At 33.3% G+C, this 72089-nt stretch overlaps 4 protein-coding genes across 16 annotated transcripts in view; 1 reads left to right on the top strand and 3 right to left on the bottom strand.

The window, feature by feature from the left end:
- LOC110411298 (Pentatricopeptide repeat (PPR-like) superfamily protein) overlaps positions 1-9687 on the bottom strand; it is an 11599-nt gene extending 1912 nt beyond the window's left edge. For 2 of the 13 annotated variants that reach the window (XM_021421388.2, XM_021421386.2), the window contains exons 1-4: positions 8650-9687; positions 5721-6657; positions 3939-4133; positions 3605-3828 (exon numbers count right to left, since the gene is read on the bottom strand). In XM_021421388.2, coding sequence (XP_021277063.1) covers positions 4071-4133; positions 5721-6657; positions 8650-9596 — 1947 coding nt within the window. In that variant the 5' untranslated portion in view covers positions 9597-9687 and the 3' untranslated portion in view covers positions 3605-3828; positions 3939-4070. Of the gene's footprint in view, positions 1-1520; positions 3860-3938; positions 4134-5130; positions 6658-8649 lie in introns of those variants that run through there. The other 11 variants (XM_021421387.2, XM_021421398.2, XM_021421390.2 and 8 more) reach the window with 11 other exon arrangements.
- A 21246-nt stretch (positions 9688-30933) lies between these two features.
- LOC110410629 (uncharacterized) lies at positions 30934-37326 on the top strand. The gene is made up of 4 exons (XM_089782792.1): positions 30934-33380; positions 34498-34709; positions 35437-35660; positions 36518-37326. Exons 1-4 carry the CDS (start codon positions 32264-32266, stop codon positions 37212-37214), a joined length of 2250 nt encoding a protein of 749 aa, XP_089638918.1. The 5' UTR covers positions 30934-32263; the 3' UTR covers positions 37215-37326.
- Positions 37327-38065: 739 nt separating this feature from the next.
- Positions 38066-42811, bottom strand: LOC110410630 (metaxin-like protein). Its single transcript, XM_021420427.2, has 6 exons — positions 42459-42811; positions 40703-41037; positions 40392-40468; positions 40196-40256; positions 38922-39084; positions 38066-38406 (listed from the first exon to the last, which is right to left on the bottom strand). Exons 1-6 carry the CDS (start codon positions 42622-42624, stop codon positions 38222-38224), a joined length of 987 nt encoding a protein of 328 aa, XP_021276102.1. The 5' UTR covers positions 42625-42811; the 3' UTR covers positions 38066-38221.
- Positions 42812-49494: 6683 nt separating this feature from the next.
- On the bottom strand, positions 49495-52646 carry LOC110410835 (Pentatricopeptide repeat (PPR) superfamily protein). The gene has a single exon (XM_021420726.1). The coding sequence runs from the start codon at positions 52366-52368 to the stop codon at positions 49966-49968; it is 2403 nt and encodes an 800-aa protein (XP_021276401.1). The 5' UTR covers positions 52369-52646; the 3' UTR covers positions 49495-49965.
- Between the last annotated feature and the right edge of the window lie 19443 nt (positions 52647-72089).

The raw sequence follows: 72089 nt of genomic DNA on the forward strand, positions 1-72089 counted from the left end.
CATGTATGTTCTGCAAAAGTAATGTGGTCTTAGTAACAAAAAGAAAAATAAATAAAACATGTTGGATTAATTGCTCATTAGTCCTCCGAGTTTTACTTACTTTTTTTTTAATTTAGCCTCCAAATTTTATTTTCTTTGCAATTTATTCCTCAAATCTTTTATTATTTACAATTTAATCCTCCAACAAGTTTTTTGTCTAATTAAAATTTTTTTTATCTTCAATTTGATCTTCAAACTTTTATTATTATTATTATTATTCAATTCTTTTCGATTCAATCCTTCACTTACTCACTTTACCCAAGCATTAATAAAATGTAATCCTCCATTGTTTCATTACCTTCCTTTTATTTTGCTATTTCATCCTCCTTCCATTCCATCTTTATTCTTTTATCTATCTTAAGCCTTTCTTCTTCATTTTCTATTTAGCACATAATTTAAATATTTGATATTCTTAATTTGGAACCTATTTTCACCCATAAGTCTAGTGAGCAACTTCAATCATTCTAGCATGCCGAGGAACAGGATGTTACATAGTACATGAATAATTGTCTTCAATTTTACAATTTCTAGTTTCTTTGGGTATGCATCAAGTTCAAGGGGAGAGGGAGATTAAAATGATATAAAAACTGCAAGCAAAAAACCTGAAATATTGTTTATAGTTTTTCATGTTATTACTATGAAGCCAAACTATGCAATGGATCTGTTCTTCCTTACAATTATTTGGCGTCCAGTTAAATGTTTGAAAGAAGACAAGCATGTATTTATGACCTAATCAATGAATAGCCAATTTATGATGCATCTCCACTTTCAAAGAGTTAAAATAACTTTTTTCTTATCAATAAAAATTAAAATTGAAAATGAAAATCAATACATTAATAAAATGCAATGAAAATGATCCATAATATGTGAAGAATTAACTAAAAATAAACATTACACAAAATTCAATTGACAATTGAGATAATTATGTGATTAAATTATAATCAAGAATAATTTTATTTATTTGTGAAAATAAGTGAGTAAATTATAATTAAGGGTATTTTTGACACGTGGGATAAATGTGATTTAATTTTAATTATGAGTAATTTTTTCTTTTGGATAAATATGTATTTAAATTATAACAAAGGTAATTTTTGTTTCTATGAAAATAAATGTTATACTAATAAAGGATACTTTTGTTATTTTATTATTTATTCTTTTTATATTTTAAAATTATTTTTACTAACCAAACTCTACAGTAAGTAATAATAGCAATTCATACACTATTCCATTCCTTATACCAAACTACGGAATAGATATTCTACCATATTCATATAAAATGACTATTCTATTCTCACAGAATAACTACTCTATTCCATTTTTTGTTTATTCCGCGAACGTATTGTAACTTGATAAAGATTTTCCATGTAATTTTTCCTTTGCATTTTTCAAAATCTGCTTCACAATGAAAGATTATATGCAATACATGAGAACATTACGCTCTCAAATGACATCATCTCTAGTTATTTCCCAGACAGTAAACGAATTGAAGTTAGAATCTATTATTTGTGCTGTTTGAATTTCATAATCATCATGATTTTGTGCATCTTTTCCTTGATGCTATCATTCATCACACAGATACAGAATCCCCTGCCCAATTACTAGCAATAAAAATAAGCAGTATAGCTGATAACACAAATGACCTCTCTTCCCCACCAGTGTGAAACAGAACTTGTTTAGTTACCCTGGAACCAACAAAGAACTACAGTTTAGTAAATGCATGCAGATAAGGGGTGGAAGCTATTCTCCAACCGGATTCCTTAACATTGTACTAATAGAATACACACTTTTTGACTTTTGTACACTTTTGGACTCCTGGGACCAGATTAACCTTCATACTCAGCATGATGAAAATGAAATTTCCAGGAAATTTAACGAAGAAACAACAAAAAATTTAGGAGATACTTAGCACTAGTACCCACTGGATACCATTCGAGATGGACCTTCATTCTTATAATTGGAGCTAAACAAATCTCAAGACAAGAATCAGGATGAATAAAACTGGCAAACCAAAATTCTGTAGACAAGAAGGGATTTGGTGGAAAGGTTATTTTATAGCATCTCCAACATGATCCTTGCTGACCAAGCAGACTACCGTATAACCAAGAAGCCATCTGAAGCAGAATATAAATCCAAGTACTCTAGCGAGAAGACATTCATATGGTATCATAAATATAGAAACCACCTGTTGTAAATCAACATGGTTTTACTGTATTACAGTATTGGCCTTTCAATATTCTGAGCAGAAATACATAAGCAAAGCTCAGTAGGAACTTAGGAACAAAGCAAACTGCCCCAGAATTTGTGATGTTCTGATAGTGTAACAAACTATTAGAGAACACAACAATGAATTGTTTGAGACAAAGCTTGAGCCTCAGCAGCAAGTGCCCACTGGGAGTCTGATGCAAGATGGAAAGATGCTGAGGCTGTATATAATGTAAGATTTTCTTTTGCTACTTTGTGATATTTTTTGGCTTTGCTTGTAATTGTTGCATATATTTAGGATTTAGATTTTTTGAGTTATTTTATAGTATTATTTGTATTCTAATTATTTCAAGTTTCAGGACAATAGAGTTATATTGGTCTAAGTTTATAGTAGAGTTTGCAATTTAGCTATAAGTTATGTTACAAGGACTCAGTGTTTCGAACACAGGTATGTCATGTTTTTGGCAATTTTTTGCCCTACCTTAAAGGTTCCAAGCATCATACCCATATAAATTTAAAGTGTCCGAGAAGTATCAGACATTTTTACCTAAGGAACTTAGGGTAAAGTGATGAATCCATGTGACATAGGCTATATGTACCTGCTTTATTTCAGTTTCTAGTATTTTTCAGATGATGAATTATTGGAATGCTTAATTTTGAGCCTTATGCTTTAAATATTTTTAGATTTTTATCTTGAGAATTGTTATTGACATTTCCGGTTTGGTGAATTTGATTGAGAATTTCAGATTATTTCTTGAGTGTTTTGTTTCAAAATAACTTGTTCAAGACCAGTTTCTCTCCCTTCCTTTAGAATAATACTTTGTGAGAATGCATGCAGTGCAGCCAAAAAAGTGCATGAATTAGAGGATGTCCATATTCAGACACCGCTATAAAACAGAACAAAATTCAACTTCCTAGAAGTTTTACATTTTAAAAACCATTTAATTAATAAATAGACAATATAGGTTAAGTGCTTGTACAATATTAATATAGACAATATATTACTTATCCAGAATTCTAAGTACACATAGAAAGACAAATGTAAATCCATCAGTATTTTTTCTCAACAGGAGGTCTCAAACTTGGCAGCCTCCAGCCAACAGTTCCAGTAAGGAAACACGTTGATTGGATCAGATATGAACAAAAATCGCTCCCAGTAACAGAGGTAAGAAGTAAATATAATGTATCCAACCCCAAAATGCACTTTCCTAAATGGTCAACATCATAAACTCTCAGAGATATTTCAAATTCACCTCAACATCCTAGTAAGTAAAATTGAATAAAACAACTGCAGCGTGATAAGCATATTGCAATCATATCCTAGGAGAAAGACAAGTGACAGAAAGAATGATTGAAAAATTACCCATTTAAAGTTGGTACGGTGATCTTTGTGCCAGGTATGCAGCTACTGACATCAATAAGTGTGAAGAACAAAGAATTTATCAGCTCACTAGAGGAATTGATATTTGCCATGTGTTTGTCTTCTCAACTGGCAGGAGATAATTTCCCATTCCTTGAAGAAGAAAAATCATGAGAAAAACTTCTGAAATAATATAAGCTGCACTCCTGGTGAATTTTTGTCTTCAACTGTTCTCATCAGAAACAAAAGTTCAAATATCTTCTCAGAAGGTAAAAGATGCATTTTTAGAAACAATATAAAAAATCAAATAAACTACAGGGGTGCAGTAGGGAGAAACCTATGGAGTATCTTGTTCTAGATCCACAAATAGCAGTTCCACTTCTGAGCTTAAGCTTGAATCCACATAGTCAGCCATTTCTTTTACATGTATCAAATATGGCATGTCTTCTATTCTCATTAGTCTTAGCTCTTAAAAAATGGGCAATTCCTGATGAAACACATTAGGAGATAGTGTTAACCAATGAGAACCAACCTGTTAACAAGCAGAGTAAAAGAGAAAATTAAAACAAAAAAAAAAAAATTACTAGCAGCAGACATAACAGTCATGCAGTGCATCTAACACAGACCTTGCAAACAGGTACTGCTTACGAACATACAAGTTAATGGTCCACTAGAACTAGAACTGTCTGTTGGACAAGTAGATATGCTTGTAATGAACAAGAGAGGATAAATGACAAAACCTTATCCATAATTCATTTACACTTATCTAGCTTACACCAAACCAAGCACATAGTTTTTTGGAGCCACAAACAAGTCAGGTTTTAACTTGGTTTGTTTGCATATATCAGAAGCATGCTCAGCTCAAGCGAGTGACAAGAGGGATTGTTACAGTCCATGTCCAAATTATTTTAAGTAATTGATAAAGACATGATTGGAATCTTGGTTTATCAAAACAAGCAGTAACTCAATCAGTGTGAAACAAATAAAGAAAAAAATGTCTAACCAGTTTGAAAGCTATCAAAACTTGAAAGGCTAAAATATAAGTAAACTACAGCACGTAATTTTGAAGAAGTATCTAATTTAAAAAGCTCTTTTTTTCTTCTCTACATTTTTCAAGAGAAGAATAATGTACAGCAGTAAGTTGAATAACAATCATGAATTGATAGAAAATCAACGAAGTTCTGCATCTAATTAATATGCAGCTAAAATAGAACTTAAATAAGTCCTAAAGATACTTCATTGGCCCATAGATAAAAAATATCTTTAAGAAAGAGGTGATGACTATTCAAAGAAGATTCTTTCAGTCATGAAGAGAAGGAAAATGGCTACACATGCTCCAGTTTGCACAATGCACAAATAAACAGAATTTCAATTCCATAATTTGTAGTACTTAGTACCAGTTACTAAAACAATTTAAATATAGCATGCACCAATTACTAAAACAATACAAATATAGATAAATATGTATCTCTCTGTGTATGTTTGTATGCATGTAATACCTAAGTTGGACAGAGATTTGAACTTAATACCTACTTGTTAGAGATAAAGTGTGGCTACCATTGGGCTGTCCTTGACCACAAACAACTATCTATGTTGACGATTAATAGAACCATAACTCCAGATGACATGATCTTCCCCTACCTTTATTGTTTTAACTGAATAATTTAGATTGGACATAAATAAGATAAATAATAATATATCAACCATAAGAGAGCACAATAAACTATAACTCTGTAAGTGAGAAGATGACAGGCTAGAAGTGGCTAAAAGCCAGAACCAGGAGGACGACATTTTAAGGAGAGAGTAAAGGTTACTAGAGTTAAATTAAAGAAACCTGTACTTTTAGATATTTGACTATCTTAATACTGAAACAATTAACCTATTGACATGCTTCTTCAAAACAGCATTTCTTCGCAGCAGATGCTTTTGTGATGATAAGCCGTCCATGAAAACTTTGCAAACATAACCAACTTGTGAGGTTAAAATAAAAGATTGGAAATAAGTAGCCCAAACTAACAAACCTGACAACAAAGAAATTCTGAGTATGTTTCTTCATTATTGAAAAGACTAAGAGGAAAGCATGTTCTGAACTTTTTTTTTATCTCTATAGACAATCAACCTTTGGAATGTAACCTTCCCTCTTCATCTCTGCATTCAGCAAGTCAAAGACTTGATGAATCTTGATTGAATGATACTGCAAGTCATCCCCAGCAAGAAATTCATGAAGTTGAGCTTCAATTTCAATCCAGCTACAACCAGGAGTCTTATTGACACCCCTCTGCCTCATCAACACCCTCATTTTTGCTGAGTCATCCCACCTTCTTGAATTTGCATATATCTTTGATGAGATAACATAGTTTCCAGAATTTGAAGGCTCCATTTGCAGCAGAAGTTGCATCACCCTCTCACCAACATCAAGATTTTTGCGCTTCTGACAGGCACCGAGTAGTGCCCCCAGTACAATTTCATCTGGTTTTTCAGGCATCTTCTGAATGAAATCCCAAGCGTCATACAGTTGACCAGCACGTGCCAAGAGATCAACCATGCAAGAGTAATGCTCAATTTTTGGTGTTAACCCATATGAAGAGTTCATCAATTCAAAATATTGCCAGCCTTCATCAACCAGTCCTGCATGCACACATGCTGAAAGTACTCCTACAAATGTAACATCATTTGGGCAGGCATCCCTACCCTCTTTTGACATGCGCTCAAATAGTGATAAAGCATCCTGAGGTCGCCCATGGAAAGCAAGAGCAGAAATCATTGCATTCCATGAAACCTCATTTTTTACAGGCATGTTTTCAAATACTCTTTGTGCATCGTCCAAGCTTCCACACTTAGCATACATATCAACCAAAGCAGTAGAAACAAAGATATTGTGTTGTAAGCCTCTTTGTGATGCATATGTGTCAATCCTTTTCCCCAAGTCTAGGGCCCCAATTGAGGCACATGCGGACAGAACTCCAACCAATGTAATTTTGTCCGGGATAACTCTAGCATCCTTCATGCCATGAAACAGCTTTATTGCTTCATCTGACATTCCATTTTGTGCATACCTATTACGTATTGACAACACAACCACTTATCATAGAACTCAACAAAAGACATTCATTTGACATAAGAATGATAAAACTTAAATTATTTAAAGAATTTATCGCTAGTGAAAAAAAATGCATTTCTAGTGCACATTAGATACACCATAAAGGAAAGCTTTGGACTTGAATAAGATGACACAAGACTCAAACATCATACTAGAACTTGGTTGGATCAATTTCCATCATTTTCGCATAAGAACTGTCAGAAAAGGATCCAAGTTCAGCAAATAAGCTAACTAATCAATCACTTTTGAGATAGTCCTCAGAATAATATCCAAATTTTGATACAGATGTAAACTGATTTTGATTATTTTTCAATTCCATATGTTCTCCTTTATCATCCTAAGTTATCTTAAAAAAAGAAAAAAAAAAGTTAAATATCAGGAGGGAAAAGAGACAGCATTGTTATAGGCTTCATTTCTACTTATGGATAAAAACAATCAGTGCACCAGATTAAATTCTATAGAATGAATAATTACCAAGAAAAGCGAGTGCAACAAATTTAATTTTCTTGCACGAAAAATTACAAAGCACAAGGTTAAACAGAAAAATCTTGTAGGCGGTAGCATATTCCAATCAATACAATGGATCTCCTCACAATTGAATTTATAAAGTATTATGGGCAAAATCTCTTTGCTTGACTTGTATTTTTCACTTTTGACTATTGTTGGTAATCTATGACTCAACCTAATAACATGACACATAGTGAGGCACATTTGAGGTTTAGATAATCATGTAAACCAATCAAAACATTTTGCCTAATTTGAGTTGAGCCACTTAATCCAAAATGGATTACGTGCCTGTTTGGCTTGGCTTTTTTTCAATTTATCTACCTCTTAAAAGCAAAAGCCAGGCTAAACAGAATTTTGAGAAGCTCTTAAATAAAAAAACAATTTTACTTCAAAGAACAAAATTTTAAAAACAAGAGTTTAAAGAAAAGCTCCAGAAATGAGTTTTCTCTTATCTTCTTTTAAAAATACACCTCTCTCAATCAATCTCCCTCTCCTCTCCCTCTTTTTGCAAATCACCCTTCTCCAACACAAAATCACGATCTCCCTTTCTTCTATCTCTCTCTATAAAGACTACTAAAAAAACAGAAGACCTAGCAATAGAATAACAAAATTTAAGATGTTTTTTTGTTCTCACAAAGATTAAGAGAAAAGAAGACCCAAAATTCAAAGCTTTATGCAGGTACTATTTAAAGGTTTTTTTTCTTCTTCATCAAAAAATCTAATACTATTACTACTATACAAGTTTGAGAGTTGTTCTATTTCTTTATATATTTCTCTGATTTTAAGTATATAAACTCAAAACAGATTTGCTCCGTTTTGGTTTATTAGGTGATAGAAGGTGACTTAAATACCCTTTATGATAATTTTAACTAAAATTAGAATTTATATAATATATTTTGCCAAACAGTTTATCAAATAGCTTTAGATTAATTTTAAAAGCTATTATTTTTCATAAAAGCTTCATAATAGCTTTTAAGCTAAAAAAAGCTAGACCAAACAAGCTCTACATTGACCCATTTAATTAATTGTATCAAAATGTTAGCCCCTGTTTAAACCAATTTATTCATTATCATTGCTTAAAATTTTGATACCCCATTTTAATTAAATAAGGTCTTTCATGTCATGTCATATATCTTGTTCAATAAATAAAATCATGTAACAGGCTTATCATGCCAACTAGTATTAAAATTTTCACACACCGTTTGAATTAAACAAGCTTTTTCATGTCATGTCTATAACTTGTTTAATAAATAAATCATGTTATTAACATGATTAGTAAATTGGGTCTTGTTATGTCAACCATCTTATTGTTATACCCGTCTTTAAAGTGCCATCCCCAAACTTATGGCCTTACTAGTCCAAGCACACAAGAAAACTTCTTATGGTTTGACACTTACGTAACTAGATAGCAAAACAACTGCACAGAATAAGACTTGCTTACCCAGTGATCATCGCATTCCAGGTGACCACATCCTTCCCCTGCATTCCATCAAAGACCCTCCTCGCCGATACAAAATCCCCACACTTTCCATACATACCAATCAAAGCAGACGCAATAAATGAATTCAGTTTGATCTTATGCTCTATAGCAAACCTCTCCACCCACCTCCCTAAACTTAAATCCCCCAAATCCCCACACGCCCCAAGGACGCTGACTAACGTCATCTCATCAGGCACAAATCCTTCCTCTCTCATCTTCCCAAACAACCCCACCGCCTCACTCGCATACCCCATTTTAGAATATCCCGAAATCATTGAGTTCCACGACACCAAATCCCTCTCAGTTATTTCATCAAACAACCTACGAGCACTACCCAATTCACCGCAACGAGCATACAATGTAATCAAAGAGTGAGTAGTGTGAGAATCAACGTCCAACCCCAGTTTAAACACCGAAGAATGAGCTGCCTGCCCGTGACTTAGCTCTAAAAGATTGGCACAGGCAATAAACAAAAAAGGGTAAGTGAATTTATTCGGTTTTAAGCCTAAAAATTTCATTTGATAATAAAAATGAAGAGTTGCAGAATAGTGTTGCCATGTGGCAGTAAGGCCACGGATCATGACATTGAAAGCATAATCATTGGGTTGCGGGATTTGGGAGAAGAGAAGGGAAGCGTAGGCGAAGTTGTTGAGGTCAATGATTTTGGAGAGAAGGAAGTTCGGTTTTTGGATGGAATTGATGAGCATTTGGGCGTGGATTTGTTGCAAGAGTCCGATGGATGTGCATTTTTTTAAAAGGGATAAGAGCTTTTCTGTAAAAGATTGTTGTCGAAACTTGTTGAGTTGGGTTTTCGAAAGAATGATGATTGGGCGGGAAACCAGGTTTGTGGAGGCTTTTGTTTGGAGCATTGTATGGCGGCTACGGGTAGTCACCGCACCCGCTCGCATTTCAACCTTGAACAGCCAATGACATAACCGTTGTGCTGGGAGATGGCAATGGAACCGGGTCGGGTTGCTTTGAATTTGGGTCGAATTTTTCTGGGTTTGGTTCTTTTGGTTTTAAATTTACGTGGGAGAGTGGATTTTAGATTCCCACATGTTTTGAGTTTGGTCATTTTGTATTCAAATTATTTTAAATTCACATCATTTAAGTTTGGCATTCAAATATTTGAGTTCTTTTGACGTTTGAGTTATTTGAATTCAAATACTTTCAATCTCAAGTGATTGATTTTAAAAATTAAATCGAATTCAAATGCATCATTCAAGGCTTTATCAACTTTAATTAAATTATTTAACATCATATTTTGGTCAACTCATAGCATACCTTCAATTTAAATTCTTCATATCATAAAAATGTAAAGTTTTTACGAAAAGTATTAGGTTATATATAAAGATAAAAAACCAAGATAATTAAGTCATTTATTAATTTATTTTATATCATATATTAAAAAATTTATTCCAAAAAAAGTATTAATTATTTTTTAATTTATGAAATATTTTTTATTTATAACATTTTTATTATTTATTTTACTATTTAAAAGAATAAAAAAATTTGGACTACATATATGTAGAGTTAATTTTTATCTATTGCCCATCAATTGCATCATAGTGATGATGGTATTTCTCATTCAAAATTCAATAACCATAATAATTACATATCACTTGCATAACCAGTTACGTTTTCTTTAGAGAAAATTGTGAGAAATAACCCTCCTCATAAAGTAATTTTAAAAATATCCATTCATATAAAGTTATCTATTTTTATCCAAAAACAAGCATGAATAGATCAAAATACCCTTAAACACATCTTAATAAATTAATCTCCTGATATCTTCTTCCCACCACAGAGAAAATAATGGTCAACTATTTGAGCTCACTCAACTCTCTCAACTCTCTGAACTTAATCAACTCTGTCCACTCTCCATTAGGTACCATCGTCATTGATGGGTTTGGCTATGGACAACATGCTTAATAAACGCAACGGAAAGATTAAACAACCAAAACACACCTCCACTCATGGATCACCTTGATGATATTTAACACATAAAAGTACAAAATAAATTATTATTTAGAAAGTTACCTTGTCAAGTAATTTCGTAATCACAATGGCACTTCCCGAAGCAATCCTACAAACACCGCAAAGAGCAAAAGGCTGAGCCAATCAAGTGCTTGGTCTCTAATAATAGTACACATGATTGCACCTGAACCTTCAACAAAAGAGAGAGTTTTTAACTCTACTTTGTATTAGCAAAGATGACAACAATTGTCCTTTTCTTCTTTTTCACAATCTTAGCCGAACCTCTCTTGAAAATTGCTTATGAAGCAATTTTCTCTTTTACACAAAGGGAGTGGTGACAATGAGAGAAAACTCTTTTCCTTTTTCTGACAAAAATTAGGTGTTCTTCAATTATGAAAAACTCTCATAAGAAAAATAGTTAAAAAGTGACTTATATAGCTAGGTTGAATTAATTTCAATTTTGCAATTAAGCCTCAATATTATAACACATTATAATATTGGGCTCATTACTTAATTAAATTATTTTAATTAAGTCCTTGAAAATTAAAATTAAAATTAATTTCGTTTATATTTTGCAATCAAGGCCTTATAATTATAACTATTTATAATTATGCCTAATACTTAATTAAACTCTTTTAATTAAGTTTATAGAAGTTAATTACCTAGCATGTGATTTAAGTCTAACTTAAATCATCACTCTCTCAATTTAATTCAAATGCAATCATTGTGTGTGGCCCATTAGGTTTCTAACATGTTGGCAATGAAATTGATTAATGACTTAATTAATTAATATAAATTTTAATCAATTAATTTATAATCAATTTCATAGAATAAGATTGGTATATAGTAATGCATCATTGTCACCTAATTGTTAGGAGAGTCAAAGGGTTTTTGGACAACTTTTTAGTGTATAGTCTATTAGTGTAATTCATTCCCTCATCATATATCCTAAAGACAATAAGAGATCGGTACAGTGTCTACTCTTATTGACCTCCATATTTGTTTCTACAGTTATAGCATTAGCTTTATAGAGAGTTATGAAACCTTTTTCATAATCTCCATTTCACCTTGGCTAAGGATTTTAATAAGCTAATGTTAATCAACTACTGATAAGATATGTCATCTAAAACACTTGAGGTGATAATTTTTATCTTGACCACTCATTTGACTTCACATGCTTCATACTATACCTAAAAGCATCTTATTTTGACATCCTTAGTTAGGCACCTGTAGAGATGAAATCAAAGCATAACACTCTACATATAAGACAACCTGGTATCTCAAGTCTAAAGAATATTTACACAACTAACACATGAGAAGTGTTACATATACACTAGAATGCACTACCAAATGCATTTCTCATGGCAGGTCATGTTCAGTGAACTTGCTCTCCTGGGCAAACACCTATATTCTAGTTCTAAGCATCTCTATACTTCAATCTATGAGATCAATTGCTTACTTCCAAAGTAAGGAATACAAAATATACCAGTTTCCAAGCGTCATCGATGTCTAGTTTCAATGATATATTAACCAGGAAATTTTAATATTATGCTTTGACGCATAAGGATCTCATAATTGCAACCTATTACAGTTACTTTGCTAGCATATTAATCTCATGGACTTAATTCAATTAGACTTATAACTCATTATAATTGATGTCTTATTGATGAAGGAAAACCTTTAATCATTCAACATGAATGATACTGTTGCATGATTAGAATCAAGCTTTAACCAATCCCAATTAACTACAGGGTCATTCCAATAATCATCAGCTCTCTCAACTCTCTAAACTGTATTAGCTTTATCAATTCTTTGATGAGCACCATTGTCATCATGTCTCTTAGCTTTCTCATCTCACTGAACTATATTAGCTCTGTCAACTCTTTGTTGAGCACCATCATCATCATGCTATGGTCTATCTCTCGACATTTCGCCATATTGTCGTTAATAAATAGACCCTAGAGCAAAGATGATATCAAATCATGATATTGGGTTTATTGTCGCAACACATTAATTTTTGAAACTTTTTGTGTAAATTAGAACATGGATTAGAAACATTACCTAGAGTTGTTACATGCCATGCATCTCTAATGCATATAGCATGTAAAAAATATATTGAAATAACATGTGTTAACACATGGCGTCTAACATTTTTATTGAACATGGTGTGTAACATTTTTTGAACTTGACATGTAACAACATGATTGACAAATTTTAGAACACCGCATGAAATGTGTAAAATGACTGACAAATTTTTTGCTTTCAAAATTTTAGTGTGGTTCCAATTGTACGACTTGTGATAAGACACAATGGTCAATGGTTGGATGACATTTACAAGGGTGGTGAGTCACAAATGTTAGGGGTTAGGAGTGATTTGTCATTTACAAGCTTACTAAAGCTGGTTAAAGATGTTGTTAAGATAAACTCAAAAATTCATGAGATTGAGTTACATGCATTGATCAGTACACCTAGAGAGCTATTACGCTTAATTATAAAGGACAATGAGGATGTTGCGTTAATTCTGCTAGAACAAAAGAATGTTTTAGCAATGTATGTCACCATTAAGGAATGCTATACAAACATTATGTCACATGAAGAAGCCGTACAACATGGTAACCAGCTCAATCAAAATGAGATTTACAGTGCTTCACATGTATCACAACATTTAGTCCGTAACCCACAATAATGGCAATTGACATATGCACAAAAGTTTGTGCAGCCTGGTAGACACATAACAATCACAGAACAGTTGGCTGCACAATTCTTATTAGCATGTGCATCAAACCAATTACTTGCTTCTATCTAACAAATGTAACAATTGGGTGCAACTATAAAGGTGTAATGATAGTTTCAAATGAGATTACGACATTTAAGGATAACACTGCAATGGTCGATAGTGACACTATGACTCTCAAGTATAATACTGCATTTAATGAGGAAAATGAGAATTTGTTCCCTACTAGTGAAGATAGATTTGATGACAATTCAAATGACGGGCCTAATGAATGTCATGATGACAATTTAGACCATGACTGGCTTTATAATAGTGACAATCCAATTTGCAATAATGTTGAAGGTGAAACGAAACTTGTTAGAGGTGTTGATGTAGGAGATGTTCAATATGATGACCCCATATACAATAACCCCATCATTGATGAGAACAGGATTCATTGCCTAAGACATTACTCGATGATAGTTATCAAGAAAGGGGAAATGCAGGGATATCTCGTACGTGGCTAATTCTAGATGCAGAAAGGTTATCCTTCCAAACAATTATCACTGAAGAGTTGACATGTGATGATGATCACTTATACAAAAAAAGAATGTTTTCCTTGAAAGTCAAGTTAAAACAAGATTTGAACATTTTGGCTCTAAAAGAGCAGTTTGAGATAAGAGTAAAAAGGTTATGTAAAGGTCGTTTTAAGGTTGGTTGTAAGGACAAGGCATGCAAGTTCAGTGTACGTGTAATGAAGTTCCCTGAAAGAGAATATTTGTAAGTTCAGACATTTCACAAAGTACACACGTGTACTGTTAATGGTTTGCAAAGGCGGTTTCAAATTGCAAGTGCAAAGATAATTGTTGAACTTATATCACATAAGCTTCAAGCTAATGGAGTAACATTAAGACCTAAGGATATAATTAGTGAAATGAGGGTTCAGTGGGGATTAGAATACTTGCATGGTAAGGCTTGGCAAGCAAAGAAGTATGTGGACAGGTTTGTTTTCAGTACCCCGAAAGAGTCATTTCAACTTCTACACTTCTATTTTTATATGTTGGAACGAAAAAATCCTGACACAATCGCTGTAGTGGCTATTAATTAAGCACAAAAATTTGAATATTTTTTCTAGTCATACTTGTACCCAGGGGTTTAGGAATGTAATGCATCCTACGTTGCCATGGATGTGATACATCTGAAAGGTAGGTTCAACGGTGTTCTGTTTGTCACTTTATGCAAAGATGCAAACAAATGCATATATCTAGTTGCATTTGGCATAAGCCATGTTGAGGACAAAGACTTGTGGATGTGGTTTCTTAGCAAACTACAAGATACGGTCAGTTATCTTGAAAACATTGTTCAATTTTTATTAGCATCTCAGCATTAAGAAAGTAATCCAAAATGCATACTCAGAAGTGTACCATAGTTTAAGTGGTTACCACTTAAAGAAAAATTTTAAAAATACGTTCAAGCGTGACGACATTTATATGATTTTCACCTTTGCTCGAGACCACTATAAAGTTTTCGATTTCAATAGACATATGAACCAGCTTAAGCAGATTCACACAGGAGCCCACTCTGACTTTATGAGAATAAGCCCTAAGAGATGGGCACATGCACGTTCACTGGCAAAGCGATACTAACTCATGACATCCAACATTGCAGAATATGTTAACTCATGCTTGAAGCATGCAAGACAAATGCCAATCACTATTTTGATCAAGTTTATCAGAGATATGTTCTAGCATTGGTTCCATGGCTGATATGAGGAGGCCATCAAGGTGACCACGCCTCTCAGCCTTTGGGCTACCAAGCAATTGAGTAAATGGTTCAACGATACACATCGCTTTGCAGTTAAACCTAGCAATCAAGTGGAGTTTGAAGTTAAAAATGGGAAAATGGACAGACTTGCAAACCTGTCCAGGAAGATGTATTCATGTTATGAGTTCCAAACAAATCTACTGCCATGTAGGCAGGACATTGTAGCAATAAGTTCAGAATATCTTTATTTCTTATTTAAACCATAATTAACATGGCATTTACATTATGCTTGAACATTGAGTTCATTGTATTTTTTAATAAATGCAAACATGAAGCCGTTGAATTCTACGTTAACTACTGTAAGACAACCGTTTTGGTGGAGGGTTATGTGAGGTCCATTTTCCTGGTAGGACATCTTAGTGGCTGAGACATCCTCCTTCATGTGAAATAAATCGTCGTTTAGCCACCACCTTAGCAAGGTCAAACGGGAAAACCTAAGGGGAAAAGGATTCTATCGACTGGTGAAGGCAATCGACCATGAAAATGTTCACAATGTAAGAGGTATGGGTATAATAAACAGAATTGCCCATCCCCGTTTGTAGTTCCATCCATAAATCCAGCACCATCTCCCAGTCAATCGACGCCTCCACGAGTGCGACGATGGCAAACGTATTCAACTTGTAGACAAATCGATTACACACACAACACCTATCCAATATAAAGGATAATGTCTAAGAATTTAGGGTGTCTTGTAGATGAAAACAGATTATCGACCTACCTAATGTGTGAGCCATGTTTAATATCTTTCTCACAATTTCCTCTTACAACTTTTACATTCATTCATATTTTATGTTTGTTAGTTAATAATGGACTAAGAAAATTTTATCATTGTATCCATGGGCAGACCCATGTTGGAAGGAGTGGTGTAGATATATTATGAGTTTTTATTTTTTTTATTTTTTTTATAGATATATTATTTGATTATTTAAATTTTGTATTTAGTTTTAATTAGTGAATAGAAAATTGTCATATTGTTTGTTACTGAACCTGATAATTGGATATGTAAGATCATATATTAGTTAATTCAAATATTTTAATTTAAATTATCTAGATGAGTAGAATTTTTAACAAGTTTTATAATTAATTTTAGATAAATAAGTCATGAAAAAATACCATACAAAATATGATCTCACAAGACTCAAATTTCGAGGAACAATAACACTTTATTAAGTCATATTAGATTGTTACATACTCCAATTGTTAGATGTCATTTACATCTTGTAGTAACTCGCCATGTCGTTGTAGTATTTTAGGGTGACACACCACACTTGTTAGATGTTGTTGACATCTTGTGGTGACATGGTGACTCATTGCAGTATTATGGGGTGACATGCCACGCTTCAATTGTTAGATGTCGTTGACATCTTGTGGTGACACGTTGAGTGGTTGCAGTATTATAGGGTGACATGTCACGCTTTAATTGTAAGATGTCATTGACATCTTATGATGACACGTTGAGTTGTTGCAGTATTATGGGTTGACATGCCACACTCTAATTGTTAAATATCGTTGACATCTTGTGGTGACACGTTGAGTCGTTACAGTATTATGGGGTGACACTTCATGCTCTGATTGTTTGATGTTGTTGAAATCTTGTGGTGGCATGTTGAGTCGTTGCAATATTATGGTGACATGCCACACTTGTTAAATGTCATTTAAGGATTGTCGTGACACACCAGCAGTAAAAAACTCACAGGTTGAAGATAAAACAACCAATTAATTTTCTGTACATCAACTTCTGATCATTATAGGCACTGTGACCGAATTGAAAAATTAATGTATAAAATGTACGAATATTAAAATTAATTGTATCTATAAAAATCTACATACAACTCCTGATATGTTCATTGTGTAAGGTTTAAGGTTCGCTTTCACAACTGTTAAACTTCTATAGCTTATTGGCAACACATATTAACAATCATATTCTGCTTAACTTTGATCAGTTCTGATTGCAAAATATTATCAATATACATTATGGTAAACATACCACAACTGACGCTATCATTCTAACGATACATTAATGATTTTGACAAATGAATTTTCAATGGCATCGATGTGGAATCTCATGTTTTACTGTGTGTTTTGTTGAAATAGCCGGATTGGTGGAAAATGATGGGCGGCATCATCGTAAGGGATATCATTTGAGTTACACTCACTCTATTATCCTTAGCAGCCAAAGTTCTTACGAAGTCCACCACCTTGATCATCCACTTGACCAAGTCGATTTTCGTAACCACCCAATGCCCACCCACATTGCAAGGCACGTGGATGATATGGACATCTTCCCATTTTTTCTAGCATGTCGGCTTATCACCCTACATCTACCCCCATAACTTATCTGAAATTTTCATAGTCGACCATTTAACTTCAATTGGATATACGATGTAGAGCATACAGATGGTTTCTTTTGAAATATATATACATCAGCTTACACGTCATCCAATCCAAACTTTAGTATTTTCACAATTGAAAAATGTGCAAATAAACTTATAATGAATATCATATCAACTACGCATACACAGGTGTTGTACAACTTAGACTTCGACCCTGTAATTCGCTTACATAGTATGCTGAGGCATTCATCAATTTGTTCACTTGTCATTTCCTCTTTAAAATCCTTTAATGTTGTGAAAAGGTAAGGCCTTTGATCCCCTAAGATCTCAATGTTACGCTTGCATATGTAACAAAATGAATTTCAAAGGGCTTGGTGGATTAATATTTCATTCAAAAATAATACTTGCAATGTTATTTATGAGATTACCTGGCGTGCTTGTTTTTCTTGAAAGCTTTGTACATTTCTACCATTGAATTTTTTAGATCCCGGCGGCTCACCAACAGGTCGACGTACGGGCTTGTCATGTATTTGTTGGCCATTTTCATCCGTGCCTATTCAGTTGGGTTCGAAATGAGTGCTTCACGATAATGGACATCAAATAACTCTAGTGATGACAACCGTAACGTGCTGCCTTTAGGAATGCTATGAGGAACATGGTCCCCTTCTACTTGAACTGATGCAAGGTGCCCATCCCTTCCCATAGTTGTCTACAGTACCACATTGCCTGAAGAACATGGTCTCCTTCAGCCTGAACTGATCAAAGTTCTCAATCCCATCCCACAGCTACCTCGACTACCACATTACCTAAGGACAGGTCTTCTTCAGCCTCAACTGAGTGAAAGTCCTCATCTCCTTCTGCAGATGCATCAACAACCGCTTCGGCCTAAGGAACATGGTCTCCTTTAGCATCAACTTATTGAAAGGTCACATCACCTGCCACAACATCATCGAGAACGTCATCAACATGAGTTACATTCTTTTCGTCACCACTAACAGCGTCCTAGGTTCATCATGCTACCCATCATCAACATCATTGTGCTGCTCACCATCATGGTGAGATGAAATACCACCCTACAGAATGAGACAAGTGAGAAAATTCGTTAACTCATAAAATACCCTAAACTATAAACTAAAAATAAAAAATAAGACCAAACCGCTAAACATAAACCACCAATATATGAGCGAAACTAGAATAATGTGCTTGTAATTTCAGGCCATCTAGAATCTGACCAACAATACAGTCCTTCAACATTTGCATTGCGTCATTTAATGACTAAATTAAAGCCTTCAACTCCAACATATCTCTTCTATGCTTGTGGATGATCCGTCACAATTGACATATATGATTATCGAATAACACAATAATATATGTTATTGCAATTGAACAATTCAATGAGAGTCAATGATGGTGTATTCACTGGCTGGTGATGACTCTAACTTCTCAATCATCTTGTAGAAGTCTTTCAACTTCTAATTACATTGCCATATGCACATACGTGGGTAAATGTTGTCTTTCAGAGTAAAAAGGGCAACTAACTTTTGTAAGACAAGAATTGCCTCCATTGCCCAAAATTGCAAGTCAAATGTAACCATTATCATACTATAAATGAAAAACAAGTGCAACCGTAAATTATTATGTCAAAAGAAAACTGGAAAATGTTACATGATAGTACCCATATCACACATGTAAATCAGTAAATGTTGTAGCGTAAACGATTATTCTTCTGCAAGGTTAGGGCAAGCACTTTGCACCCCTTCAATAGGTAGTCCTCGATCAGCCTCCAAACATAGTGCCCCCAAAGGAAGACATTCCAAGCATCGATGTCCTCCATCAATGAAAAAGCCAAGGCATCACCCATCTACGGTAGTCTTGATCAAATAAAATATTATTCGTGATCAAGACAAGTGCCATCTTAGTTACATTTCCTAGTAGCTAAAAGTTGCCTTCTCAAAACATATCAAGTAACGCTCGTAATTTAACACTCTGTTATCTGTTCCAATATCTCACATTAATTTCGTTGAGAACAACCTCGTATGGTCTTGTGAATACATCAAGTAGTGGGCCAGACTTGAGTCTGATGATAAGGCAGAACTCCTGCTTTGATATACACTGCTTGGTCTTGCAAATGGCAAACCATAACTCATGGTCCATTGACTCTATCTTAGTGATTCAACGAATTATGAAGTTCTACAGAAGACTAGCATAAAAGTAGCCTAGTGGATATATGTTTAGCAATATTTCGAAGCATGTACGCTTGACTGCATTGTAATGCCCTTTCTCTTAGAGAATCTTGTTGATGTAATGTAGTTGCGACCACTTACAATGGATGTTAATGGAGACCTTGAATGCCCACTTCTCCCTCAACACAACAAGCAAAGTGTCAAGGTTATCATACTCTTTGAACTATATCTGCAAAACATAGCACACATGCATGTGTAAGATAAACCAATAAACAGTTAACCCATAATGTTCAACATAGTAGACTAAAGAAAGAAATAAATGTTGTTACACGTTATGCATACCAAGTGAAATGTTGTTACATGTTAACACGCTAAGCATACCAAGCAAAATGTTGTTACACGCTAAGCATACCAAGTCAAATATTGTTACACACCAATGCTGAGCCATGTTATGACACGTCAACGCTGAGCCATGTCATGACACGTAATCATACTGTGTCATGACACATCAACTATAATTACTGATTTTTTACATGAACTACCCTAAAATACCTAATGTGGTGACACGCTAGGGATTATGCGGTTTACCCCTTAAACCCTATACAAAAGCTAAAAACCCAAAAAATCAGTTAACTCACTACACGCCAAATCAAAAACCTTTTTATTCGTGTTACACAATATGTAGACCTTCAAAACTTTTGTATGACCATAAACCAAGCCAGTAAAAATGTTATAGTTCTCTCCACAATTTACCCAAAAACCATACAACTAGGGAGAAAACAATTAAAACAAATGCCAAAACACAAACATATCATAACAATCTCATAAAAAATTACCAAACAGAATAAAGTTTTAATTGACGACTAACTGACCTTTTCATTGAGAACTGACATTGTTACTGTGATGTTGTTAAGTTTGCACAAAACGAAGTCAAACACTGTGGTCCATTTGGGAATGACGAATGAATCAAACTCTCTTACTTTTTTAAACACAAACATTTATGAATGCTGATAGTATAATATAATAAAATGCAAAGGCCTTTTAAACACCTCAACCACTAATATGCATGCCGTGAAATTTCAAACAATTTCCTTGTTATTTGTTCACATTTTTTTTCTATTTCAAGCCATGGCGTGTCACATACTCAAGACATGGTGTGTCACATACTCAAGCCATGGTGTGTCATAAATTCTCACCACGCCATGTCACACATTCTCACCATGCTGTGTCATACATTCTTACTATGCCGTCTCACACAATTTCAACATGTGTGTCACAAATTCTCACCATGGTGTGTCACACATTCCCACCATGGTGTGTCACAAACTCTAAACCATGCCATGTCATAGTCGTGTCATAGATTTTTACCATGCCATCTCACAAATTCTCACCATGCTGTGTCACATAATCCCACCATGGCGTGCCACAAACTCTAAACCCTACCGTGTCACAGTTGTGTCACATACTCTCACCATATTCACGCCATAGCGTGTCACATATTCACATCATAACATGTCACATATTCCCTCCATGTTGTGTCATATATTTTGATCCTGCCGTGTCACATATTCTGACCCTGTCGTGTCATATATTCCCTTCATAGCATGTCACAAACTCTAAATCTTGTCGTGTATCAGCCGTGTCACATATTCTCACAATGTTGCATCACACATTCCCACCATGTCGTGTCACACATTCCCATCATGGCATTTCACAAACTTTGAATCCTGTCATGTCACAACCATGTCACATATGGCTTGCCGTAGCATAACCAGTTTGTGCTTTGGATTCACATCGTTTTCCTTTCGATTCACCACCATATCAAGCATTTTGGTTTCACATCATTCTTAAAGCTTTAGATTCACCACAATTGGTTCCTCATTCAATTTAATATCAACCTTCTTGTATTATCTTAAAAGCATTTTCAATGGAATACAGTAATGCACATTTAACAACAAAACACTAAACCACATTCTTAATCAATATGGCATTCAAATAACTAAACCCACAAAAAATCGACATTCTCTCACTAACTTATCATGTAATAATTGTAAAGTTATTCAAACACTTTCTTATCCCTAACCTCAATCAAAAGACCGATCAATAGACCTGCCGTAATATGCACAGCATTTTTGTTTACAGTGATGTTCGAAATATCAAACAAGCCATCTCTTGCAACATGATTTTGTTTTGCACAAGCACAAATTTTTTTTTTTTAAAAAAAATATTTTGTATAAAATTAGAGGAAATAAATTTTGTGCAGATTTATTTTTCCCAATATGTGCATGAATGAGAGTGCGCATCAATGAAAAGGTATCATTAAGGGCATTTTTATCCCAAAATCTCATCTCTTGGTTAAAAATAATTACAATTATCTGAAGGGCTATTTCCAAAAGCACTTTATATTTTAGGATCAAAAAAAAAAATTTACCTTTTTCCCTATTTTGTACAATACAAAATCTACAAATCACAATGGTACAAAAATACCCAGTCATCTTATAGCATTTACCTCGTATTCCTAACTTTAAATTGGAAAAAAAAAGTATGCAATTGTTAAATTTGTAGAATTAGACTATAAACATATATAAACATAAATTACTTTTACTTTTGAATATTAATTATAATTTATTTTTGATTTATTAATATAAAAAATAAATAATTCACGTCAAAATATTATATATCATTGATATTTGATGATGTGACATGAATGCCTATTACCTTTTTATCTTTCCTTCTTCATTTTTTTTCCCCTTTTCTCTCTCTTCTCTTTTTGGTTTCTACTGATATGTTTTTTTCAAAGAAAATTATGAGGAATAACCCTCCTTGATAAGGATATTTCAAAAATAACTATAAAAATAAATTTAACTGTTTTTAGCTATATTTAGTCATAACTTGACAAAAATACCTTTGAAATTATTTAAATAAATTAAACCATTCATCACAATTTCACCTCATCTGTGCTTTCGATTTCTTTCTCTCACCATCCAATGTTGTCGATTTTGCATACACAAGTATACATATAAAACAAGTAATATAGTGATGAAGTAGAATATTGTTTCCACAAAAATTTGTTCCTAAATTTTTACTAAGTACTAAAATCTTATAACAAATCAATCTGATTTAAGTAATCAAAATTTACAAAAAATTAATGAAAATAAAATTAAAATAAACACTAAATTAACTAACAAACTAAATAAGTAGGGAAAAGCAGTATATTAAAGACATAGGATTATTGCTTCATTCAACATTTCATTTGAGAATAACTTCTCTTGTTATTTATCTTTCTTGGGTGGTTTTACTAACCTAGAATACAAAGCTATGGACAAGTCTCTATCGAGTTGCTTGCACAAATGCCTAATTTAATTGGTTCATCATATGTCTATTGGAATCAATTAAGTTAAGTTCATTAAGCAAATGTCCTAATGTGGCTATGTATGGCAATTGACGTATGTCTACCCGAATCGTGAATAAGACTACTTAAGTGACGTGAACATATACTATTCAAACCTTAGTCTAATATAAAATCTCTCTGTCGAGTCTCAAGTAGATTCACAAATCAATTAATTGTTGGCCAAGCAATCAAAAGTATTAACAATAGATTTGAATAAGCAAAACTACACCTATTCATGAAAAATAAAAAAAAGAGACTAATATTCAAACTAAATGTTGAAATCTACCAAAATCCTAGAAAGATAATTTAGCTCATAATATGTGATAAAAACAATTTGTAAAGAAATTTAGCCATAAATCCAGGTCAAAGAAAATAAAAGAAACATAAAAGTAGAAAAAGAAACTAAGTGTTGAAGTTTTACAATCTCAATTCTCCCTCAAATTCTCTTGTTTTCTTACTTTGTTCTTAACTCCAAATCTCCAGAATAGTTATTTGCTACCTCTTTCTTAAAACTTTTCAAAAAGGTCCCTTAAATAGGCTCCAAGTAACCAAATTTCTAAAATCCCCTCAAATTTTTATTTTTGAAAAATCACCCAGTGCCGTGGCCTTTATTTCTTGGCACAGTGACGTTGCTTTTTTTGCTACAATGCTGTAGCGTTACTTCTCTAGTACTGCAGCACTGAGCTCTCAGGACAATTGTATGGTGAGCTTCCTTTCACCAACGCTGCAACCTTGTTCTCTCAATGCTGTAACGGTCTATCAATTTTGAAATTGATTTTCACCCTGATCTGGTCCAAAATGGGCAAAGTAATAAACATGAAAGTTATATCCTTGTCTCTTAAATTTCCAATGGCTTATGAATCATATCAATTAGACTCTTTGATTGAAAGATATGCTCCAAATACTACATCATATTTAGTCCATGCATACTACCATAGTGCTTCCACTTAGACAACTATTTTGACCACGATCCAATCTAAACTGGGTGAAGTAAACAAAGGTGTAACCCTTCCTCTTATAAGTCTAGTGGTCTAAGAATCACTTCATTTAAAGTTCTGTAAGCAAAGATATGATCAAAATACTGCAACATATACGAATGAAGCCATCACTGTACTTGCACGGATTTTCATCAAATAAGCCTTTTCATCAAATTTCTTACAAAAGTAATACGAGAAATTACCAATACTACTCTTAAAGTAATTTAAAATAAAATAATATAAAATTTAACGAAAATAACTTAAATTAACTACTCAACATGTAATCAAACTTAAACTAGAAAAACACCTAAAATGCTACGATTCAAACCTAAAATCTTAAAGATCTAACTACTTAAGGCCTTAAAATGTGTCAAAATAACTTTATGTAAAAGAATTATCAAACTCTCTTTAATTTTATCGATTTCTCTCTTCGACATTTGTCTGCTATGCTCCCGATTTCTCTCTTTCACCTTTTCAAGACACCAAGTGATGGTTTTGATGTGCTTGAATAGGTGGTTATTTGAAAATTTTTGAATGAACTAAAATGATAGAAATGATCACAGGTTTTTGAAATAGCTTTTAATTAAGTCAATTTGAAACCTAGATGCCAATTAACTCAAGAATTTGAAATTTATAAACCTAGGATTTCAAAAGAAATTTTTTTGACTTTTATTCAAAATAGGTGTTTTAGATAAGAAAATTTTTGTTTTGATTTATGAAAACATGTTAGAAACACTTTAATCAATGCCAAATTATAAAAAAAATGAAAAGAAATGAAAAGAGTTGAGAGGATTTGAAGTTTTGGTTCTTAAGTAACTACAATATTTTACGCATTAAAATATAACAAAATTTTATTAAACATTGGCATGTAACAATAGACTTTGGCAAACCCATATGGATCTCACGTAAAGATATTAAGCCTTAAACTGATGGTTTGGCTCTAATACCACTTGTTGGTCCCATTGGTGTGTTAAAAGGGTTAAATAGCATTAAAAATTTTAAAGTTAGCCCTTTTCAGCTAATAGAGCTCTTAATTAATTAAAGGAAGGAAAATTTAAACTTGTTATAGTTAAAAGACACTAAGTAAGGAAAGGTAGAGAGTAGTGGATAGTGTACAAGTATTCATAGTGATTCGATCTCTTTAACTTACATCCATTATCTTGATTTCCCGATCAAGGATTTTCACCCCAACTTCATTATATCAATAGAATTAACAACTTCTACCAAGCTTTTACAAGGTTAACTTCTAACCCAAGCTCTAATCCCTTACAATAGTCTTTAGAATGCTTCTCACACTCTAATTTCTCAAGAAAAAAAAGAAAAAGAAGTACAACTGATTACTTTAATAGATCTAAAAAGATTACAATCAAGCTTAAACACTTTTTCAAGGATAGGAATGAAGAACAAGTGTTTTTGGTGAAGGTACTTAGTTTTTTTGCTCAAAATGGCTCTTTGGTGCTTCAATCTACCATTCTTTGACAATTAGAGCTTCAATTTATACTTGGGGAGACAAATTTTATTGTTCAAGACATATTCTAGCCGTTACGAACAACTTGAATGTCATTCTAGCAATTATTTTGTCCTCTAGTGTTTAAATTCAAAAAGGCAAACAGAGTTTGGCTAACTGGTTATAGGCAACTCTAAGTGATTACAGCTTCTCTACCTTGCACTGTCTTACTATTGTGTGTTCTGCGTTAACGATTATAGGAGGCTCTAACCGATTAAGAGATGTTTGTCTTCAAGCTTCTCTTGTTCAGCAGACTTCCTCTAATTCGTTACGATGGGCTCTAATCGGTTACACACTTTCTGTTTTCATTTTCTCTACACAGCAGTGTTCCTTTAATTGGTTAACCCTTCCTTTAACTAATTGAAGCTTTACTTCTTTCAACCATAATTGATTAAAATCAGTTTTAATCAACTAGAAAATCTTCAAATTTTAAACTTTTCCATTTTAGCTCTTTTCAATTGTCAACTATCTTTTTAAACTTAATTTTGGTGTTTGAAAGTAATGGGTCTATGTGCTGTAACTGACTAACCAAACTTCTTAACCGAATAGTATGTCTTTGAATTCAACTTCTAACACCTCCATAATCAGTTAAGCTTGGTGCTAATTGATTAAAAGTCCTCTATCTTTCTATAAGTCAGCGTCTAGTTATCCTTAACTGGTTAAGGCTCCTTGTTAATTAGTTAACAATGTTCTATCTTTACTAATCACTTTATCCCTTCTTTCTTTAAGTGATTAACTCATAGTCAAATTTTGCAAGCATCTTGACTTGCCCTTAATTGACAAATTTGTTAGGGTAAATAAATTATATCTTGCACACTTAAATAATGAAGTTAAACATTAGTAAATAAGGAGTGTTTTGTTATCATCAAAAATATATGAGTCAACAACGAGTGTTTTTTCTGTTTTTTTCTTTTGTATTCGACCAAGGTCCTGATAGTTTTTAGAATGAGTTCCTTAATAAGTGGATTTGGCATTTTGGGAATGAATCCGAAAGTGTATGGAGGAAAATAATTATTGAAAAAATAAGAGGTATTGGCAAAAGCTTGTTGCCTATTGGAGGAAATATGAGGATGATTTCGAGAGTTTAGAAGAATATTATGAAGCCACTTTTTTCAATAAATGGTAGGCCACAAGTGGTAAAAAAGGGTGTGGGGTTTGTGGTTGGTAATGGCAAAAAAGTTTATTTTCGGAATGAACAGTGGATTGAGGGGTTGTTTTGAAAGAAAGCTTACCGAGAGTTTTTACTTTGGCAACCACTAAAAATGGAACTATTGAACAATTTGGAGAGTGGCTGGATGAAAAGTGGTAATGGCAAATTGAACTTGAAAGGAATGTTTTTGGTTGGGAGGAAAACCAACAGGCTGATTTTAGTGTGTTACTGGATGAGCAATTTCTGAAGAAAAACTTTGATCACAGATTAATTTGAAAAGGCACCACCAGTGGCTTATATAAAGCTAAATCGTTTTGTAGACATGTGCTGAAATTGAACCACGAAAGTGAATGCTTCTAGAGTAATTTATGGAAGAGACTAGATCCACTTAAAATATAGGTTTTTGGATGGCAATTAATTGAAGGAAAAATTGCAGTTAGGGAGGTATTGATGAGGAAATGGTTGCTTAGACATAATGTTACCTGCTGTTTATTGTGTTAAAAGAGAATTGGAATCTGTGGGGCGCCTATTCTTCACTTGTGATGAGACATGAAAAATTTGGCACCAGTGGGCAAACAATTAGGGGCAGATGTGGGTTAATCACAGAGACCCACTTGGCTATTTTCTTAATTGGAATGTGGCTGGTAAGACAAAAATAATGGGAATATGGAGAATGGCATTTTTGGCGATAATATGTTCAATTTGGCTTGCTAGAAATGACGTTCTTTTTAAAGGCAGAATATGGGATTGTTTAGAAGTTTATGATATAATGAAGTTACGTGTTACTCAGTGGCAAATGCCAAATGGCAAAATTTAAATATATCAGTGTCGAATTTGGAACAAATGCCAAATATGAGAGCTGCCCCCTAAAAATTCCAAACCTGGAAAACCTATTGAGGCATGACAGCCACCATTTAACGGGAGCATTAAGTTTAAAGTGGATTAGAATTAGGGTGGTGTTTAGAAACGAGGGTAGAATTTTGATACAAGTTTCTATTCCTGTTGGTGTGATGAATGCTAATACAGTTGAAACCATGGCTGTCAAAAAGGCTCTTCAAATAGTTACAACTTCATGATGGGCTACCACCTTTAACGTTATAATGGAAAGTGATTCAAAAAAAGGTCGTGAAGTGGGCAAAGGATCCATCAGTGGCCTCTTGGAGATCAAGATCACAATGATGCAAATGGAGTCCTTTAAATCTCAACTGAGGGGATGGAGTTTCAGGAAAATACCAAGATCTACAAACAAAGTTGCAGATTACTTAGCTAAAATCGAGGTGCAAAGATCGAAAGAATTTATATGGGTAACTAATGAGTTGGATGAAGGGGTTGAAGGCACATCAGGATTACAATGAATGCTGGTTTTTCCTGGTCATGGCGACTTATTGCTGTCTATTTTGGCCTTTTTTTTTTTTTTTTTTTTTTTTTTTTTTTGTCTATACAAGATCATTGGAGGTGCTTTGGACAAGTGGTTTTCATGAGCCTGAAAAGGAAGCGGTTTGTGTTGACAACCAATGAACAAAAAAGATTTTTGAAGTGTACGAGCGAGCTTCTATACTTTTGCTATTACTTTTGTAGAGTGTGTATGAACAGCTTAGTTGTATAGGTGCTTTAGTTGGATCACCTCTATCTATTTGTTTTGAGGTTTGGCTAACTTCTTTTTGTTTGATGGGGGATGTATATGTTGCTTTCTAAGGAAGGCAAGGCTGGTTATGATGATGCAGATAAGTTTTGTGTTTTCTTTGCAATTTTATCTGGTAGCTTGGAGGTTGATTTTCCTCTTTGTTGGCTGTAGCACTGATCTTTATGATGAATGAATTATCAGCTTTTCAAAGCAAAAAAAGGTCTCATTAATTTTTTGAACTTGAGTGGGATAACAATCAATTGCCATTAGCTTATTTTAATAGGCAAAAGGACAAATAGGGTGAATATATGAGTGTGGGTCATGGGAGGGGACAGGGGATTTATACTCGCAAATCCCACCGTACTGGGTTTGCAAGAAACCCTTAATTTTGTTAGAATTAAGTATAAATGGTTGCATTTCAACTAATAATAGAGGATTTTTCATGTTACATGTCAAATATAGGGTAAGTAGAATGAACTTGCTCAAAAAAAAAAAATCTAAATTTAACAAAGTTTGAATTAATTAAAAATTTAAATTTCAAAGTGACCCTAATATAAAATGATTTAAATTCGAAATTGGTCAGACTTAAGCCTGTAATAAGAACCAAAATTAATCAAACTTGTAATTAAATAATTTTTCACAAAATATAAAATTTAATTACATACAAAAGCTCATTTAAAAAAAAATTGAACATTTAATCCATGTTAAAGCAATAAAATTTTAAGTAAGATTTATAATACAAAATCAATTTAAATATGAGCGAAATTCGAGATAATTGAAACAAATGAATAAATACTGAAATGACTTGAACAACTCGATCCAAACCCTCCCTTGATCAAATCTGATAGAAATCCAATGCCAATTGTTATGCAGTAGGATGAGTGAACTCCTCTACAATGGCATTTCCGATAATTGGTTATAAACTGGTGGGGGATTTCGGTGAATGCCATTACCGAGGCATCCCGAGTCTTCCTCTGGGACCGATGGTGTCTCTTTTTCTTTAGAGCCGACTTTCCTTTTTTGCTTTTCAAAATTCTCTCCAGTAATTATTTTGGGCCAAATTTATCCTTGAAATGAGATTAAATTAACCAAAAAACATCCACCATCTTTATTTGGTAGTATTATTTTTATCATGCAATGATTAGCCATTGACAAGAAGACATGTGTCCAAAATACTAATGGGTCCACCCATCTAGTGGACATAATCAGACGGCTCTAAAACATTTGATTTTTGGAAGTGATGTTTAAAAGGAAAATCCGGTCCAGAACAGTCCTCATCTCTTCTACCTTTCGGCACTTGGCAGTGCATGGAAGGTTCTTTGTGTACATGGAAAAAAAAAAAAAAGATAAAAGAAAAAGTTAACTTTAGTGAGAAAATAAAGAATATGTAAATTGTTTTAGATTTTTATCAGGCTTGTGAATTAAGTAGCCAATCGTAATCACATTGATCCTAGTGTTAACCCTAAATTAGTAAAATAATGAAAAAGGTTAAAAATAAGTCAAAAGCCAAAGACAAAGATCCGTAATTATTGACACCTAAGTATTAAGTGGTTCACCAAACATATTATGCTGCATTTTACAGCTTTGGCCAAAAGGAATGGAGAGATAAATTTGCTAAATCTCATTCTTAGTCATCAAATCTCAACCATTTAAGTGTTATGAGCATGGGTTAAATCAAAGTTTGGTCACATAACAACTGTGGGTTTGCCTCAATAGTACTAACTAAGGGCAATCCTTACTTATAAATTCCAAATCATTTCATCTCTTACTAATATACATTAATTAACAAATACTACCATTAATGTAATGATTTTTTATGTATAAGGTGTAAATTTCACTTAATATAAAAATGTATATGCCACAGGTTCATGTTTCCAATTTAAAGTAAAGAAATCTTTATTTATAAATTCAAGATCTTTATTTATTTATTTATTAATTTTAAAAAATTTTTTAAATACTTCAAAATTTATTTCAAATGTTATGTCTATATGATGTTACTGTTGTAAACAAATAGAAACAGTATTTTGGACTATTTAGCTTGTGTTTTTTCATTGATATTAAAAGCACAATCACCGCCAATCATGCATTGTAAGCCCAAACATTCCAACCGTTTAAAACGCAGGTGGCATGATTTTATTCAAAACAATAATAAAAAGCAAACAAATAGCAGCAATAATCCAAGGCAATTCCAGCATGAAGGAGATGGGTACAATTGTCATTTGACGGAACTCACGAAATACGACTCGGTGGCATTATTGAAATAAAGTCAAGCATGAAGGGCAAGCTTTCTGACAAGTTCATATTCCTTGTCCCCCCACCTCTTACTTTAGTTAGTTCTCCAACCTGAAACTTTATTTTTGTTTGTTTTTTAATATATTTTTAATTTTTTTGGTATTTCCTCACTTTCTCTTTCACTTGGCTTTTGACCGTTGCTTTTCTCAACGTCTCTCTTTCTCTCTCTCTCTCATCAAAGCCCAAGCAACTCCATCTTATTCCCGCCTACATTTCTTCCCTGGTATGAATTTTTTTTTTCTTTTTTTTTTGTGTAATGAAAGTCTATTATAACAATGGAATGTTAAATCTTTCTTTCTTTTTTTTTTGTTATGGGTTTAAATTTTCATGCTTTGTTTAGCTTGTTTTGCTTCACTTTGAGGCAATTTTTTTGTTTCTCTGTCCTAAATGACTCTTTCTTTGTCTTTTTTTTCAAAAGACTTTAAATTTTCTTTTGTTATCTGGGTTTCTTTCATGATGTTTTTGTATGATTACTATCTTGAATTCTTGTGGTTATTGGCTTTATTTTTGTAACTGAAAAGGTTATTTTAATGTTTCATTTATGTACAAAAGTGGGTTGTTTTCATTAACTTTGGAATGCTTTTCTATTATTATTTTTTTCCAACACATTCTGCATAGTTCTAAAGTGGCTACTGTTTATTCTTCATTCTTTCCTTCTTCAAGAAAAAGATCAGATGTTTGTGGTGATATTTCTTCTAATGAACAGTTCATTTGAATTTTCAATAACAACAAGTGATTGGAATTTTCATCAATGTTTTTGTTCTCATCAAATGAAACCATTGAGAATTTCAACATTTGATTAAGTCTAAATTAATGTTTTTCTTTTCTTTCCATTGAGAATTTTCATCTAATTTTGTTGTGTCCTTTTTCTGGCTGCCTTGTAACTGAACATTGTGATTCTGCAGTCTCTCTCTCTCTGTCTCTCCCTTTTGGATTATATTTCTGTATCTTTCATCTTCATTCAGGTTCCTATGCATTTTTCTTCTTATGCTATTACCATTTTCTTGTCAGTCAGCTTATGTTATCACTGTTAAAAGGCTGGCAAAAATTTCATGCTTTGATCATTTGTGTTAAACAGTAAATTCTTTATTCTAAATTTTAACATTGCAATCTCAAAACATTTATAACAAATTTATTCATCTTTGTCTTAGGCTTGGTAGCTTGTGTTCTGTAAATAATCTCTTACTCGGAAGGTACACCAAATTTTCTGACCATTTTCTTTGGTTTTTGGGAGAATTTATGGAGAAATCTTAAATGAATGTCCATTTCTTTGTTCTGGTGTTCAGGTTTGAAATGTTCTGAGACTTGAAATTTAAGTACCATAACTTTTCAAAATTGTTTCCTTGCATATCAGCTAAAAAATCTGTTTATATGTTAATTTACCTGTCCTTTAACTTCATTTCTCAGGAAATCTTTTCCTGCTTGATAATGTTTCATCAAGATGGTTTAAGTTCTTGAACTCATTTGTTTTTGCTGAGCAGCCTGGGAAAATCCATATGAATCTGGTGAGAAATACTGAGGAGCACCCTTGGGAATTCTGCTTTGGTTCAAGTCTGAAAAATTCACATTCTACTATTATAAGGGAGTAAAGAAGGAAGTAAATCATGGGATGTTCTACGTCAAAACTGGATGATGAAGAAGCGGTTCAGCTTTGTAAAGATCGAAAGAATTTCATTAAACAGGCAGTAGAGCAAAGAACCCGATTTGCCTCGGGGCATGTAGCCTACATCCAATCCTTAAAAAGAGTTTCTGCAGCTCTTCGAGATTATATTGAAGGAGATGAGCCCCGTGAATTCTTATTAGATTCATTTATAACCCCACCTTTCACACCCCTAAAGAAAGCAAGTCATGGTTTCATATCGATTTCTCCCTCATCCTTCTCACCTGCAGCCATTCAATCTAATCCCAAGTCCACTTTGAAACTAAATTACCTGAGATCAGGTGGTAACCCTGCAGTTTCAGTTGAGGAGAGACCTCAATCACCTGAAACTGTCCGAATTGAAACTTACTCCCCAGTACACCATTATGGCATTGATGGTATTTTTGCAATGCAATCCTCACCAATGAATTCTTCATTCTTCTCTTATTCTCCCAACAATAGACCCAACATACCTCCTCCTTCACCTCAAACATCACAGTGGGACTTTTTCTGGAACCCATTTTCATCATTAGACTACTATGGCTATCCCAACAGAAGCAGTCTTGATCAGGCTGTCATGGAGGATGATATCAGAGGACTAAGGCAGGTCAGGGAGGAAGAAGGAATTCCTGATTTAGAAGAAGATGAAACTGAACAAGAAGAACCTGAGAGTATGGCGAATTTGACAGAAGAAAAAGCTAAAGTGAATACAAATTATACTAGAGAAGAAGTTACTGTTGAAGATGTTAATGAGGATGAGGAGGAAATAGATAGTGGAAATGAGACTGAGCATGAAGTACAAGATTTGGAATCACAAGGGAAAGTGAGCAAAGAAGTAGTACGAGCACAAACTGCAGGGCAAGTTGAAGTCAGTAACAAAGAAATGGCACTTGGTGGAAATGAAGCTAAAGAAGAAACACCAGGTTTTACTGTTTATGTAAACCGAAGGCCAACAAGCATGGCAGAAGTTATCAAGGATCTGGAAGCTCAATTCATGGTAGCTTGTGATGCGGCGAACGAAGTCTCAGCATTGTTAGAGGCTAGCAGAGCTTTGTGCTCATCAACCTCAAATGAGCTTACAGGTTGAAAGTAACACCACAGCATTCTTTTTTCTTTTTTGGCTCACTATGTGCATTGATTCAATTCCTTAGCCACTTTGTTTTTTCATAGTTGGTTCTTTGCAATCCCATCCCATGAGCAAGATCTAGTTAAATGTGGTAAGGCTCTTTATGATCTGAATAAGAATCTGCTTTGATGCAATTAAAATAGGGGATGCCCCTAAATTTGGATTCCAATAAGAAAATATGAAGTTCAAAATTTGTTAGATGTCCAAATACAGAATGCTCTGTCTTTGCTACTGTGAACAACTTGGCTTCATAGGCTGGTAGTAACTTTACTTAGAAATGCTAAATTCAAATCTTAACATTCTACTTTGAGTTTTTAAATATCTGAACATTGTGCAAAGGATTTAGCCATAGAATGATGAGAGGGTTTTCTTCCCTGAACGTGCTTCTGTACACCTAATGCCACAGAGACTTTCAAGCAGCTAACATATATTTGAGATATCACCAGCTCATAAATGTTTGTGGTGCATTCTGAATATAAAACAAATGTTTCATGACAGGATTGTGTGGTATCACATTACTTTTGTTGATACTAATTATTTCTGGTGAATTTGATGCTTTGTTGAAAAACTGCAAATTGATTTTATCACAACTTTTAGTTGTGCTGTTGATATACTCTTCATGAAGTTATGAGTTGAACACGGCATAGAAGCAATGAATCATTCATCATGTCAGAGGACATTGCTGGTATTGTAAACAAAAAATGCTGGGATGTTCAACCGTTATCCCTACTCAATTAACCTAATGTTTTGTTTGCAATTAGTTGAAATTCGAAGCAACTCAGAATAAATGAATATATGGAAGCTGCTTTGAATCAAAATGACTAGCTAGTGTTGTAAGAAGATTCTGATATAAAATTTTATCAATGTCTTCATATCTTGCATTGACATCGGCTGAAGTTAGACATAAAAGCATGCAGAGCAATGATGCCATTATCAATTTACTCTAATTGTTATGCAACATGCCAGGCTTTGGCAGTGATAGTGTTACATCATGAAAGACTGTCTGTTGTTTTGGTACTTATTTCCGATCATTTAAGTTGCAGCATATTGATTTGAAATATTTATTCTTACAGCCATGAAAATGTTGAACCCGGTTGCTTTATTACGCTCAGCTTCATCACGCTCATCCTCATCAAGATTCTTAATCAATTCTTCAAGTTCCAAAGAGGCAGGTTATGAAAGCAGCAGTGACTTATCAGAAGAATCCTGCATGTTTCATGGTAGCCACCAATCAACATTGGATAGATTGTGGGCGTGGGAGAAGAAACTTTATGAGGAAGTCAAGGTAAGCTTCCTGTACTTAAACTTACACAGTGTAGTTATTGCTTCGGTTGATTTTGGTAACCACTGTTCCAATAGTTTTTTATTACTGAAAAGTAATGATGACTAAAGGAAAAGGTTGAAGAAAAAATGAAATACAACTTCATCTTCTACATTTAAATCAATCTTGGCAACTTCTCAGGGGAAATTTTTTTTTAAAAGAAAAAAGGAAAACAGAATTTTAAGATAACCAGTATTGTTGCTTCCTTGAGGTCAAATGGTGAATATGGCTGTATTCAAAAATTTAACTCACGCATTGGGGTTGCTTGCTAGTTGTGGGTGATTTATTTCTTTCCTTCTATTTGTTTCTGACAAGAGATTGATGCTTTCTGTTCAACCTCAGAGATCTAAAGAATAGATTATGCTGCAAAGCAAGCTCTAGGAAGAATCAGTCCAGCAGGAACCTTTTGTTCAAATACATTAACGAAATGCCTTTAGGGACTTTGCTTTTATATACAAACTTGGCTTTAATCTTATCTTCCCATTGGAAATAGCTGCTCCTTGTTTATAAAATTTGCAGCGATTGATTCTTAATATTCATAATCATGAGAAATACTACTACTATTTTTTTTTTTCTGAAAGGAAGTTTTTACTCCTTGAATTTTCAAGTGAGGTGCCTATTAGATTCCATTAGAATAATAACCATGTTTTCCAGTTAATAGAGGAAACTGAATGTATACCTTTCTGAATAGTCTGGAGAAAAGGTTCGAATTGCTTATGAGAAGAAAAGCAGGCAGCTCAGAAACCAAGATGTGAAGGGAGAGGACCCACACGCAGTTGATAAAACGAGGGCAGCAATTAGAGATCTGCACACCCAGATAAAGGTGTCAATACATTCAGTTGAAGCTATTTCAAAGAGAATCGAAACCCTGAGGGATGAGGAGTTGCAGCCTCAACTTCTGGAATTGGTACAAGGGTATGTCAGTTTCGCAATGTTGTATTTGCTTACTTTTATGTTTGCCCACACAGACAACCATAGTCTACGTACTGGAGCCATCAAAGAAAATGCTAGCTTTTACCACAGAAAGTGATAAAAAGTTTGAAGTACGAATATGTTATCATCTATAATGATGGTTTCCTCTTCTTTAATGGCAACTTTATTGTCATTGATGAATCCCTTAAAATGCCGAGAAAAAATAGGGAGGCTCTCATTGTGTAATGGCATCAAGATTTGGTCTTTGCCATTCCCCAAACATCATTAAGCTGGATCCATGCAGTAATCAAAAGATCACTTCTAGCGCACATTATGGTCCTATGACATCCTGCTTGACTAGATATCTTTGTGAACCAATATATACTTATATGTAGTCTTAGAAACACGCATGATTAACAACATGGTGATCTTATTATCATGCATGCTCGATGTTTAATATTTGCTCGTTATCTTTATTGTTAAAGAAGTTTGACATGTTCTCATTCTCTGGTATATTCCACCCTTTTAGTATGCCACTCTTATTGACCATACCATTATTTAATTATGATTTCTAAAGCCAAATAGTTCAGAATTCAGGATGCTATCATTGTACAAATATTATTGTCCACAGTGTGTCCTCTTTCTCCTGCTAGGAACCCCTGACATGAGAAAAATGCGGTCTGGCTACAAGTCAACATCCCAAAATTATGTTGCATAGTTGAAAACTCTTTGCCAGAACCATGCCACCGTCAACAGCAAAATATGTTACTTTGTTTATCCATCAATGTAGGCATGGTCCAGTCCAGTTAATAAATGTATCCATATCATTTCAAACTAATTCTTAAGTTCATAAACTACAGGTTAGGCAGGATGTGGAAAGTGATGGCAGAGTGTCACAAGTCACAGAAGCGGACCCTAGACGAAGCTAAGCTTTTACTAGCAGGTGCACCTTCAAAGCTAGAAGCAAAAAGGCAGTCTTCCATCTCAGCTGCTGAACCTCACCGGTTAGCCCAATCAGCTGCAAACCTTGAAGCTGAGCTCAGGAACTGGAGAGCTTGTTTTGAGTTGTGGATCACTTCTCAGCGATCCTATTTGCATGCTCTAAGCGGTTGGCTCCTCCGCTGCTTGAGGTCAGACCCTGATACATCAAAGCTGTCGTTTTCGCCTCGTCGGTCCAGTGGGACACTTGGAATATTTGGACTTTGCATCCAATGGTCAAGGTTTCTTGATGCTATTCGTGAGACACCAGTGCTGGATGGCCTAGATTTTTTTGCAGCTGGAATGGGGTCACTCTATACACAGCAGCTGAAAGAGGATTCTCGCTTTGTCCCAGTTGGGTCGAAGAGGTATGGAGGTGGGGAAAATATGGAGTTGGTAAGAGTTGATGAGGTGGAAGAGGTTATGACAGCAGAGAAACTGGCTGATGTTGCCATAAGGGTATTATGTGCTGGAATGTCTGTTGCGATGAGCTCGTTGAGTGAGTTTGCTGTTGGTTCTGCAGATGGCTATGCAGAACTTGTTAACAAATGGGGAAGTGTCACGTTGCCACAAAATTGAAGTGGTACTGGGATGTAATCTATGATTTTGAGCTAGTTAGTCTGGATGAGTCTGTAATTACAAATGTTATTTAACCAGCACAAGGTAGCTAGGTTAGAGTTAGTCTTCCACATATTTGGTTGCCAACATGACCAAGCCTTACACATACAGTACAAGAGATAGGCAAGGTGCTACTGCCAAGGATTTTAACTTATTTCAATGGGAGCAACTAAACACAAACGCAAGCAGAGTTCCTGTGAATCAATCAAGACATGACCTAATACTTTCTTAAAGCAATTGAAGTTGTAAATATTTTCAAGTGGATTGTGCCTGCTAGGGAAAACCAGAAAAGAAGAATGCAAATGCACTGAATGCCTTGCCATATTTTCCGCTAGGTAGGCCCAAATTGGTTAAAGGCAAACTCATGCTAACTCCATTCTTTTGCATGTTTAGCACGCTCACAATTTATCTGAAATAAATCAAATCCCTTGAAACCAAACAAAAGAAGTACATACCACAGCTAACTGTGACCAACGTCCAGTAAATCATAACTTTTAACACCCTATTGCTTCCCAATGTATGAGCCAAATTTGGTTAATATAATCTAATCAGTGCCTCTTCTGATCTTCTGACGCCTTTCAGAAACGAAAATGAATTTCCACTTCATATCACAGCTGCTGTCACATATGATGCAACAATAATCGTATGCATTATTACAACAATGATGGTTTCAAGGCCATTAACAGGTTTATTCCTGAACCCTCTAATCTAATACATTGTATTGCTCGTTATTCCCTTCACTCATTTATGTCAGAGAAAAAATAATATAGTAACACATTAAAGTATAGAGATACCAACCAAAACATGCCACCTATAGAACAAATCATATCTTCAAATTAATGCTCTTATTCTCCACAATTTTAATGCAATATTACAAATTCAACCTCAATAGATTACTAGCCTTGTCAGTAATCATTGGAAACGGTTACAAAAGAGGACTCAAGTTTGTACATAAATGAGAGATTGTCTCAATCATAAGTGAAGCCTTCATCATCATCGTCAAACTCCATGTCACCGGAATCATATCCACCCATCACAGAGAGAAAAAGTAGAACTGCAAGTAGCTGGGCTCCTAAAAAATATTTTGCCCTCCTCTTGAAAGTTTTCTCCTCGTCTGTTTTCTCCCTCTTGGGTTTGCTCTTGGGCTTTGATCCTGGCGTGGGAAATAAGGAAGAAACCCATGTTTACTTGATCTCAAAATTGTCTGACGAAATGAGTTAGTGGACACCAGAATTCAGCATATAGGAATGAATTCAAATTACAAAGATGCATCAGTTGTTGCATATGCAGAACTTAGCAACCTCAATGCCAACAGCATTAAAACAACATAACCATATCAATATTTAAATTCATTGCTCAAACAAATTCAACATATCAAAACAAATTATGTTTCCCCAAAAATAATATAGTCTGAATCATTCCGGACATCACCACCACACCAGCCAAAACACCAATTGCAGTTAATTCATCACAATTCTTTTGAAAAAAATGGCAATTAGAAGGATAATTCTTTTAACTGTACATTTAGGACACAAAAAAACTTAGCCATAAGAAAGCAAAGTATAGGTATAATAAAAAAGATTCAAGCAAAGATGATTAAGGCCAAGACCAGACAGCCACAAACAAAAGTAAAATTAAACTATTAAGGAAAGGAAAATGCTAACTTACTCCAATTTGAGGAATCTTTTCTTGGAGCTGATGATGAAGGGACTGAGTGAAATTGTGCGCCAGAAGATGATGAACCAGACTCAATAAACTCCATTTTAAGTTTTTCTGCATATCTGACAATGTTATCATGCTCCAAGAGTTTGCTCCGTAGCACTGAAGTTTCCTAGTATCGCAGAATTACAAGGAACACGCTTCAAATAAGTCCAGGAGATACAAGGAGAAATGCATTTAGGCTTTGCTTGATAGGAAAGATGGAAATGGAGAAAGAATATCTTTTAATCTAATAACCCAGTTACATCACTACCTTTCTTCTGTACCAAGCAAAGCCCGGTGTATGGTCTAAGGTTGAGCATCTAGTTTTGCACATTCTGTAACCGTATAATGAGCAGCTCAAATTGCAAACAAATAGATAACTTCTGTATAAAGTATTTTTGATGAACAGAATCAACAAATCCCCTAACACTTCAAAGAGGGAAACTTCTATATCGTAGAAGCTGTGATGCTGGAATCTTCAATTCATTCATACATAGAAATCATCTGTATTCTTAATCAAAATCTTGCTTAATTATTGCTTATATTTCTTTTGGATATATATCCACCAGAAAGTAATTTGAAATCAAGATTATAATCATTAAAGCGCAAAGTCAATCATCAGTCGTCCCATAGGAGTAAAGGTCCTAAGGGGTGATCTAATTTAATATACCCTCCGAACCTTTTGCTTTAATTGGCCAAGGACACTCAGAGTCATCCACTTTGCATTTGGCTATAATGGCATTTTACCAATGCACCAAAAGCAGTCAGATAGACACCATCAGGTACCATGTACCTCTTCTTATAAAAACCTATCTAGTTATTCATAATAACCATGAAAGAGATAAAATGATGCTGATATTTGACATAAATGGTGACTTTGTCAAGCAAGTGAAGGAATTCGTAATTCAAACACACCACTTATCAGCCAAAGCCATAAAAATTATTGCAGAAAAATAATTGGCATGAATGTTTCTTTTAAGTAACTATAGCTATGTAAATTTGCATAATGTTGCTCCCATCAACAGCGCAATTTTAGCAGCTTATTCATCTAGCCAGCAAGCTCAAAATTTTCAGTTTATTCAAGGTTTAACAGAACTAGATAGTCCTCCTCAGCATAATTCACATAAGATGTTTGAATCCAAGTTCAAATTATAATGATTTAAACCAACCATATAATTAACCAAGCCATCTTCCAGAGATAACAGCTAGAATACAAAAGTATAGCTTCTGAGGTTACTTACAGGTAGAACATGAAGGGTGACAAGAGCATGTCCAAGAAAAGTTGCATCCAAACTTGATGGCCTGCAAACATGTAATAATGCAGCTGTGTACATCACCTTCAGGTTTAACTAAAATACTACACCATTTGGGAAACTATTCAAAAGTTCTATAGCAAACAGATTTTAATATCTACACCAGGACATCAATACGAATTACCTATCATCAAAGAGGAAGTTCTGTTCTCCTAACCTAGTGGACAGAGCTCCATAAGCAATTTTTGCTCTCTTGTAAATCTGCCCACACAGATTATATAAATAAGTACAATTTTTTAAATTTAGTACTGAACCCCAGCTACACACACACATCAGTATATGAAATTACCCTGTACAGATTTTTCATAGTAGCACAAGCCTAAGCATTTGCATGAATGCATGTGTACATGCATGAACACCCATGCACAAGACAGAGAGAGAGAGAGAGAGAGAGTAAAAGCATATGACAGAGAAAATCAAAGGTTAAAGTAAAACCTCATCTTCCCTCTGTTCAGCATTGTCTTTTGTTATTCCAAGACGCTGCTTTACAATATATACTTGCTTTAGGAATAGAACTTTTCCTATTGGCCATGAGAGATCAGAATAATAAATTTTGTAGGCCGATCTTCCATCAGACCCAACCCATAGTTCGTACATGATTGCATCAGCTAGCCAAGAGCTAATCATTGCTTTCATTGATATCCAGTCAGGGACTGATTGGAATGCAGAATCCAGATCAACAACGCCATCTTGCTTTAAACGCTCAATAACCCCACCATTCTCATTATTGTAGGCCACATAAGTACCAGATTCAACATAAGGAATTTGGTCTGTCACATAAATAAAAACGCATTATCATGAGTATGTTTATTTCCTTAAATACAAGTTTGCATGTGATAAACACAATTGACATGCAGATGTTTATGCTACAGCACTAGGTCAGTAAAACACAATAGTTATAAGCAAGCCATTAGACAGTGACCACCAGTGAAATCTCAAAATAAGGGACTTCAACCAATTATTTCAACAGTTAAAACAATAACAACTAAACCTATTCGTACTGCGTGACGTTGACCGTATGGATCATATTTCACCACTGCAACTTGTATCAACAGTTAAGTAAATGCAGGATCATTGTTTGGCTCATAGAAAACTCAAAATGGTGGCAAACATCAAGTTCAAGCGTTTTGATGTCTAAAATAAGCATGGTTCTAGACATATTTTAAAAAATTGTTTAACAGAAAATCATCACCGGATCATGCTGCTTCCAATTGAAAATTTACAGCAATAACCCCTAAAAAAGAAGCATCCAGCAACCAATTGAAACAAAATTTTCTTACAAAGAGGATAGATCAATTAAAAAAAAAAAAAGAGAAAAGAAAGAAAGAAAATAAAAACTCTAAAAGTTTACAACAGCAAAGCATTCAAGGAGGACACACAACCTCCTAAACAGATGGCATATATAAAAACAGAAGAAACCACACAAGCTTAACATGAACAAGCTGAGAAAATTTGCTATGTAAAAATGTTCTCAAAGAAACCAAGTCTAGATACGTTTTGATAATAGGCAGAATTTATGCTCCTACAGGCAAGCAAATTACCCATATTAATCATAATGTGTAATCTTACTTTGTATCCTACCCAAACCCCCGATCCAGATTACAAGAGAATACTCCAAGCAACACCCTTCAGCATTAAACGTTTTAAGTAAAGTTAAAAACCCCCCTTTTCGTAACACTAAATAGTGGTCAAGTTATCACTTCAATCTCAAACTTACTTTAAGAAATAAACTTATAGATAAATGTTCTCATGTCAACATTGTACAACCAGGAAGAAGATAACAGAGAGAATCAAACTACCCAAATTTTAAAAAATAAAAATAAAAGTCTTAAAAAGCATGTTGTACACTCCAGCATTTAGCTCAATTGTATGTGAATATACCCTTCCCAAGAGAGTTGGATTCTAGTTTCCCTTCCCCAAATAAAACCAAAAACAAAAAAAGCATCCCTCCGGTACTAAGTAGCTAGATTAAAAATTTGGACAAGGGATTTATTCATTTTAATTCTGCATCCAATCTTAATCCAATTGCTAACAGAAGAAAGACACGGCAATAGGGTCATTTAAAGAAAGAAGAAAAAACCATATGCCCACCAAAGAATTTAAGTACGACATAAATTTTTAACAAAAGAAACCCAACTGAAGCAAATCAGAAAGGAATAACCAAAAAGGGAGAGAGATAAAGAAAGAAAACCTGAATCAGGGTAGACAGAATTGAATTCTAAATGAAAGGGAAGGTGGGCAAGCTTGAGATAGATGTAAACAGGTAAGCAAAGAGGGCAAGCCGTCGGAAGATCAAAGTAGGGCTTTCTGGTGACCAGAGTGAACTCCTCTGCTTCCCTCGCTTGCATTTGCTCCATTCTCTTTCTTTCTTGTCTTTCCTCTTTAACTCCAACTATCTCTGTCTGTAATCTACTCTAACGACTCTGAATAACAGCAATCAAAGCCTTCTTTGATTTTATGAAGGAGTTTGGGGTTTACCAAAGAGTTTCGGAAGAAGGCAGGGGCCAAGGCTTTTGATGGGGTTTTACTCGGTAGGGTTTTATCCCTTCTCATTATTATTATTATTATTAACTTTCAGTTTATACAGTGGATCATATGTATTCTTTTTATATAATAAAATGAAAATTTTATTACATTATTAATTTTAATAATTGTTTTTCAAATTGAGATTAGTTTATTTATATATGTATAGGAATAAAAAAATAAAATATAAAAGAATATCTTATTTGACTAAAAATAAAAACATATAAATTTAATTAAAAGAAATAAAAGAATAAAATCTTATTTAAATATTTTTGAATAATTTAAAATTTTTTTATTATTATGCTTTGAAAAAAAAGAGAGAACTTATGCAAACCAAAATTCTCAAAAGTTGTTGTGGTCTTCTTCAAACAAAATTTACTAACAATAACATATTATAAATGAAATTTAATTTAATCAAAATTATAAAGGTCGGTATATTCTGAAATAAGCTTTATACCACTAAAGTCACTTGTACTATGATCTGTTTTTGGGTAGGGCTTGAATAGAATTTTCAGACTCCGCACTAACCTGGTGATTTTTTTTTTTTATTTTAATTTTACATTATATTAAAAATATTATATATTTTTTAATAATAAATATAATTTAAATGGGACAAGCCTAAGTTTTTCAGATGCCAACGGAGCCTAGCGTGGGAGTGAACAAATTTATTCTACATATAATATAAAAATAAATAAATAGTTAAAACAAGAATCGGAGCCTTTTATAGATACGTCTTATTTTTGTCAACAATTATTGTTTTGAAAATTTTATAAGAATTTATTGAAATGTTGAAAATTTCTTTTTCTTTTGCTAAATATGCCCTGCAAGTCCCAAAGATGCTTTTATATTTTTTTGTTTTTCAAAGATATTTTTATTTTGTGCATATGCTTTGTAAATCTTCGAGGATGTTTTTGCTTTGCAAAAATGTTTTGAAAAATACTTTTGTTTTCTTTACTTTTTCAAAGATGTTTTTTTTTGTTTTACTTCTTACTCCTTTTTGATGGTATGTAGTTTTCATCTTGGTTTAAGTCAACAATTTTGTTGAATGACTCAAAAGTCTCATGCTTTTATTCATCTTCGTCGTCAGAGTTGATGGACAAAAGTATTTCTATAATGATATTTTTATATTCTTGTTTATTCTTTGCTTGGACAAGTAGTACACTTGCATTTGATTTTACTTGTAAAAATCTTACAACTTCTTGATATGAGATAGTTATTTTGCATGATGCTAGGTTCTTGAACCAATTATCAAGATATTATATATTATATTTTTTATCATCAAACTTGTCCTATCACTTGATCTTAAACATTCTGATTACTATAGGGTATCATTTTGGGGATTAATATCATATGTATGGTTTCATGAAGTTATCCAAAAAATGATTAATTTTGAAAAAAAGTGAATAGAGATATGTAATTTGTCCTGATTTGGGTCAATGTAAAATTTTTGATAAAACTTTTAATACAATTTATCATTTTTGGAGAGAAGAATCTCTCTCAATGGCTCTAAATTAATTCCACTAGTGAGTAAACCATAGTGAGAATTTATATTGGTTTTCTTATTTGAAAAATATTAGCAAAAAATGTCTAGTATGTTTATTATTGAAAAAGAAAGTATTGAATCAAGCTTGCTGGTAGTCCTAATATTGAAAAACATATAGTAATTTGTTCCCATTGTAAATTTGATAGGAAATTTTTAGAGTGAGTTTGGGTTTCCTCCCCAGTCTATGGATCTTAATACTTTCAAAATTTGGGTTGTTGAGTGATTAATGAATTTGGGGTCATCTTTTTCTATATAGTGTTTAAACAATACATATCCTGTTCGAATCAAAAGCTTTTCGAATTGCAAGATTATGAGATTTTTATAAAATTCTTCCTCAATTAATAAAACTTTTTGGAACGACTAAATGTGAAAATGTTAAGCAGAACTTTTATGAGAAAAGAATATTGTTTGTGACATTGGAAAAATAGTTTGGAGAGGTTTGAGTTTGTACAAAATAACCTCTTTGCCTTTGAGCATTCTATTGCAGTAATAGCAATTGGTTTAAGAGGAGTATCTTCTTTGATTTGAGAGGCAAGTGCCAAAGTTACTTTTGAGGATTGAGAAAGAGGTTCAATCCAATTTTTGATTTGTGAGTTAACTCATTTGAATATTGAGCATTTTGGTAAATTTAGGGTATTTTTAAGCAACTTTTTCCCTTTTGTTCATTTTCTTGAATACAAATTTTGTACCATGATTTGGTTAGTCTTTTGGGAAAGATTTTGGGAAGAGAATTCTCATTTTTTTTTCTCATTTTTCTTCTTATATCTCAATTTTGGTGACATAGTTTTCCTTTTAAAAATTCTCAAGTAAGAAAACCAAGCAAGGAATTTGATTATCCTTTAATATATTCAATGTCAAAGTCAAATATACTTAAAATTACCTACCATCAAGTAAAAAATTATTTTAAAGCAATATTTTAGACGTCTTTTTAAAAAACTTTTTTTACAAATTTACAATCGATTCATAGAAGAAATTTTTTATTGATTAAATTACTGTGAAATTTTGAAAAACATAAAACAATTGATAAAACTGTTTTTGATAATATTGTAATTTTGTTGAGTAGGCATCCAATGTTTCGAAGTGAATTGGACTACTTGTTTCTTCTAATTTTTTACTTGTTTAAGAATACCTCCATATCCTTGAGGCATTTGTTTTTATTATTTTTGAGGTACATGGGTTTGCTAGATGTAAACAAGGGAGTTCTTTAATATGCAATTTAATTTGTTTGACAAGTATGTGTAGGAGTCCAAGGAGTAGGATTTTTTTTTGAACTTATCGTGCAAGGGTTTACAGATTTTGCTCAAGTCAAGATAAAAATCAATGACACAATTGAGACTTTTTAAAAATTTTTGGAGTTGAGTTTTATCTAAACTTTTATCAGGAAATTTTTTTGCAAAGTTTATGGATTTTTCTATCGATGTAATAGTTCCTTAGGTTACATAATGACTTAATAATCTTACTTTGGTTTGGAATAGACTAATTTTGGATCTAAAACTACTAATCCATTTTTCTTAATTATGTTAATAAAAGTTTTGAGATGTTTAAGTTCTTTTTTTTAAATTTTTAGAAAATACTATAACATCATCTATGTAAACAATGGTAAATTGAAAGTACGGACTAAATATTTTATTCATTATTCTTTAAATTTTTTATGGTGCATTTTTAACACCAAATGGCATGACCTTCCATTCATATTGATCGAAGGAAACAGTAAATGCCATTTTACAGCTCTCATTTTCCTTAATTTAGATTTACCAAAACCCTGATTTCATGTCAAACTTTGAAAAAATATTTGCATTATATAATTTTTGTAACAAGTCTTTTTTGTTTGGAATTGGATATTTAATCCAATTTAATGCTTTATTCAATGGTTTGTAATTTATTATTAATCTTGGTGTTCTTCTTTCTAGGTTTCATTTTTTGTAATATAGAAAGCAAATCAGCTCTAGGTAAATTATGTTTCTTTATGAGTTTTTTCTCTAAAAGATCCTGTATTTCTTTTTTACAAAATTTTTTCATTTCTTTGTTCATTTAGATTGATCTTGCTTTAGTAGGAATTTGTTTTTCTTCAAAATCCTTTTCACAAGGCAAGTATATTTCATGTTTTTTTCTATCCCAAAAGGCATTGGGAATATTAGAACAAATTATTTTTTCAATTTTTTTTGATTTATTTAATTTTTTGTTGAACAAATTTATCACCTAATTGTTCATTTATCCTTTTAAGAGAGATTTATTCTTTTAAGTAAGTAATTTGTTTTTGTTTGTGATTTATGAGAAAATTGAGTTAACATGTATGAACTGATAAAGATATTAGTAAATTGAGATTTCTTATTTTTGGTTTTTCCATGAAGGAGAAAATTAATTTAATTTTTAATATTTTAGTAGTAATTGCTTGATTTGTAACCTTATATGGTTTAAGTGAGGATATGAATGGTGTACCTAGTATGACATCTTGAGTTATATTTTTTACCTTTAGAAAATGAGTTTTAAATTTGATTCCATTGTTGCCAATTTTTTCATTAGGAATTTTATACATAATTTTAAGTTTACCACCATTAGCAATTTTAATGCCTTTTGATATTTTGTCATAATATTTTGTTAGAGTCATTCCTTTTCTGATGCAATTTTGACTTGCACCAATATCAAAAAGTGTTAGTGTTTTTAGTTGAAATTCTTTGTTGATTAAAAGATATACTTAATTAAGTATCTTTGTATTGATACTTCTATAAGAACCATAATTTATTTTTGTGATTTTTCTAATTCTACTTCTATATCCAAGGAAGAATTTTTTATTGGAATTATTTAATTTTGTAAGAATTTTATTTGGTTTTTAATTTCTCTTTTTTCGTTTTCGAATTTGAAATTTCCACTTTTATTTCCTTAATTTCTTATTGTAATTCTACATTTGTTACCTGTCTAGGTTTAAAGTATTCATATCTGTCAAATGTAATATCTTTTATATTATACGTATGTTTTTTATTTGTAATTGTAGGTTTTTCTATTTTTTCTTTCATTGAAGTTTTTAATTTCTCAAGATATTTTCTTTTCACTATCGAGTCTTGAATTTTATCAATGATTACAATAATGAGTTCTTGGTCTTTGGCTAGGACATTAATTTGTTTTTCATTATCTATTAAAGATTAAGATGTAATTTGTATTTCATCTATTTGGAACTCACTTGAAGATTCTGTGTTTCCAAACGTCTCATAATCTGATATTGTTGATTATAATAAAATTTCATTAATTTTTTGTTCAATTTCATCATCTAGGTGAAGTTTGTTAATTTTTTTTTCTAATTTTATAAAATTTTGAAATGTGACTTACTTTTCCGCATTTAATATATTTTATAGTTTTTTCTATTTTACTTTCTTCTTTTGGCTTTTGTTTCTCTTTTCTAAATCTCCTCTATTAGTAATCCAAGGTAATTTTTTTATGTTTCTTTTGTTTTGGTTTTGCCCAACTCCAACAGCATTCACATAATCAGGCTGTGAGATTGGATATATAACAATAAAAGAAAACAAGGGGACAACTCCACAAGGAACTTACCCGGAGCGCTTGTGCATATCCATTTTGAACCTTGGCACTAACATATTTATCCAAGAAGAGGAACCTCCTCATCTGATATTTTCAAGCCCAAGAAGACAAACTTATAAAAGAAATCACAGTGAAAACAGAAAGAGATGACTATGCCCCTGCATCGCAAGGCATTTGATGCTTCTCTTTGCAGTTGGAGCATAAACAGAAAACGTGTGGTACAATACAAACTCCAATTGCTAGCATCTCTTTATGAAAATACAATGATTGAAGCTTCTTTGATTGAATATTTCCTTTCATGAACAGAAAATAAGTCAGGAATCATACAAAAACCAGGGCATTTGCATCACAAAATGCAGAATTGCTTTCAAGAATAGCGAAAATCAAGCAGCAACGGAAAGCAAAATATAAGAAAAATAATCTCAGCAGCTCTACAAAATATGCATCCAAGAAAAAGAAATTTTCAGAGGAACCAAATTTCCATATAGATATCATGAAAAGCAGGACTAAAGCACTTGAGCATTTAGTCCAATGATAGATGCATGTATTCCCTACTCAAAGAGCTGGGATCAAAACCCCCTCCGCCAAATAAAGAAAAAAAAGGACTCAGCATTACCCACAACTAATATCTATTTTTGCAGAAGAAATAATATTGATGATCAAGCAAATAATTGAATTACCAGAGTAAAAGAGACATTGAACCATTGAATGCCAAGATACTTTGGAGTATTGAACCAACAATAATCGCTCCTTACAACTCTCTATTGTATGCCTACATTTTTGCAGTAAATAAACACGCATTATGCAAACCAGAATAAGATTTTATTGGAAGAAACTATTTGATTTTGCCAACTTGATTCCAAAGCAGAACTAGCAAAAGATGTGTTATTGGCGACCTCCATGCATAACACAGGAAAGAAACGTGATGCAAGTCTTTAGCTTGCAGGGAAGACACCAAGCTTTTACAAAACCTAAAACAGCCTGTTAAAAGTATAATAAGTTGTTGTTACTGGAAGAAGCTACTCTATTATTCAGAAAAATGAAACCGAGAACAATCTTAGTTTGGCACGGGGGAACCTCAGTTTAATAATTTCCATAGCTATGGTTTGCAGCAAGCATAAAACAGAGGAAACATAACCAGGTACAGGAAAACAGACTAAGAATGAATGAACAGTGCAGACACTGCCCACTCTTAATGCAGGGAGATGAAACAGAAAGACATTGCATTATCTGAATAATGAACTACATCACAAGGCATTTACAAGTTATGATCAGCATTTTGCATCACAGGTTATTACATAGACCAACAAGTAGACAGACATCATTTACAAACCGCAACCATTCGAAGAAAACTTGGGATATGGTTAAAAATAGCATAAACATATTTAAGTTTCTAAGATCAATTTTGCAACTGCTTTTCATTTTTTTCCAGGTTCATTCTATGAACCATGCAACTATCAACTGAATCTTCTCAGACTTGAAACATGGAAGTTTGGGGAATAATATGTCAACTCCCATCACCAAATCCTCATAAAATGAATTTGCAAATACTGATTTAACAACTTTATATAGCACAAACAAAACCTAAACTGAAAAGAATATTCAGGGAGAAAGATGAGGACAAATAATCAATAATGAAGCGGCTTTTATTTCCATATAGATGAAGTTTCATCCTTTTCTGACAACCAATAATTTACAAACTAATTCAGTGTACAGGTCACAAGATATAAGGATGCATAAAGAAGTTCAATGTCATCCGTTTTCCTAAAACTCACTTTTTTGTCATTCTTGAAGCACTACATTGAAAATTGTACTCCAGGTATTGAAATAGAAAAAGAGTATACAACAGGAACAGGGTGATGAAAAAATGTGATGATCCCCCTTGCTGTACAACAACTACACGATGGATGGAAAGAAATATTGCTGAAGTTCAAATCGCAAAGCACCATTCCCCTGAATTAAATGCCTTTTAGCTATTTTCAATGAAATCAAGCCTTGACATAGAACTCAACTAGATAAATCCTGAACAAATTTATTCTACTTCGGCAGGAGGCTAAAGAATATATATTGCATGACCTTCATGTCACATTAGTTGAAGTCATCCAGGTGCCACATTTTCCATTTTCCATGTATCCCAGTGCCTATATAAAAGAGATTTGGTAGTTTGATGAAGGTATGCATCCAAATCATATCTCTGGGATTTCATTTTGCTCAAAAGACCAAAAGCATGCATCCTTTTATCTTTAGAACGAAGAAGAGACCTGAGTAGGTGGTTGCAAATTCGAGGCATTAACTTGAAACCCTGTTCTAGGGTATAGAGGAACACATCAACTGCGAGGTCCAAATTTCCTTCTTCGCACAGACCACCTATCAACATTACACAACTAGGAGGAGAGACAATAACGTTGCATTCCTCCAGAATATAAAATATCTTTAAAGCTTCTTCTACTCTTCCTGCATGACACAAACCAATGAGCCAAATCGTGTAAGGTGCTACACTAAAATTATTCAATTTGAAGTCCATTTCGAGCAAGCCCCGAACTGCCCTTTCAACTTGTCCCTCATCAAAATATTTTTCTACTTCTTTGATTACTGTATCTTGCCGACCAGGAAGGCTCCTCAGATACATTAACCAAAGATTAAAAGCTAGTGAAACCTTCCTTCTCCGACATGACCAAGTCATAAGTGATCTATAAACTGCCACACTGGGTTTACACCCATTTTTTACCATTTGATCAAAGATTCTAAAGGCATCCTCTTCTCTTCCAGCCATTTGAAAACCATTAATAAGAGTTCCATATGTTACACTGTCGGGGGAAAGCCCCTTGATTTGCAGTTCCTTGAAGACCTTGAAAGCACCATTAATGTTGCCAGCTTTGCAGAATCCATGGATCAATATGTTGTAAGTAAAGATGTCTGGTACATTACCACCATCAGCAAGTTGCATAAGAATCCTGTATGCCTTAAGAATCCTTCCAGACTCATAGATTTGCTCGACCATAGTTTGTAGGCTTGAGCTATCAAGAACTCCAGAGGATCCATGAGAAAGCCGTAGAAACAGCGAAGGATTTCTCCCTATTTCCATTTTGTAAAACAGAAGATGAGCTTTCTCAAGCTGACCAGCCTTAGAAAGTCCATCAATAAGAGCATTGAATGTAACAACCGAGGGAAAACATCCTAGCTTTTCCATCTCATTGAAAATTTGCTGAGCCTCCCTAACCAACCCATTCTGACACATACCACTAATGAGAATGGTGTAAGTGCAGGCATTAGGAAAGCAATCATAGCTTGAAATCTCAAGCTGAAGGGACCACGCCTGATCCAAAAGACCAATATCACAAAACCCTTTAATCACAGCATTATAACAGTATGTATCAGGAACTAAACCTCTTTCAGTCATCTCACTCAACAACTTCATTGCATCCTCAACTCTGCCTGCCACTGATAATCCCCGGAGCATTATCGCATACAAAACAACATCAGGCTTAACATTCTCCTCAGACATCTTTGTATACCATGCATATGCTTCCTTAAATCTCCTAGCTCTAAATAAACCATTAATAAAACTACTATACCCACGTAATCCAAGTACATATCCGTCCTTTTGAAAAGACCGCAAAAGTGCAAAAGCTTCATCAACCCGACCCAATTGACAAAACCCATTAAGCAAAGCATTATAAGCAACAAAATCAGGGGAACACCCACTCCCTTTCATCTTATTTAACAGCCTACAAGCATCATCAGCCCTATCTGCTTGACACAAGCCAGAAATGATTATTGTATATGAAGATCTATTTGGCTCTATACCTCTCCGAGTCATTTCATCAAACATGTTAAGCGCATCCTCAGTTTTCCCATTTTTACAGAGACCATCGATCAAAATACCAAAAGTAGCTCTATTAGGCTTATAATTATTCTTCAACATCTGATTGTAAACCGCCAAAGCTAACAAAAGGACCTTTTTACGAATCATAACGTATAATATCGTATTATAAGTGAATACATCAGGCTTGCAATCAAAATCCTTCATCTTACCGAAACACTCAACGGCTTTTTCATCGAGACCCAATTTCGAATACCCCGAAATCAAGACTTTAAAGGCGTCGGAAACGATAAGAACCCCGCATTTTTTTATTTCCTCAAGAGTTTGCCAGTACATGTCAAAGGCGTTGTCCTTCCGGAGGAGCATGTCGACGACGAGTTTGTCGGATGCAGAGCAGCGTAGACGCTTCCTCTGTATTGCCCAGATGAAGAAACGGAAACCCAATTGAGGGTTGGGCTGGTCTTGGATAATGGAAGTGACAATGCCAGAAGAAAGGAAAGGAAGAAGAGGTTCCAAGGCGGGTTCCATGGGGTTGACAGTGTCAAGAATGGAGTGGATTTCATTGGAAACGGAGAAATCTTGGAGGCAGGAAAAGGAGGAGAAGTTGGGAGAAAGAAATTTGGATGTCTTAGAATGGAAACGAGCGATTGGGCGGACAAAGAGAGATGGCAGTTTCATTACCAAACAATGAATGAGAGTGAGTTCCCTTGTTTTGTTCTTTAGGTTTTAGAAATTAGAAGAGAGCAACTTTAAGAGTTGACTGATCACCGCGGAGTACACGATTTTGCTGGTGGTGTTCTGCGGCAATGGCGCTCTTGGATGCGTACACCCTTCGTCGTTGGGAGAAAACCGGCGTGGAGGCTAAAACTTAAAACTAACTCGTAATGGAATAAATTCAGCAAATCTATTCTTTGTAACAATCAACAATTTTTACCATAATTTTAATTATTTTTAGATAACTTTTAACAGGATTTCATAAGAATATCCTTTAAATCATTTAATCGAAATTAAGCAATCTCACTTTCTTTCTCTTCTCTCACTATTTAGATAAAAATTCTAAAATTAAATCTCGATTTAACTATCTTTCCGTTAAACTCTCCAACGTCATCGGTAGAGCTGTCAATATAGGCTGACCCGATTCAATCCGACCTAAACTTTTATGGACTGAGAAAATATGGGTTGAGTTGGGCCAACCCATTTTTTATATGAGCCAACAAAACCTCAACCCAGCCCACCTCTTTTTAGCCAACACAGTCCATTTTTATTTTTTTCAAAAAAAAAAACTCATTTTTATAATTCTACCTAACAAATTTTCTATTAATAAAATTGTTCTATGATTTAATTCATAAATTGAATAATAAAAACATATTACAAATAAACAAATTACACCAAATATATAAAAAAAATAAATTACATAATAAAGTTTAAATCTTTAACATAAACTACTATCCCATAAACATAAGTATATAATTAAATAATAAAAATTTCAAGACTCATTTATATCTTCCTCAATCCTTATTTTCAAGTAAAACATTTAAATCTTATTTAGACAGTAATGATGTCTCAAGGTTTGAATCATTATCAATTTATTATTTAATATTCATTACCATAAAAGAAAAAAATAATAAGTTTTAATTTAAATTAAAATTTTTGATTTGACAAGTAAAGATTAAAGATATTAAAATATATAAAAATAAGCAATACTATTGTTAACTAAATTATTAATTTTACATAGTTAAATATATAAAATTATTAAATTAATTAAAATTATTTTTTTCTGACCCATAGGGCTGGCCCTCTCCAGCCCACCTCGGCTTACTGATTTGGTAGGCTAGCCCATTTAGGCTCGATTTTAATATGTGCTTAAATTTTCTAACCCAGCCCACCTCATATTTAATAAAAAATGAGCCAACCTATTGGGCTAGGCCCATTTTGATAGGTCTAGTCATCGGGGTATATATTTTGCGGTCCACCTCTCCAACGCCATCAAGGTCTATATCGTCATCCAACTTTTTCATTATCTCAAAGTGCAGAGATGGCATCAAGGTATTTGTTATAGGTTTTTGGGTTTAATTTTTTATATTCATAGAACGCAAAAGTTGATGGAAAAAGTATATGAGTTTTGGAAGCTTAAATCTAGTTAGGAGTAGCAAAATTAATCAGTTTGTAGGCGATGTGTGAATATTTTTTGGCATTGCATCACTGGATATTAGGTGTGTGACTGGATATTAAGAATAGTAACTTGTTTATTTGCCATTACATAACTGAATATTAGACAATCTGGGACTAGATAGGAGGCAATGCAAGAGTAGATTATAGGAATTGTGTTAATTGTGCATTACGTGACTTGTTTGACTAGTGGTGCGTGACTTGTGTAGTTCATCTCTTATTTTGAGGTTATTTTTCACTACTTTTTAGGTATTGCGTGACTAGATTTTATATATTGTGTGACCTGTTGTTATGTATTGCGTGACATTATGCCAATACGTGACTGGTTATGTTGACATAATGTGAGTGGATATTAGGTATTGAGTGACTTATTATTTAGTATTGCGAGACTGGCGGTGTGTGACTTATGCAATTCATCTCTTGTTTTGAGGCTTTCGTTTATTAATTTTTAGATATTACATGACTAGTTTTGATGTATTGCGTGACATGTTGTTATGTGTTGCGTGACATTGGGCTAGTACGTAATTGGTTATGTTGGCATAGTGTGAGTGGATATTAGATATAGAGTGACTTATTATTAGGTATTATGAGATTGGCCGTACGTGACTTGTGTAATTCATCTCTTGTTTTAAGGCTTTTGTTCACTAGTTTTTAGGCATTGCATGAATGTGTATTAGACATTGCGAGGTTGACTTTATGTTATTTCGTGACTTAGGCATTACGTAAGTGGTTTTTATATATTGAAGGGTAATTTTTGATAAATTAATTGATTGTGACACTTATTTTCTGTTAAATTTTAGCCCGCTAAATGTGAAGCTTATGATTACATATGGTGGTCATTGGGTCGATGACACTTACAAGGATGGTGAGACATGAATAAAGGGTGTTGGGAGTGATTTGTCATTTTCGGGCCTAGTGAAGCTGGTTGAAGAAGTTGTTAGGGTCAACGCAGATAATAATGAAATCGAGCTACATGCATTGCTCAATCATGTCATAAGGATTTCACGTGCAGTTATCAAGGATGATGAAGATGGAGCAAGTATTCTGTGAGATGAGAGGGCAATTGTTGTGTCTGTGACAGTTAAGGCACGAAATGTAAATGATGTTCCACATGAACATGGTATCTAACATAGTAATTACCTACAATAGAATGTTAATTATTTTGACATACCACACCATGTATTTCCTAACCAATAACCTTGGCAATCATGTTCGATGTATCCTCATGAGTTTGAGCAGCCTGGCACACACATGAGGTGTCTGTAAACGATGCTTGCACAATTTCGATTCAAATGTGTATCGAATGAAATACTTGGCACTTTACAACAAACACAACTATCGCTCGAAAATGCAGTGGGTCCATTGTGTCACAAATGACACTGTGATGGTTGTGAGTGATGATGACGCATCTGATCAGATTGAAGATGTTGTTGAAGAGGATGACATGGTAGATTGGAATAATGAGTTGCATGATGATTGTGAAGATGATTACGTTAGCGGACATAACTATTTAGAGGACAACAGGGGTGAGCACAACGACATTTTGGATTGCAATCATGCAGATGGTAGTACAAGACATGCCACAACTGTTGTGTTAAAAGAGGTTCATTGAGACGACTTTGCCACAACTGTTGAATTAGAAAATGTTGAGGATGCCGACCTTATTTACGACAACGCCATTGCACTTGAGAACAACATTTGTTCGTCTGATGACAATGATCAAGAAAAGGTAAATACAAGGGTGTATCGTCAATGGATTATTCATAAGGTAGATATGATATCTTTCCAAACAGTTGTGAGTGAGGAATCCAGATTAATGGACGACCACTTATATCACGAAAAAGTGTTTCCATCGAAGGCTAAACTGAAACAAGCTTTGAGCATGTTGGCACTAAAAGAGCATTTTGAGATTAAAGTTAAAAAGTCATGGCATGCTTGTTTTGAGGTTGGTTGTAAAGAGAAGGCATGCAAGTTTGCTTTGTGTGAAACAAAGTTGCCTGAGGGAGAACATTGGCCACTTCGGATGTTGCAGAAGGTACGTACGTGTACTATTGATGGTTTGTAATGTGGGTACCGAATTGTGAGCTCGAGGTTAATTGGTGAGCTTATCTCCACCAGGGTGCAAGGAAATTATGTAATCCCATCGAAACCTAAGGAAATAATGGAAGAGATGAATCGCAAGTGGGGATTGAAATGCCTTCATGGTAAGGCCGCCTAGCATGTGAAGGAGTATGCGAAGAGTTTTGTGTTTGGTCCCTCAAAAGAGTCATTCCAACTCTTGCCCTTATATTTCCATATGTTGGAACATGAAAATCCTAGTACTGTCATGGGTGTTGTTACGGATGGGGAACAACAATTCAAATACCGTTTCTAGGCATTCGAGTCATGTATCTGGGATTTCAATGCTGTAATACATCCTGTAGTTGCTATCAATGCCACACATCTAAAAGACAGATTCAAGGGTATTCTATTTATTACGGTATGCGAACATGTGAATGAGTCGATATATCCAATTGCATTTCACATTGGTCGCGTAGAGGACGAAGAGTCTTGGTCATGGTTTCTTAACCAATTACGTCATGCGATTAGTTGCCTTGAAAATGCAATGTTCATCTCTGATTAGCTTCTTGGCATGAAGAATGCAGTTGAGAAAGTGTACAAGAATGCATATCACGGTCTATGTAGTTACCACTTAGGGAATAATGTTAAAAATATGTTCAAACGCGAAGATGTTGCTGCGATTTTCACCTTGGCCACCAATTGCTACAGGCTTGTTGATTTTAATAAACATATGAATTAGTTGAAATAGCTTTACAAACCTACTTATGACCGCCTTATGAGATTAGGCCCTAAGAGATTGGTACGTGCACAATCACCAATAAAGTGATACAAGCTAATGACATCCAACATTGCAGAGTGTATTAACTCCTGCATGAGACATAAAAGAAAATTGCCAATAACCGTCTCGATCGAGTGCATTAGAGGCATGTTCCAACATTGGTTCCATGACCAACATAATGAGTCATTGAATTTGACCATGCCCCTCAGCCTTTTGGCTATCAATCTGTTGAACACACGGTTTAATAAAGCATGTCACTTTTCCATACAACTAATCGATTGGGTAGAGTTTCAAGTTATAGCCGGGACTAAGGACATAGTTGTCAAACTGTCCACCAAAACGTGTTCCTGTGGTGAGTTTCAGACCGATCCATGCCGTGGCAGTAATAAGGTATGAATTATTATGTTTTCTTATTTTGTGCATGATGAATTGAATTTTTACATTGTTCACTAACTGTGATTTCATTGCCTTGGCAGTAAGTGCAAATATGCAGCTATTGAATTCTACTCAGACTATTACAAGACTCAATCTTGGGTGAAAAGATATGTGGTTCCCATTCACCTAATTAGGCATCTCAGTGAGTGGGACATCCCCCATGACGTTCAACAAATTGTTGTTTTGCCATCAACTTGAAGAGGTCAAGCAAAAAGACTTAGGAGGAAAAAGATTCGATTAGTTGGGGAAGGTAGTCGATGACGTAGATGTTCACAATGTAAGAGCTATGGTCATAATAGACAAAATTGCCAGACTTCGTTTGCATGTCCATCGACAAACAGGGAAATATCATATACTTAGCCAACGGCTCGATGACGACGATGACCTAAAGCATGTTCAATTTGCAAATAACCCGAACACAAAAATATAGCTATCCAATGAGGACTAAAAACTTGGAAAATGTTATAGGTGTCGTACCTAAAGATAGTGGCCTTCCAGACGTTAGTTATTAAGAATTGTTTCCAGCTGAACATTGACATTTGCATTGAATAACACTATTTGAACTTGAGTTTGACAAAGTTTTGAAATGATACTCTGACGTCTAATAATAGCCAACATCAAGATATATGCCTCTTAAAATAACATTATCAGATCATCAAATGCATTGTACTCCTTCAAAATTTATCTTTGTAAACAATTAAATGAAAGCACAAAATATTTAATATGCATGCACGTTATAGGTGTCATTGGTTTTGGCTGAGTCAAGCATAGCAGATGAATATTCATATTTTGTGAGTTGTGTTAACTAGATTATGGATACTATAATTTGTTTGCTAAACAATTTGTGGTATATTGTTTTTTTTTTTTAATTCACTCAACATGTGGTTTAACTTTCATGTGTTTACTCATACTTCTGGTTGAGGGTTTAGGGTATTCAACTAGATATGTTAGGGTTTAGGGTTATGGTTTGATATTGTCCATCATAATTAGCTTACCCTACTTTAAAGAACATGACGAACAATAAGTGAGTTACGCAATCTCATATAAAAAAGTCACGCGATTCCATATCAACTAGTAACACGATTCCATAATAACTACTCACGTGATTCCATAATAATTGCTCACGCGATTCCATAATAACTAGTAATGCCACTCCATATTTACTACTCACGCGACTCAATATCAACTAGTCACGTAATTTTATAATAACTAGTAACGCCACTCTATATTTATTACTCACGACACTCAATATCAACTAGTCACGTGATTTTTTAATAACTAGTCACTCAATTCCATAATAACTATTAACTTCACTCCATATTTACTACTCACGCGACTCAATATCAACTAGTCACACGATTCCATAATAACTAGTAACGACACTTCATATTTACTTCTCACGCGATTCCATATTAACTAGTCACATGATTCCAAATTTAGTAGTAGCGTAATTTCATATCAAATAGTCACGTGATTCAATATCAACTGGCCACGTAAGTCCATATCCACCATTCTAGCAATTCGATATCAATTGATTACATGCCGATGTCACGCAACGTAATTCAACATGTCATATAGGCTATAAAGTCAAGGGGTTGACATATGAAAACTCATGAACTCTAGTATGTAAATTGCGTAAAATACTAACAAAATTTAGGATATGAATAAGAAAAAAACAATATTGTTATTGGACCTGTATGCTTATCAAATCAATGAATACCAAACTATTCTTATTGCCCTTCTTTTTGTTAAATGATACAAAAAAGAATAATTTGTAAATGATACAACAAAGAATAATTTGGAGATGATAATGAACAATGTTATTTACATATTGAAAAAAAATAAACAAATTAAAAAAATTAACAACTCACGCTATTTGCAAAAATCTCAAGGGTAAAATTTTTCAAAGCCTGTCTATGGCGCTTGCCTTAAAGGTAAGATCCTTTGAACCGATCAACCATTGTAACGAGATGATAACCCAATCCTTGTAACTGTGTGAATCTTGCTGTGTCAGGGTTTTTGCATTTAACTTATACCTCATCCTCATCAAAGATCACTTTTGACGACGCGAGCTGACAAAGTACATGATTTGGTGGCATATAATGGGAAACAATGTTGTTAGTGGACTTATATGCTTATCACGCAAGTAAAACTTCATTGCATCTGTCCAACTGTACAATGAGTTGACTAACGTCATACTTCAATTCAACAAGTTGATGTGCACTACCACCCAATGGCTGTTGAAAAAGCATGGTATGAGAATTGAATTAACCTTATGCCACCCAAGGAGGACTCCCACCCCTTGCATACTCAGGCACATGGTCTTGAAAAACTGCCTTAGTCGCCTTGAATGTCTTATCGATCGAGGAAGGCTTTATTTCTTGGCTCAAACCTAGCAAAATAAGCTGTCAATTACGTTATGCACAATAGTTAGATGCCATTAACTAATACAGACCTTATATATTTGAATAATTATAACTCATTAAAATATAATATACTTACATAGAAGTAACTATCAACGATGCATATTCTCTATTTGTAGAGCAGTGGATGGTGCTCGTGCACCCGCTTACACATGATGCTGATGCATGCGACAATTTGTTGGCTGTTCGACAACTTAGTCGGCATCTCCAATCGCTGAAAAAAATCAAAGCCTTCATGTCCTTCAATGCTTAGAATGTTAACCTTACATATTTATAATACTTACATTAAAACGTTTATGGAATAAATACCCTAGAACGATTAACCATAATATCATGTACTGTTATCACTTGGCTTACTCATTTTTCATGAAGGACTCATATCTATCCTTCAAATCATCTTTCGCTCTGCATTGGACTAATAACGGGTTAATGTATAGGCTTTGAAGGTATTTGCTGGCTAAGCTCACATGCGCATCTTCGACTTAAGGTGGAGGTGGAGCCTCAAGAGAAAGTCTGATCTCACCATGCGGGGGAGCTTCTAGTGGAGTTAGGACATGAGTAAGACACGGGAAAGTTGTAGTTGGACTACTTGCAGGATGAGGTGCCTCTTCGACTTAAGATGGAGGTAAGGCCTCAAGAGAAGGTGTGCACTAACAATGCTGAAAGGCCTCTAATGGAGATAGGATAAGAGCAAGATATGAGGAAGCTATAGTTAGACTACTCGTAAGATGATATTTGATTAGGGCAGCGGGAGGTGAGCTTGGAGCTAATGCAATTGACTGATTTATGCCACTTGCATAGTGAAGATCAACCCCAGTACCGTTGCCCTTTTTGTTGTGTGCACCATCATCTTCACCCATCGATCGACTCTAAATGATTTAAAAAGTCAAATACATTAAAACAATGTATACATCGTACATGTTATAACTCATGTAATGAAAAAACATAAAAGCTCATATCTCATAACGATCGATCAGTCGATCGACAATTCGTTCTTCTAGCCTTTGTAGTGATTATTGGATATGCAGATGTAGTGACTTCATTTGCAACTGCATCACCCACTTGATCTCCAATTACATTGCATGCATATGCATCTACATGTCTCAGTCAACTTTCGTTTGCAACGACTGTATCTACAATTGCATGTCCATTTGCATATTTGTCCGCATTGATTGTGGGTCTTTCTTTCACTGTGTCCACATCTGTTACATCTTTGAGGCTAAATTATCAATGCATGTCCCATGATACAAAAATGAAATAATTGGGCTTTTGTTATTGGTTTCGTTAGTTTAATAAGGGTTTGAAAGAAATGGGTTTTGGGTTTTCGGGTTATGCTTTCTTAGGTTTTAATTTTACATGTTAATCTATGTTAGATGTTAATTGGTTGGGGGGTTTTATTTGTAGATTTTAACTTAAAGATCTTATATATTAACCTAATTTACTTATTTTAGTTTTATTTATTAATCTTTTTTATATACATGGCTGACAACATTTAGTTGTTGAAAAAAGAAGTGATGTTTATGATGCCACGTTCATGTTACAGAAAATTACTAATTGAAGATTTGTTCTTCCAATATATTTTTTTGTTAGTCTAAACTATATATAGGTTGAAGTGATATTACAAAGTTTATTCCAATCTAAAGTTATTGGTCACTGTTTTTGCATGTAAACTTGCGATCAATATTTCGCTTCTTTTAGGGTGGAATAGTTACCTTGATCTCTGTTTTTGTATATTAAAAATTCTATATCTGCCGCATATTATGATACTGTTATATACATTTTCTTAATTTTGCAATTTATTGTATATTTCTGATGTTGATTTGGTTTCATATTAAATATCCTCTACTAATAGTTGTTGACTTACTTTAAGTCATTTATCAATATTTGATGCTGCACTATTCAAGATAGGTTTATATCTATCAAAACCTGTGTTTAACCATGGATAATTATATGTAGCTTTTTCAAGGGTAACATCCCGAAATGGATTAAAAATGTTAATCACAACAAATGATGGCTAATTGACCAATCAAACAAAAAAACATTATTTTCAAAGAGATATTTAATAACCTAAATACATGTTCATATCCGTTGCATCTACAAATATATATCTATTTTTATTTTATACTTTTTAAAGACTTTAAATTCCATCCTCGATCATTCACCAACACATTTAAATCTATCGTCAATTTCATTTATTAATCTTTGATCATGCATGATATCATCCATTCTACCCTTATTTTTTTTCTTTCATTGATACAAAATTTATAATACTATTTTCCTATTAAGAAAAAAAAAGATTATAATATTCTTAATTTCTTATATTGATAAAATAATAAATACTTGCCTAAATAGTTTCATAATATTTGCTAATATTATTATATGTTTTGTACATTATATAAACACTAATTTACAACATTAAATTTATATTCTTTTATAGTATCTATTTATGCATACTATACACATTTAAACTAACCTTTTATGACATGTGCTTTGCGTTTTATATCTTTGTCTATTACACACTTACCATCTTTTTTCAGAAACATTACCAACTTTATTAGCAATATTTTTTTCCACCTTTTTCCTTCATACTATATCGATAATTTTCTATCCTCCAATACTGCACAAAAGTTAAAAATGGGTGATCAATAGTTGCATAATTTGCACCTTTTCCAACCATACACTTCAATCAAAGTCAAGATTGTTAGACTTTATGAGTCAATTAACCCATATCGACCAGATACACTACTTAGTTTGGATTTCTTGGTTATAGATGCACAAGTATACAATTATATATAGCAAAAACATCATTTAGACATATCTAACACAATTTCGATATACATTTTATTTTACATAAAGTATGTAAGATATAAATAAGAATTTTTGTAACTGTGGACATTACACATTCCATAAATTTTTTTAGGAAACAGAACATTTAAATAAATAAACGTAAGAACATAACGATACAAAGCTTTTATTTGCATTTTCAATTTTCCTTATGTGTAATGATAAATTGACATTAAATTAAGAGTATGAGTCATAGTATAATCAACCGTCACATCCCATTTTATGATGGGATATGACCAGTGCATAAACTCAGACAGATATAGCCTGTTAGGTCCAAGCAAGCCTCATTCTATTTATTCATTAAACATTCACAATCATGTGTAGAAGCATACATTTAATCATCCATAAGCATACATTGTAATCACCTGCAAGCAACCATAGGCAACAATATACAATTATGGAACTTCTTAACATAAACATTGCAAGAAAAAACATTTCATATATCATTAGAGTGCCATAATCTCATGCATAGTGTCACATAAACATTATCAACACTTTTAGGTGCCCATGTAGGCATTCGAGCCATCCTTTGCATATATAACATAACATTCATAAGAAAATGTCAAACATTGGCTACATTATCATAAACATATTCATTATCCATAAACATAAACATAAATAAACGTAAATAAGATCGACTCGTTAGTAGAACATAACTCGACTCATTAAGCATAAAAGAGTTGCTAGATTCCTATCAATGAAGGATGAATGGATCACATCACCATGATATTGGCTGCTAGCAATAGAGCGCTATCACTGATCTACAATAAAAATAAACAAGGAAACTAACATGTGAATCACAAAGATTCACTTAGTGGATATGGGGATGGGGACAAGCCAAAGAGATAAAGTATTTCATAAACATACACTTGTAGTCTCATGCGATTCATAACCCATTTCATCAAATGCATATAGTTCATGAAACATGGTATCTAAACACCGTTTTAAATAACATTGCATGAAAAGTAAGCTTGTACAAAATTTAGAAATTTTTTTGCCTTTGAAAAGCCTTTAAACATGCATAAACATTCAATATTGTCTTCCATCTATCGATACATAAGGGTATTTATTAATAAATGGAACACAAAATGCTTCTTGTAGCATTTTGTCTCCTATCTATCGATAGATAGTCTTTGAAACACTATTTTTTGGGTAAAATTATGCATAATGCCATACCATAAGTCCCGTTATCTCTAAGTTCTATCTAACCAACCCTATATTCATGTCATAAAACTATATTTCATAAACAATACTCTATCACATAACTTACATAATCTTCATTTAACATGACAATCATTATCATTCAACATGTCATCAAATCATTCATGAATATTAAGTACACTTTTTTATGCTTTATACCATTCCTATGTGAGTGGATCTACCTCATTTCGACAAATAGTGATTTAAACCTCCATTATTTTGTGTTTCTAAGGTGCTCTCATGAATAACACATTGGTCTTATCCATGACCTATTGAGTGGTCCCACCCCACTTGGGCCAATAAAGGACAAAGTTCTCACTACCGTCTAGTTCACATCATTCAACATGTCATTAAATCATTCATGAATATTGCATACACTTTTCTATGCTTTATAGCATTCCTATGTGAGTGCATCTACCTCATTCTGACGAATAGTGGTTTAAACACCCACTATTTTGAGTTCCTAGTGCGTTGTCGTTAATGGTACATTGGTCTCATCCACAACCTATTGAGTGGTCCCACCCCACTTAGGCAAGTAGAGGAGAAAGTTCTCACTATCGTCTGGTTCACTTCACGTGAACAATCATCATAGTTGTGAGAATGGTACATCGGCTTCACCCACAATCATCTTAAGATCTCTTAAGCTTACGATCATTCTCATCCCAAGCTTACATCATAAACATATTCATTTTCATAAATCATTCTCATACATGTAAACATTATTGTATTTAGCCCATAGTGTACATGAATGTCCTTAACACATACAACTCATGGCATACATTTCACATTCTAACTTGAGAGGGGAATCCTACATCCTCCAAACTTGTGGACATCATATGTATATATGTTGTATCATTCATTTTCTCATAAATGGAACTCATACATCCACAAATGTAACATCATCATGCTCATACATATCCTCATGGATGAAAACTCATACATGTCACATATCTTGCATGCTACCTTTTGTCAAACATGTGCATCTTATCATTCATACATTAGCATGAATAACATCTCATACCTACACTAGCTCGAAAGCCGTAATAGTAAAGTAGAACATAATTATAAAAGGACTTACAACCCTTGTTGAAAACGACTATATAGTAGAGTACTTACATACGTGGTAGATTCATAATCAATTTGAAAATCATTGTGTCATCTCACATTACAAATCATTTTTAAATATTTTCCTTAAAACATATCTATTGGAAATTAGTGGAAAACCTTGATCATCAAATCCTTTTGTAAACCATCGATGGAGACAGTATTTCATCATGCAATAATAATCATTTCCATAAAAATCATATTGACTTTACATATTAAAATACTTGAAAAGGTGTAGTCACTCACTTAATTGGAGATTCGATTCATAACTCCAATCATAACTCTTCTTCGGCATATTCCGTGGAGTTTTCTAGCATTCCTAACATACAATAATCATCATAATCATTATCAAGAATAATAATCTTGTAATAATCACTCGAGGTACTTTCAAAACCATTTGGATTTAGCTAAAACTAATTTTCTAGCTTAAATCCATTATTATTCAAAATAATACATGTTTAGAAATCCATAAATCTTTCATCGTTACCTTACGTGAGCTTAGATGTTTAGTAAAATTGTAAAACCTTTAAGCTTAAGCAATTAATAGAAAATTTGGGCAACAAAACCACATTTTCAGAATCTAAAAATCAACTTTTTGAGATTCCAAAGCTTAAAAATGTAACATTTTTTTAAAAAATCCAAAAGTAAGCTTAAAATCATTAAAAATGGTGATTTGAACCAAAAAATGGGTTGAGAGGGCTTATATTTCGAGAAAATACTTGGAAAAAATGAGGGTTAAAAACCCTCAAAAAATGTCTTGTATTTATAATATTAAGCATGAAAATACTATTTTACCACTTTTTTTTTTTAAAAAAATGACATCATCTATCGATAGATCAAAACTATTTATCAATAGATTGGCTTCAGAGTCTTTTTAAAAAGTTTTCTAGTTGCTATCTATCAATAGATCTGACTATCTATAGATAGATTTAGTTATCATCCATAGATGTTCTTTAGGGCTGCTTTAAGAAAACCATTCTAGATTGTATTTATCGATAAATGAAGAATAGTTATTGATAGATAAGCTCCAGTAAACAAAAATAAACCTTAGAAACATGTCTAATTGGACTCCTTCTAACACCAAACTGATTAAATCATCTTAATGCATCAAAACATGAATTTTTCCAAAATTAAAACTTATTTTTGAATGTTCAAAACATAAAATCATCATGCTTACCTAATGATTTCTTTACTTAGCATTTACATTAAGGTGAGATTTCACACCAATCAACTTCAAAAATCCAACAATCAAAATTTTCTAGCATTCTTATTATGTTTTCAAAATAAGAATTTTAAGACAAAAAAAACTTAATCTAGGTTTCCAACTTAATTTCCAAACAAAAATTTGTCTCCACTTTTGTTGATTATATTCAAAACTGCACCCAAGTCTTTATTTATAGGTCATTTTCTTTGGTTAAGCATATTGTTTATCATTATTGATTTATTTAGTACCCTTAAAATATTCTCCCCACCTTTTGTTTGGTTAAATCTTTATTCCTTACATTCAAAATCTAATCCAATGTTCAATATGCTATTCCTTTTAAAATTAAGAAAAAAAATCAAGAAAAAAAGAAGTTCATGATTGGTAATAAGTTTTGTGATTAATAGCAATAAAACTTTAGTGCATATAAACAAAAAGCAAAGTAAATAATGAAAAAAATAGTCTTAAAAAGACAATTCAGGAACATAGGAGCAAAAAAAAAAAAAACTAACCTACCTAGGTACAATCAATATTTAAAAATCAATTACTTCAAATTTAATACACAATTCAAATACAAGATCCACCGTCAAGCCTCTAACACAAAGTTTCATAGACAATTATACAAGCTTGTCTACAAATCTAACCCTACATGGTCAAATCCTTAAAGCATAAACAATCCACCTCAGTTATATTTTATTGTTCATTATATTTTATTTTCTTATCCTTTAATGTATTACCTCAATTGGATTTAATTATATGGAAAAATGCAATGCACTATATGATTACAACTAAAAAGCATACCTATTTGCAGCTAAATTAAAAGAAACCAGCCTTTATCGAATTAAAAAATTTCAAGTGGCCAAGAAAAAAAAATCTTTTAATGCAATTCCCTTAGAGTTGATGACAATGTTCACAAGAAATACTCAAATTAAAGAGATTCATGATGATCTAACCCTTTACCTAGCACACTACTTCCACTTTGCAACCTTTGAACAACTCACCAATAGAGTTTGTCATGATGCCATTTTAACAAGGAAATAAAATGACAACAATAACATTCTAATAATCTACATTCCTTATATTTGCACTGCACTAATATGTTCATACTATTATCACGTAATCAAAATCGTTTTTAAATTTACATCTAATTCATAATGGGTATTACATATCATAGCACTCACTACTTTTGCTCCTACTAGATTTTGTTGGAGCTTTCAAATCCATGACTACCATTGAAAAGTTTCGATTGAATAATAGAACAAATAATGTGAAAAAATGAGACCTTTTCATTGAAGATCTTAGGTAAAACAATGAATAAATATTTTTGTGCTTATATTTTCTTATCATAAATATTAAACATGTGAAACCCCACTTTTTAAATTAAGTTAGATTTGTAATCTAACTTGGTGAGCTATTATTTCAATGTTTTGAACTTAAATTTTGGATTATTTTGTTTTAGAAATTTCATGCTTTGATAAGCAAACATGTTTATAATAGAGTTAGAACCTTTATAGGTTTGAATGGGATGGTTTTAGACTTAAAAATTGCATTCTAGAAAAAATGTATTGATACATGATGAACATGTATCGACACATCAAACCTAGGAAGGGATTTTTATGAATATGTATCGAAACATGTTCATCATGTATCGATACATGAAACCCAAGGCAAAATGTATTGATACATTATCCTTATGTATCAATACATTAGGCATAGAGTTGAAAAAAATAAGGTTATTTCAACCTTTTCTTACTCATTTAAAAACTTTAAAGCCTCAAACTTTACCCCTATTTGGCTAAAAACATGGTTTTTCCTTGAAAACCTAACCACCTTTTTCCTCTTTTCTCTCAACTCTCATATTTAACAAAATTTGTGGATTTCAAGCATTAAAAGCCATCTTTGAGCTTGGAATTTGATTTTAGCAATTTTAGACGGTAGAGTTCTTTGTTTTAAACCTTTGAAATCAAGGTTTTGATTTTCTAGAATTTATGAATTCTCAAAAATTGTTTTGTTCATGAAAAACTTAGGTTTTGAGTTGGTTTTAGAACTCTCAAGCTCACCAAGTGAAAGTTGTCTTAACTCTAGCTAGTGGTAGATGCAAATCCTTTAGTTAGAGTTAGATTAGTTATTGATTTATGGATTTAAAGATTACTAGAAGTTATTTGTGGAATAACATAAGATTATTAGTCTAATATTATGTTATAGAACAAAGTACTAATGATGGAAAAATCCATGACGAGTGTTGTGGAGAAAGTTTGAATTTTGGGAAAGCCGAGTGTTCGAAGAAAATTGCTAAAGAGCTAGGCACGCTTATTTAAGGTGGGTGTGTGTAATGTTTTTAATTATTTTAGTATAATTAAGCATGCCTATTTTATAGCCCTGCATATGAATGAATTTCAAGAAGTTTGTACTATGAATAAAGGTTTATAAGTATGTTTTGATGAAAACTATAGACTAAGTATATATAGTCTACTATGTCTCAATTTCGAGCATGGAGAACAAGTCTTTCAAAGTTTTGTCATCTCAATTATCTCATTTGTCTATGATTGATGGTTTTAAATATTAATGTGAGAAATTATTTCTCCTTTGTGAGGCCATGGTATTTATGGTCATTAATGTCATAGTAGTTGATATGATTGATTGACTCTAGTTATGTTTTGTCTCAACCTTTTGATATGTTGGTGAATGGATTCAAACCTTTATTTGATTGAATTTTAAATATTGAATTATTGTATTGTAATTGGTGGAACCTATTAGGATAAAGACTAGTAGCTAGCGTGGCTAATCATTAGCCATTGTGCATAATGAGTTACAACTTGAGCTGGTAGAGGTAAGTTCCCAAGACTCACTTGATATTGGTAGCTAACAGAGTTCTTCCCCTTTTTACGAATGGTTGTCAACTATAAGCAATAGATTGTTCTAGCAAGTGTGACAACACTTGGTGTTTTAGTTGTCATTAGGTAATGCTTCACAAATTAATTGCATTAATGTCTAATGTGTTAGATTTAAACTACAAATATGGTTTGATATGTTAAATTTGTATCATGGATGCTGCCTATTTAATGATTACTTGATTGAATTGAGATCCAAGTTATGAGTTCTAGGCTGAAAAAGAGTGTTATGTGCCAAATCTATCGATACATGGCATTGATGTATCAATAGATACAACACAGAACCAAAGGATTGCATTTTGTTTCAAATCTGTTGATATATTGGGACAATGTATTGATAGAAGAGGCAATCTATTGATACATAGTTCTAATGTATGATAAATCAAGTTTGTTTGAAATTTAAAAAAATTTTCAAAGGGTTTTTAAGATCTAAAAGCAAGTTGTTTTAAGATGGAACCTTTGATAATCTTAATTTATGTTTCAAACACCTTTAAATTGATGTTTAATTTGAAATTATCTAAACTTCTTGAATTGGTTTTCGAATTTTAGATATTGCTTTGAAAACTTATGAACTACTTTACAACCATGTTTTATAAAAATATTTCATTTATCCTTGTATTGTTTGGAGTATATCGGACATAAATTTTTGGTAAACATACCTTTCTCAAGTCATTTGAAAGGCAACAGACTTCAAAACTATGGGATTAGTTGGCCCATGATATACTTGGAAGATAATGGACTTGGAAACCATGTGGACATTTGATATGCTTAGTTAAGCGGGATTGTTTTATGATTATGCCTGGTAAGGCGAGCGTTACTTGGTTATGTTGGGTAAGGCAGGTTTGCAAAATATTTGTTAATGTTTATTGCATATATTTGAAAGTGTATTTTGTTAAATACTTTTTCCCATTAATTTGCTCCCTTTCCCCATATATGCTAACGGTGTTATTTATAACTCACACATGTACGATAAACTTGTTATTTCAAATCAATAGATTGTTTGGCTTGCTATCCTTTAAAGGAACCTGCTTTTACAGACAGTTTTGGTAAGTGGTCATATGGCATCCGGTAAGCGTCAGTCCGTTTACTTCGAGTCGTACTCTACTGGGTTTTGGTTTGATCCAATCTTTTATATTTAACTATTATGGATTATAACTTGTTTATGTTATGCAATAAATGATATTATGGATGTTTTCCATGAGTTGGTTATGGATTGTATTCACCACAGGATGCCCTATACATCGGATTGTTATATATGTTGCTTCTACAGTATATGCATATGAGTGTATCGGATTGATATGATATTTCCGTTATATGATATAATTTTATTTATATTTGTTTGCATATGATTCCATGGTGAAGGTTTCTACGAGGCACATACGATCATTAGTTTATTATTTATCTTATCCTTGCATGAGTTAAGAGGGCAACTCCCATTGATACTTTTGCATTGGTTATGTCTCGGATTTGGGTCATGACAAAGTAACATTAACATTTATTTCTATCAATTATGCGGATAAAGCGCAAGAAATAGACAAAGATGAGCTCTTGAATGAAACAATAAACCCCATCCTCATCTTGAGTATAACCACAGTGAAAAAATATAAGAGTAAGCTTGCTACAACACACAACTCACTTATAGTCTTTAAAAACCAAAATAAAATAGTAGTCTCGAAAACCACTCACCTATAAAATTATGGTTGTAGTTTTTTCTTTTTCCAAATACAATTTATGTCACTTCATGTTCAGCCACAAGAGTTTACATAAATTTAGATATTCCAAAAACCTCAGCTTTCAAACAAAGGTAATATCTACTCATTAAATACTTTCAATTTTGTATGAAAAGAAATAAATTACCATATAAATTGTAAGTCTGAGAATGAACCATTCAATGTTGAAATCGCTCACATGGATGTAAACCTCAACCAATCTCCTGTTGATGGTAACCAAGCTAAAAAATGAAGTTTTATGAAGAAAATTGCAATTGACCTAGCCACAATCTAGGTTTAAAACAACTTATTTAATGCATCTGCAACAAATTTTTTTTGTTAACAAATATACTCATAATTTGTTCATGTTCCAGCAAACCAAACTCAAATTCAAGGCTACAATTATTAACATCAATACCTTTAACGATTGGTATTATAATTCTTACAATGAATATGGCACTAACTTACGCTTTGGTGTTGGGAAATATTGGTGTGCAAATCATGAGGAAAAACACTAATCTCAACATAAGTCTATCAGCACTTAAAAAATTTAAAATAGAATTACATACCTCATTTATTATTTCATTACACCACTTTCTTGATACCAATGATAGCTCTTGAAATTTAAGAATCATAGAGATCAAATACCAATTTAGTTATAAAGAGTTATTTGAAGAAAAATGGAAAGTAAAATGTTGCTCCACTTGATGAATAAGTTTTTTTCCATAATTATTTTGCATTGTGACTTTCACAAGAACCATTTTTTGAACCTAGCTGACTATGACTATTTAGTCAGCCTTTACGTAGCTTTAGACTTATCTTTCATAATCAAAATAAATTGTGATTCTATAAATTTCAATGCCATGTTTTGTCTTGAAATTGTTCATCTTATTGTAGTGATAGTTGAAACAATTTATACGCCAATTTAAATATGGGAAAGCTTTAGGCTTTCTAATAAAGTAAATACACAACTACTATATGATGCTAGGAATTTGTAACGATCGCTACTCGATCACTACCGGTGTCTGAGTTTCGCGAGAGAACCCCCCAAGTCCCGAACAAGCCTTACTTAAAACGTTAGTCATTACCTCATATTCATACCATCAATCTAAAAATTTGTTTCCTTGAACCATAAAACTCTTTGTAGTAAGAATTGAACAATAATCTTTATAAATTGAATAAACCTTTATTCCACATAATTGTAAAAATGATACATCAAGACTTATAATTTCCAAATATACATTTGAATTGACACTATTGTCTAATCCTGTAACAATTACTCAATGAAGACTCGACCTCTAGCAGCAGAGCAGCTCGGAATAAAGTGCTATAAGATGCCTTTACCTATCTGCGGTGGGCTGAAAATGTCGATGAATACACACTGGGCTGATCACTATCTGCAAAAAGAACATAATGGGGGGGGTGAGTCTCACAGACTTAGTGATCATCGGCTCCGTGTGTAGGACGTAGATGGGAAACAAGCATGAGGCAAATAAGTTGAATAATAAAATCGGGATATCAAATCATAGTCTTAAGAAACCAAATCATAAGTAAGATATTTATGCCCTGTAAAAATATTTCGTA

Source organism: Theobroma umbraticum, unplaced genomic scaffold (genome assembly GCF_002168275.2).
Source record: "Theobroma umbraticum cultivar Fairchild unplaced genomic scaffold, ASM216827v3 scaffold_56.0, whole genome shotgun sequence".
In the NCBI taxonomy this organism is placed as follows: domain Eukaryota; kingdom Viridiplantae; phylum Streptophyta; class Magnoliopsida; order Malvales; family Malvaceae; genus Theobroma; species Theobroma umbraticum.

What these genes read in the sequence shown, in the direction of transcription:
- LOC110410629 (XM_089782792.1), top strand. Translation starts at nt 32,264, where the DNA reads ATGGGATGTTCTACGTCAAAACTGGATGATGAAGAAGCGGTTCAGCTT. An exon ending in AACCTCAAATGAGCTTACAG is followed by an intron (nt 33,381 to 34,497) that starts GTTGAAAGTAAC and finishes TTATTCTTACAG; the next exon opens with CCATGAAAATGTTGAACCCG. An exon ending in CTTCTGGAATTGGTACAAGG is followed by an intron (nt 35,661 to 36,517) that starts GTATGTCAGTTT and finishes CATAAACTACAG; the next exon opens with GTTAGGCAGGATGTGGAAAG.
- LOC110410630 (XM_021420427.2), bottom strand. Translation starts at nt 42,624, where the DNA reads ATGGAGCAAATGCAAGCGAGGGAAGCAGAGGAGTTCACTCTGGTCACC. An exon ending in TTCTGTCTACCCTGATTCAG is followed by an intron (nt 41,038 to 42,458) that starts GTTTTCTTTCTT and finishes TTTATGTGACAG; the next exon opens with ACCAAATTCCTTATGTTGAA. An exon ending in CTGAACAGAGGGAAGATGAG is followed by an intron (nt 40,469 to 40,702) that starts GTTTTACTTTAA and finishes CTGTGTGGGCAG; the next exon opens with ATTTACAAGAGAGCAAAAAT.
- LOC110410835 (XM_021420726.1), bottom strand. Translation starts at nt 52,368, where the DNA reads ATGAAACTGCCATCTCTCTTTGTCCGCCCAATCGCTCGTTTCCATTCT.